Consider the following 70,517-nt stretch of genomic DNA (forward strand, 5'->3'; position numbering starts at 1 on the left):
GATTCTGACAAGAAAGCAGGCATTACCTTCCTAACAGGTTGAAGAAATTTGTTGTCCACAATGTCTCTGACCTAGATTTGCTTATATAGTAATGTTCTATCACTTTAACATGCTAATGATTGGTTTCCTTGGGAACTCAATGTTCTCAAGTTAACTTTGATGTTTGCTTCTATCGGGTCATGCTTTATGTTATTTAAACTTAATTCTTATGAGCAGGTACTGTGTGTGCTGAACTTGTTCAGTGTATCTACATAAGCGGAAGGAGGTAATGGAGCACTGGAGCGTGGCACACATCTGGACATCTGGTGATTCTGGTCACAGACGAGACAAGCTTGCCCGAGCAGTGAAGATTTCAGCTTTGGTTACTTTGTCTGTATACTCCAGCATGTACAGTAGGAAGCTGGCGTGTTTGAAGATTTTTTAGAAAAGAAAGGTCCGATGGTAGTGTTTTGTATGGAGTCCTTGTTACTATGGCCTTGTTTAGTTCCGAAAAAATTTCGGATTTCGGCACTGTAGCACTTTTGTTTGTTTGTAACAAATATTATTCAATTATAGACTAACTAGGATCAAAAGATTCGTCTCGTGATTTACACTTAAACTGTGTAATTAGTTTTTGTTTTCGTCTATATTTAATGCTTCATGCAAGTGCTAAAATATTTGATGTGATGGGGAATCTTGAAAACTTTTTGGTTTTTGGGGTGAACTAGACAAGGCCTATGTAAGTAGCTTAGAGTATCTCCAAGAGTTTATCAATTTGGACTTACAAAACCAAAAAAATGGGCCCAGCAGTATAACTGTCAGTCGTGATTGATGGTCGCTGGGAGATTGCGGCGGCGTGCAGACAAGATTTGGTCATCGATTTGCAAATCATTTTGCCACCAGCACTTCAATGATAATACGTCATGCAGCAGCACACAAAAATTAATTCATTCATACTAAATTAATTTAAATAAATATCATCTGAAGATAATTAAATTATCAATAACATGAAAAGCCGTATCCGTGTCTGTGCACGGCCGCGTCCTGCCAGCCGTATCCGTGTCCGTGCACGGCCGCGCGTGGCGCCTCAAACATGAAAAGCGAGCCCCGCCCCGCCCCGCTCGTGGAAACGACGACGGCGACGGTGCAGCTGCCGCGCGCAACGAGATTTCGCGAAGGAGTCCGCGCGGCGGATAAGTGCACGCGCGGAGGGAAGTTTTGGCAAGCGAAGAGTTTTGGCAAGTATGAATAGCAAATTGTTGGAGAACGTTTTCTGCAACTTTTGTCAAATTTTTTAGTATACCCAGTGGAATAGCAAACTCTTGGAGATGCTCTTAGGCCTTTTTAGTTTGCGAAAATTTTTGGGTTCGGCTACTTAGCACTTTCGTTTGTATTTGGTAATTATTGTTCAAACGTGGACTAATTAGGCTCAAAAGATTTGTTCTACAAATTATTTATTTTTTATCTATATTTAATAGTATATACATGGATCTAAAGATTTGTTGTGACTAGAAATCTTGAAATATTTTGTGAACTAAACAAGGCCTTAGCACAAAACAGCAAACGTTTTCCTTGTTCATCTGCGTAGACATCTTACTGTGAACCTAAAATCGGCCACATTGTGCTGTCGACTCGGAACGAGAAACCTGTCCTAGGAAAATCGTCATTAAGCTAGTTTGACTTTCACAAATCATATAGTTCTATCCTTCTGTAAATGGATTGAGCAATTTCATTCATAGCGAAGTTGCATCCTTGTGTAAACCTGTCCAAGGTGCAGTGACACTGATTTTTTTTGCGACGAAATAAAAGTCTTCATGTTGTCAAGCCGCTAAGGATGCTGATGTCGTAGTTGTTGTCTGCATCTTCAACAGAGCCGCCATAAAGAAAACGATTCCACCCTGCTCCATTGCCGTCACCTGAGAGGAGGAAATAAATCTCCAAAACCAAAAAACTTGGCATAGAGAGACACTAACCTTAAAAATTTGATTTACTAAAAAAACTTATTAAAAATGATAGAATCCCACTCCCTCTCGCTTCCAGCGATATGCCGGAGGAGGAAGGGAGACTAATGATGGTAGAGATGAGAGCGGCGGCAGCGTTGGCATCGAGTTGGAGACCCTAGCGGCGGTTGCCGCACAAACACGGGCCCGTCGAGCCATGCCGCCCCAGTCCACTATGCCTGGTCGACGACTCAAGCATGGCATGTCGGGGCACTTGTGCCGAGATGGCTCGGAAAGCACGGGCCCAAAAAAAAAAAGTATCGGTCCAGCCCGAATCCCTCGAACGTAGAGAGAGACAGAAGGAGAAGGAAGGTGGAAAGGAGAGGTGACGGTGGCTGTCGGCGTGCGTCGCGCCCTTGCCATGAAGTCAGCTCTGCGTGGGGGCGTGGGGTAGGAGCAGGCGACGACGCATGAGGAAACTTCGAAGGGGCTCCGACGAAGGGGCTGGCAGGGTGGGGTGGCGGTCACCGCGCGCGTGCTCGAGCTCGAACTCTCTCTCGATGGTGCGGAGGCGCGAGTGGGGGGAGGTGACGAGTCGCGGACTGGCCTGAGCCCGCTGGCCATCAGGTTGGGCCATGCTTTGGCTGGCCATGCTGTAAGAATCGGTCGGTTGTGGATGTTAACCTTTGCTGGTACGGCTGAACCTGAACGAGCAGGCCATGCATGCACTGCACATGTTGCCGTGCCGCAGAGTGGGATCGTCGCCCGGGCGAGACATGCACGACACGCCCGCCCGGCCTGCCCATGCACGCTGGACGCTACTAGTCGCACCGCTGCAGATCGTCACTGCACTGCACACCGCCTGCCTGCGCACGCACAGTTTCTTCGCTGCCAGTGCCGGCGCCCCTGGACACTAAATCTGTAGCCCGATGAATGCGCGCGGCGTGGGGGATGAGGATGATGGGCGGGGACGTGCTCGTGCTCCGGCATGCCGCCTCTGCCGCGGGCGATCCATCCCGGTGGCCATGCTGGCCGGACAGGCAAAGTGCAGCCAGTGCTGAATGCAAGAGGCTTCCCGTTGGTCTCTTCCAGCCCCGCCGCGCGGGATCCGGATTGATTCTGGATTCTTCCAGGAGTCACGTGGAACGTTCAGGCGACAAGGATGCATGCATACAGATTACAGATACAGCGTGGCGTGGGCATTGCCGTGCTCTGAGCACCGGCCTCCCCAGCCATGGATTTGGAGCTTCCTTCTTGTTGTTTCGTTTCATGGTTTGGAGTTTGGAGTTCTGTTCGTGTACGTGTTGCACTGCATGCGTTCGGATTTGGGAGAAAGATGGATTTGGAGCTTCCTTCCTGCTAAAAAAGAAAACAGAGCTCGGGATGATATGACATACAAGCATACTCCCTAGCTATGTGCCGAAAAGATCACAATCCTTGAGTTCGAAATTTGTCCCCAAGAAACCACACTTGTTATGATAATAACAAAAAAAAAAAAGTTCCATCCTAAACCATTTCTCCACCACTGGTGATCACAGCCACATTGTAGTTTAAAAGAAATGAAAGTTTCTCGTTCACTCGTTCAAGGAGTACTTTTGTAATTTCACATCTGTTTTTCCTTTCTGTCCGGTTATTGAAATGCAGTCTTTTTGGGGACAAAGGGAGCAGAGATTGAGTCAGATCTCGATGGTCCATCCAGTCTCCATGCATGCAGTGACCCCATTATTATTACGAGACACTATTTCGTCCAAAAAGATAATTACGAGACACTACGCAACATCACGGATGATGAATTTCTCCATCAGTACGTGGACCAGAGTCGACTGTGTTTTTCCCCATGCCAATATCAATCGCCGTGGAGCCACTTGATCGCTAAAAAAATACCGGCGAGAAGGCCGGCAGGATCTCTGTTCGTGCAAACGACACATCATGCTATATATCCTCAACCTTTTGCTGTCGGATGGACCTTGCATTGCATGCGCTCCTCTTTTATATATCTTCCTGGCTGATGTAGATTACATTACGGATGAAATCACGTACTCACTCTAACCAATGAATGAGTGTTAACTCGAGATGCTCTAATTTTGGGCGAAGGTACGGTAGTAGTAAACTATACATTTCATATCCATCTTAACCATAGACGGTAAAAGAAACCTGAATCACACAACCACACTACCGCGCGCCTCTATTATCTGGCCAGGCCATCCACTGCAAGCGCGTGAATAAATTATATATCTCAGTACCCCAGCGCAGATCACCCCGGTCATTATTGGTATGCAGGCTTTGTTTTCGTCTTGAAGCAACGGTACTGCAAGTACAGTGAAAACATTTTGCCTCGCTGTTGATCAACAGGCGCGGCCTAGCTTTAGGCCACTGTTGAAGATATACAGAGGTTTTCTGCATGTTTGGTCGATGTCCCTAGATGGTAATCCGCCTCTTGCTTGCCATTTGCTTCGTCTCTCGAAGTAGTAGTCCCAATAATATGTCCAGGGATATTGGCGTCGTAAACCAAAACTAACCATTGCAAGGTCCTGGTGCTAGGTAATGGCTGATGACGACTCTTGGGGCATGTTTTAATTGGCGCCTGGCCTAGGGCCTTGTTTAGTTCCGGAAACTAAAAAGTTTTCGGAACCGTAGCACTTTCGTTTTTATTTGACAAACATTATCCAATCATAAAGTAACTAGGCTTAAAAGATTCATCTCGTGATTTACAGATAAACTGTACAATTAGTTTTTATTTTTATCTATATTTAATACTTCATGCATGTGCCGTAAGATTCGATGTGACGGGAATCTTGAAAAGATTTTGATTTTTGGGGTGAACTAAACAAGGCCTAGGTGTTCCCAGACGTCCAATTTTGGACATATGGGGCCTTGTTTAATTCGCAAATTTTTTTGTTTTTGGTACTGTAGCATTTCGTTTTTATTTGACAAACATTGTCCAATCATGGAGTAACTAGGCTCAAAAGATTCATCTCACAAATTACAGGTAAACTGTGTAGTTAGTTTTTATTTTTGTCTATATTTAATGCTCCATGCAGATTCGATGTGACGGGGAATCTTGAAAATTTTTGCGAACTAAACAAGGCCTGGGTCTGCGATCGATGCCAGGCCTGGTCCATGTTGTCCAGCTATACGAACCTCAATTCCACTTTTCCGATCCTTCGGAGTTTTCTTTCCCAGCGAATAATCCGACAACGTCTTCTCCTTTCCTTTTCCATTCCCGCTTACTTTTCTTTTCCCAGCGAATCATCCAACAGCAAACGATAGAGCTTAACTCCCTCCCCTGCGTTGACGTCATCGCTGATGTCATGTTTATTTCAAAATGTTATAACTTCTGAATAGTGTATCTATTTTTATTTGCGTTTGCATCACTGTGTTCTATGCGACGAGACGAACAAAACTAGACCCCACTTACATATGTTTCGAAGAATTTTATTTTATTAGTAATTTATGTGTATTATAGAATAACATATAATTTATAGGCTATAACTTATAAAAATAACTTATAACATATAACTTAGCATATTTCTATGATACTAATTTGTACATTTAAGTTTTGAATATAACTTATACACCTAACTTTACATCTAAGCCATTCATCAAGTTATATAACTTATAAGTTTTAAATATAACTTATATATATCTAACTTTACATAAGTTTTGTTTCATAATTTTTGTGTTTCTAGAATTTGGTTTATTCATGTATCTGTTAATGACTTTTGTGTTTGCGGTTTTGGCACAAGTTAGTTAATTCATTCCTTTGTGTTTAATGACTTTTTATACATAAAAGGTGTTCTATAACTCTTAAGATTTTAAGTTTTTCGCATAAGTTATATTTTATAACTTTCATGGCATAAGTTATATGATGTAAGTTAATATACATAAATTGGTAGCAGAAAAAATAAATCTTCGAAACATGTGGAAGTGGGGTCTAGTTTTGTTCGTCTTGTCGTGTAGAACACATCAGTGCAGACGAAATTAAAAAAAAGATATGCCGTTCAGAAGTTATAGTATTTTGAAATAAATATTTCTTTTTTTTACATTTATCCTTAAAAAGCGCGCATGAATATAGAAGTGTGGAAGAAACACTGCGCATGTGCGGCTGGTTGCCAAAAAGAGAAAGAGGTGGGATTTTTTTCTAAATAAAATATGTCTGAAATTGATCGTTTGATTTGATATGGATGAACGTCCGTAATTTAGTGAGGTCTTATACGAACACGCTTTTGCCTTGTTGTTGATCAACAGGCGGCCTAGCTTAAGACACTACAGAAGATATGGACAATACTACGGTACTCATTTTACTTGTTAGGGGGTAATACCTCAGATAAATCTGAGTCATTAATTTTTAATTAATTGTTTAATTAATCAATCTAGGAAAATAAATAAATTATTCTAAAATCCCTATCATCACGGCATGCATAGGTGGACGCGTGCATGTCCTTCCATGTTCATTCGTTGGGTTACATCTTTTTTTTTCGTATTTAGCATGGATTGTGGCTAATGATATCCTTCCTTTTTATGGTTTTTTTATTTATCAATGTGTGTTGTGCACATGATTGTTTTGTCCTAATAACACATTAATACACGCAATGCAGTTGGCTCCTTTTTTTATGAAAATGAATAGGTTATGTTCAATGAAAACATGTATCATTAAAAATGTTACATATAAAGTTTATAATGCAACTCTTATATTATACACCCAAAATAAATAGGTCTATTGTGTTCCAAAAAAATTATGTACTAAATATGAAAAGATAAATACACATATCTTTGTACTAGTTTATTAGTTCTAAATACAACTATCACGTCATATGAAACACGTCTCTACATGTGTGTAGTGTGTCCAACTATTGCATGGTGTGTAGCATTCTACACGTTACATCAAAACTTTAGATCTCATCACGTTGCATCATATAGGAAAGTTAGATAATCCATGCATGTTAGATCTTATAGAAGATATATATTTTTTTATATTTCTTTTATTGCTTTCTAGGAGGTAATATGGGATAATTGACATCTAGATCAACTGTCCATAATTATTTTAGAGTACCATAGCAAAGCTCGAAAGATATACATACGGTTTCATGCATGTTTGGTCGATGTGCCTAGATGGTAATCCCCTTGTTGCTTGCCACTTGATTCATCTCTCCAAGTAGTCCACAATCCCAATATGTCCAAGGACATTAGCGCTGTTAAATGATCGTAACCAAAACTAACCAATGCAAGATCCATGAAGTTGGTAGCATCAGATTGCTAGGAGCCTGAAACGAAACACTCACAGGCTCCTGGTGCTAGGTAGTAGCTGATGATTGTTTGGGGCATGTTAATTTGATTTGCGCCTGGTCCAGGCAATGTTCCCAGACGTCATGGCCGGGGCTGCTATGCCTGCCAGTGGCCGATGGTGTCCAGGTACGGTCAGCAACCAAACACGCTGTTGGCAATATAATTTTAGGAAGCTGCTGGAACCATAGACCGTAACAAACCGCGCACTATGCCCTGGCCCGCGTACGTCTGCCGCTGCCATGCAGGGATGTAATGCCCGCGGCCTTTGACTTAATTATATTTTCCCCAGCTCGGTCGCCTTGCAATCCAAGGCCTGAAGCCCTGAATGGCCCAGCAAGCTCCTGGCACTGCCACACGCAGCATCTATCGCCACTCTGCAGTATATATACGCATACGCCTCACTTGTTCGCGTCGAGCTAGCTATAGGGTTCCTTCCATCGCCTGAAACGAAGATGGCAGCAGCATATGGAAGCACCAGGCAGCAGCAGCAGTTGCGTCGTTGTGTGGCGCTGTGCTGTCTCCTCCTCGTGGCTGTCCTAGTGATTATTGGTACTTCTTCAGTCTCCAAATGGCAGTCGGTCGTCGATCAATCAGCAGAAGATCGATCGATGCCTACGACTACTCATATCATCATTTGTCAAGAATAATAATAATAATGTATTTGCGCTTTTTTATTTTTATTAACAGGTTATGCCGTGTTAGCTGATGCTCGAGCAGGCTCGCCGCGGACTGACGAAGTAGCACTTCAGACAGGGCAGCTGCAGGTAACAATGCCCCCCATCATGTCCATGTATTTGCAAAAGGCAATATTTAAAGCAGGCTCGTTGGATAGTAAATCCATCCCCGGCCTCACCCCAACACACATTTGGACGACGATGTGTAGGGATTTAGTAGGAGATCGAGTACTGAAGCACTGACGACGACGACGACGACGGCTGCAGCTGGTGGTTGGACGGCGTTGGACACGGAGCAGCAGGCGGCTGCCGGCGGCGGCGGGAGGAGGAGGATGCTGGTCGGGTCCAGGGCTCCGACGTGCACCTACAACGAGTGCCGAGGCTGCCGGCACAGGTGCAGCGTGCAGGAGGTGCCCATCGACGCCAGCGACCCCATCAACAGCGCCTACCACTACAAATGCATCTGCCATCTATAGACCACGTCGCGCGCCGCCTATGATATAGTACAGAGCGGGTCGATATTATATATGCATCGATATCTCCTTGCTTGCATGTCTACTTGTCTAGTTGTGCTTACTATGTTTTTTGCTTCTTCTTTTTTTTTTTTTTGAGATGCCAATGCATGCACGAAGCATCCTGTGGTAACATGCTGCTTGCATGGCATGCGACATGCATGAACAACCGCTCATTTTGAATAAGTGCGGCAGATCAACGCCACTATTATGCAGGTGCTTGTAGCTAAGTTGGACTAGAGGTTGTTAGAGTAATGCAGTTCTATATATCTCTCTCTCTCCTAGAATTGTGTGTTTTGTTGTTAATTTAGTTATGTTGTGTACGCAATACTTTATTACTTTTTATAATTCTTTCATCGGGGAAATGAATAATATAACATAGCTAGTAAGGGTAAAGTATATTTTCTAATTTACCTCCAACTCACAACATACTTCGATTTTCAACCCTAACTTATAAAACCGAGTTTCAAAAGTAGTTTTCTATTTTTGAAAAATAATAGAAGTCTACTTTGATCTCTAAAAAAATCATAGCTAATTTATCCAAAATCATAAAAATATGATACTAGCTAGTTCTATTTTCCTTCAAAAGCGACATCCATCTCTTGGTGATGTATTCGTAGTTTATTTGGATCTTACTTGTTTTAAATAAACAATGAGGATGACTACAAGCAATAAAGCAATAGGAACAGAAATAAACTAATTCTAAATACCTATATATAAATCCTAAACAAGTAGATAACATTTTTAGGCCTTGTTTTTTTTTTCTAAGTGGCCTTTTGGAACAAAGGATTAGCCATTCCAAAATCTTTCAAAATTCCTATGGAATGACTCGGTCCACAGGAATTTTAGGAAATCTAACATGAGGTCCAAGCCCAACCTCTTGAAAACTTTCATTTATGTCTATCTCCTCTCTTCTGATTCCTGCATTTCTCTTGGTTGTATCAAACGCTCTATTACAGAATTTCCTACAAACGAAAGAAAAAGCTCCTGACTAGAGAGGGAGAGCGAGCCCCGTGCCATGGTGACAACCTCGCTGAAAAAATGGAGGAAACGGCCCACGGGCCACGGCCGCGGTTCCAGCCCAGTCGTGAGCCGTCGGCCCGTCACCGCCTGGCCGGTCTCGCTCTCGCTCGCCGCCACAGACTCCCCCGTCGACCAACGAGGCGCCAACTCACGCGCGCCCGCAAGTTAAGGCAGGCAGACAGGCATCCGGGGGCCCCGCGCGGGTGCGGCCGGCGCCGTGACAGGCACTCCTCCTACCGACAGGCCGGCCCCGCTGAGCGCGTGCCGGCCACCGCAGCCCACCCGTCAGTCACCCTGGGTCGATCAGGGAGCGCGGAACCCACCACCAGCCGCGCGTGGGCGTCCACCGCCGTGCGCCCCACTCGTCTCCCACTCGTCTCGCTCTCGCTCTCCCACCCCTCACCACCCCACCACCACCACCCCCAGCGCGCCGCGAGTGGAGACGCCGCGGCTCCGTGCCGCTCCGGCCCAACCCAGGAGTGTCCGTGTTCGGTCAAAACCCACCGCGCGAGCGCCCCAGGCCAAACCCCGCTACAAATCTCAGCTCGCGCGTTCACCGTATCCGCTCGCTCGACGGCCCGTGACGACGACACGGGCACGGCGGTGGTGGTAGCTAGCGAGCGGCTAGCTACGGAGTACTAGCCAGCCACCGGAGGGACGAGGGAGGGGGGAGGTGGCGATGGGGGACGAGTCGGACGGGGAGGCGGAGGAGTACCTGTTCAAGGTGGTGATCATCGGGGACAGCGCGGTGGGGAAGAGCAACCTGCTGTCCCGGTACGCCCGGAACGAGTTCAGCCTCCACTCCAAGGCCACCATCGGGGTGGAGTTCCAGACGCAGAGCATGGACATCGACGGTAAGGAGGTCAAGGCCCAGATCTGGGACACCGCCGGCCAGGAGCGCTTCCGCGCCGTCACCTCCGCATACTACCGCGGCGCCTTCGGCGCGCTCCTCGTCTACGACATCTCCCGACGCTCCACCTTCGACAACGTCGGCCGCTGGCTCCAGGAGCTCAACAGTACGTACCCTCTCCTCTCATCCACTGCTAGCTCGATCGCCTGCTTGCTTGCTTGCTTTTAGTACTGCTGCCTGCACAGTGGATGCGTCTGATTGGTACGGCGCTAGCATCGCGTAGATCTGGGCTGGTTTTCGTGCAAAGTGACATGTATTTTAGTGTGGCTGCAGAATCCACTCGGAAATTTGGGAAAAGGAACTGTCGTCCCTTTTTTTGCTTGATGTAGCTTGTAGCTAGATGCCCTCAGGTGGTGATTGCGTCAGGTGTTCTTTAGATGGTAAGAAAGAGGGCATGGCAAGTGCTAGGCTAGATGGATGGATTGAGCGACCTGGTCTGAATCTGGATCTGAATCCTGCTGCCTCGCTTGTTGGGGAAAGTTCCATGAATGAATGTGTAGGACCACTTCCGTTAGAATTAGTAGTGTTCTGCAAGCTAGGCTTCGAATTCGGAAAGTGGTAAGCTAAATGTCAGAAGTTGTAAGCAGTTCTGATTAAAGGAGATGTTTATACAGTATTTGGGAAGTTGGGATCAGTTCTGATTAAGATGGTTGTAGTACTTGTTTTCTTGCTGCAATTCTGTGTGGAAGTTCAGTTGTTAGTTGCCTAGGGTCTCTAGGGAGGCCTCGATGCCTACATTGTTATGGTTATGTTTCACCAACATCCCAAAAGCAAAATTACTATGGGATGACCACTTTACAACCAGTAGCAACATACACTATTATCGTGCAGTTGTCGGTCAATTGGACTAGGAGGTGGATTAGTGTTATACTTAGAACTTGGGGTGCGTGTGGTGCGGGAATTGGATAAGAATGACAAGGCTTAGAGGGATGGGCTTCAGAGGCGGTCAGCAGATGTGTTGGCTGGACTGCTGTTGGGTGGTGTCGGTTGCTACTCGCTAATTGGTGGCGAGAATCAATCTGGTTAGGCAAAGGCGGTGGGGTGAGGTGGTGATTTCACTGCTTGCAGCCATGCTGGGAGTGGGAGGTGGCTCTTGGCAGGGGCAGCAAGGTGGTGCAAGGGTGCTCACCACGCTGTTTGCCGAGGGAATGCAGAAACAAAGAACTGAATCGTAGCTGTTGTTTGTACCATTTACGAACACATTGATGCATTCTTTAAAGCAAGTAGTGCTCTTTCTAGCTACTTTGCATGTCAAAGAGAATCAGAATGCATGGCTGGGGGGGGGGGGGGGGGGGGGGGCTATTGAGTATGACTGTGCAATGTGCTAAGTACCCCACTATTCTTGCCTAAGGATCATGCACGAATGGTTATGCTCTTAGTTTTTGTTTCTTGTACCATTCCTGGTACTAGTGGCATCCTTTGATCTTTTAATAATTGTCACACTGAAAAGGTTCTGCTGTACACCACACTCAGCCCCATACCATTATATACAAATACAAGTATGTATGGTTCTGTTCTTCTGGTTTGTGTCTGTTCACAGCTTGGATTGATGCCAATGCCACATTCACATCAATTCATATCTTTGACTTGTGTACTGCCGTGTTGTCTGGCAAAGATCCTGACACAGTTTGTGTTTACTGGAGTATAACCCATCTTTGGAAACTAATGCAGCACACTCCGACACTACGGTAGCCAAGATGTTGGTAGGCAACAAGTGCGACCTGGATAACATCCGCGAAGTGCCCGTCGAGGAAGGCAAGGCGCTGGCGGAAGCCGAAGGCCTGTTCTTCATGGAGACGTCGGCTCTGGACGCCACGAACGTGAGGACGGCTTTCGAGATCGTCATCAGGGAGATCTACAGCAGCGTGAGCCGGAAGATCCTGAACTCGGATTCTTACAAGGCCGAGCTGTCCCTCAACAGGGTAAGCATCGACGGCGACTCCAAAGATGACAAGAAGCAGACGAGCCGGTTCGGGTGTTGCTAGGGGGTTGGGGTAGTGGTACATTATTGGATTGGAATTTAACCAGAAATGATGCTCTCATTTTTTTTCTTTTTGGCTTGCTTGTAAAACTGTAATCCAATGTCTGAGTTTTTGTTTGGTGTTACATTACACCCGTGTTACAGACTGCAAAAGAAGAGAGAATAGTTGTTTACTGGAGTTTGCGAACCGCGTTGCGCTCTTACTGTCAGGTTTTGTAAAATGATGTTTGGTGCTCCAATTTTTGGCTCTCCTTTGACCACAAGAAAGTATCCAATCAGAGTCGAGCGTGAGATTCTGTTTTGGGCAATTTCTGTGCACGCGAATTGGAACGAGTAAAATTTGCGATTCTGTCGGTCGGAGCGGACCGGCCGGGATACTGCCCTTCGTCGTCGTCTGGACCTGGCCCCTGGCAGTCGGACTGGGCCGATTCCACCCACAGGCCACAAAGACTACAAGAGGAGATCGGCATGGGCTGTTGCCACCCAGCAGCCCTGCCACCGGACACTGCGAAGTGCGAAGGTATCGTCGGCACTTGCCTCGACAGCTCGACGTGGTGTGGTGGTGCATACGGACTGTGGAAAACGTCGTCGTCGTGGTAGATAAATCCAACGCACAGCCTGTCGGGCAGATGGCATTACCTTCCGTCCCAAAGTTGGAAACAAACAGCCAGTCGTGGCACGCGCGCGGTGCAAATCGTAGAACGCGGAATGGTTGTGCCGAGCACGTAGCCACGTAGCACGAGGCAGCTGGTCCAACCGCCCGTGGTTGACGGCGTGGCAATGGCATGGCACAGCCCGCCAGAAATTCGAGGGCCCCCGGTCCAGTCACAGCCAGCAGAGCCCGCCGTACGACCAGCCCGTCGCGATTGGTCAAGGTTCATTGCAAAGGCTGCAACGCCCGCCGCCCGCCTGGCCGGGGCTCCCTTTCGCGGCGATCGAGCGGTACGGTGATGGGATGGTACGCCCGTGCAGCACGCTGCACGTCAGGACGCGATGGAACCCAGCACACACAGCACAGCGCTGGCGCGGGCGGCGTGCATGCGTACGTACGTACTACGCTTCTTGTCTTTCTGACACGGCGCTGGCTCTCGCACGTTTTCTTTGATGTCGTGACGCGACACGACGCGACATGCGACGCAGGGGCCCGGCGGGTCAGTCGTGGTGACCGGTGAGGTATGGGGCCCCGCGGCGGCGGCGGACGTGGACACCCGCGGCGTGAAGGTGGTCGTCGATCGGCCACTGCACGCCGAGTCGGCGACACCGTCAACGCTGTACGTGTTCGTCCTGTACCATACCACCGCGGCGGCCGCGAGGACGATGGACGAGTGGACCGACCTGTGGGGCGGCCCAGGCGGCGGAGCCGTGCCGGGAACCCTGTATATAGTTAGCTACCATGAATATTTGGCTCCTCCCGAGTCCTGATCTAAACTGAGATGGGGTCGACGCGGGCGACGTGCCGACGTGTCTTGTTCACTGAATGACTAATAGATTTGGCATAGACAGATAAGCTCAAGCTCAAGCGACGACATTGCACGCACTAGCTGATTGGCTACGACTACGACGACACGACGACATGTAATTCAGCATGCCATGTGTTCTCGGCTAATCCTGCACGCGTGGCTACCAAGTCGATCGTAGCCCTTTCCAACACATGCTTCTTAGCACAACGTTAGTAGCTAGGTCTGTGCAAGTGCAATGCAACGTCCACGAGAGCGGCCACATGCGCCGCATCGACGACGACGGTGCGCCACCCCTGGACCGTGTACCCCGGCCGGCAGCCTGCACTTAACTGCGAACCAGCAGCCATTCAGCCATATTACGTGCCGCTCCTACCACGTTGTGCATGCGTACACGGCATGGCCAAACTTATAACTGGAGACACGATGTGCGCGTAGCTAGGCCGCCTGGTTCCGGCGGCGGCACGTCGACGCTCCTTTTGGCGATCGGGTCTGGACCGCCGGCAGTGACCTCCGGCGCGAGCCAAGAATGGCCGAAGGGCGGCCCAGCAGGCCCACAGGCCATTCCAGCAATGCCGGTAGTAGGAAGTAGGATGCATGAATGGCATGCTAGGATTTGAGACTTCTGAGCGATGGCTTGTCGCTCGTTAGCTAGGTGAGCTACCATTGCATCGGAATGAATGAAATGAAACCCTCAAGTTGTAAGATTCAAACAAAAAAGGAGGCTTCTTACCGTAGCTAACTTAGACCATATCTATCCTAAGAAAGTTAAATAGGCTAGTTTTCCAACTCTTAGATCCTAATTTATCTTACAAAATCACTCTGTAGAATCACTTTCAGAGTATCTAAAAAATTTATTGTTTGACAGAGCTATTCCTCTATATAAGCCAATGAGCTCTTACTGTTGAATATGTTCCAAATTCCGTTGCGCATTATAAAGGCCGACTTCTGACAGAGCGAAGCAGAGACCCGTCGATGGTTGTTTTGAGTCACACTACTACACAAATCTCTTTTCCAAGATGGGTATTTTTTTTATCGACAAAGACGTGCATTGCAACCACCTCCGTCGAAAGTTCACGGTTAATCAAAGATTAATAGTGACGGTTGCTTTGTCCAGTTAGGTTCCTAGGTTTTATTAATTAACAACTGCTAATTTAATTAATCGAGGCAGACGTCTTAAAATGCCCGCCTCGTTAATGTTCTTCTGAAAACATAGAAAACCAAAAAAAATTGACTTTGCAGAATCAAACCCACGACTTGGCGGTCAATACTACCACATCTCTACCATTGTACCCACATACTCATTCATATCTATATATAATATGCTATCTTTTATAACAATATTTGATAATCTTATATTGGATACTTTAGCTACTAAATGAGCTCAAATGAAAACTCTTAACTGTAAAGTTTTAAATCTTGTGAAGTACTGCAATTTTGGTATAGTATCTTCATCAGAGATAGCTTAGTTTGAAAAAAATTAAAAAAACAGTCTTAGAATACGTAAATTTTAAACACATATTTGAGACTCTTGGTGACTTTAAATAAAATACTTATCAATATCAAACATGTATATGAGGTCGGCCACGAATTTTGGTATTAACTACGTGAACATTTGAGATCATTTTGGAATTTGGAATTTTATATTTTAAAATCTATAACATTCAAACATATATTTAGGACTCTAAACATTTTTAATTTTTAAACTTTTCAACTCTAAAGTTGCAGATTCTTTTGGGAACTATAAGTTTCGTATAGTCCATGTCAACATCTGAGATCGTTTGATAATTTTAAATTTCAAATCTCAAAATCTATGCACCTACAATATTTTGGGATCCTAAACAATTTCAATTAAAAAAAACTTTTTAAGTACAAAGTTATAGATCTTGTCGAAAGCTATTTTTTATATAAAGCTTGTCTTCATCCGAGTTTATATGAAAAAGTTATGAATTATTTTATGTTATAATCATTAACCAAGGCAGACATCTTAAGACGTCTACCTCTGTAAATCAACAATTGCCTCCAAAATAATCAATTAACCGAGGTGGATGACTTACGGTGTCTGTCTCGGTTAATCCATGAATAGATGTGGTTATCATAAAGCAACCACGCCTCAGTTATGCTTATGGGGCCCGTTTCAGTTAATAATTAATCGAGGTGGTCGCTGACCCAGTAATAGAGGCGGACAACTAGCCCACCCGCCTTCGAGCCTTATTTGCCAATGCTGCACAAAAGGTTTTTGTATAGTAGTGTCTAGTTGAATAGTTGGTTGGAGGTGTAAATGAACTATTAAAACATATCAGAGCATACCTCCACGTCCAACTAATGAACTAGTTGTTACATGCTAATGGTTAGTTGGTCTTTTGGTAAACCGTTTGGATTCTCATATGAACGTTAGCTGCTAGCTATTAGTGGCAAATGTCAACACAATCGACTAAGAGCAACTCCTTTCTATATCCTTTTTAATTGTTAGGAATATAGATTTTGATAATTAAATACTTTCCAATAGCTTCTTTAAGTAGTTATCCAAATATAATCATCCTCTATTTTGGATGGGAAAGCTATGATAACTCTGTTTTCCTCGCAAGCTATGGTAGTGCATTAGCAGCACTGCACTCTCCCTTAGAAACCGAAACCTAGTGAGTGTTTTTATCATGTCCTAAATATATGTCAATTTTTCATTTTAAACTAGCCTATAATATATTTGAAAAACTAGTGAATACATCAAAGAGTATATCTCTAAACTGTATCACTAAATTACTACCTTATTTTTTAGATTAGAACAAATATAAAGTAATGATTTTTATGTTTACATACTAAATAATATTTTAAAAAACTATCGTTTGTTAAAGTTTGGTTCCGTTGTTCGTTTTGCTGAAATCTATAGTACTGCTAAAGTAGTGTTGAAAAACATAACGTTGAAAGCTTAACTAAAGCATCAAACATTTATGACTAAAGGAAACATTGCACACCTCCAGTGTTCTACTGCTCTGCAAATGCAATATAGTGCTTCATAGGAGCAGCAGGTGTATAGGAGCGGATGATGTAGGCTGCGTAGGTTTGGACGGGCTCTGTGATGGAGACGTGGAAGGAGCTTGCAAATTGCGTGCGCGCCCACTACAACATGGGCATGGGCCTCTCGCCCTCTCCAGCAGACAAGCCTAACGGTACCCGACCACTGGCCCCAGCGTCCTTTTGCTCTTGGCCTGGTCCAGTACGTGTCTCACTTAACTCGTGTGGGGGGAGATTTAAGGCCGAAAGCTTAGGACCGATTAATTTCAATTTAATTGGAAGAAAAGTACAGTAATCATCTCCTTCGAATCTTGTCACTTGTTATTAGTGAATGCCAGTGGTCAGATAGATTTTAACCTGTTTCTGAAACTTCACCGGCTGGAGAAAAACACCTCTCTGCCTGACTGTGTCTGATCGCCTCTACCTGGGACCAAGAATGAACCTACATTGGCTAGCCTGGTCACAATTATCTGTAGCCAGTGTAGCAAGCTTACTGTTATTATGTTATTAGTGAAGAGATCTCAGTCACCTCAGTTCCCACTTAAAAAGAGTTACAGGCAACACAAATCCGGAACGAAGGACATCCAAGCCGCCATTAACGAAAAGTTAAGAAGGTGTGGGGGACACCCAAACTGAACCCACACCTCCTCCGATCCGATCCCACCGATCTCTTCTTCAATTCATTGGAGATCCTGACGCACACCTGATGACATGACATGAACGACAGGCCGGCCGCGGAATCAGCTCCGCCATAACAGCAGGTCTGTCTTCCCTTCCATAGCACACATGCATCTCCCCATCGATCGATCCCTATCTGATCCTCATGGATAGCTAGCAGTAGCAGCTACCAGGCACACGGCGGCGTTGGTAGCTCGGTCCATGGCCGGCGCCCCCATATTGGCCATTGCACCGCACCTGGTCCGTCCGTCCTGCCCCGGGGCCGTGGTCCATGGACCTGCTCCTGCTCCTGTTGCTCCTGGGCCATGGCAGTGCAAGCAAACTAGCTAGTTGGCGAGTGGCGACGACGTCCCCACACACACCACCGGCTGATAAACGCTTCTAGTATGCTTCCAGTAGATAGCAATGCAAGCTAGCTTGCATTTGCCCACACCTTAAAACCTCTTTACATGAGGGCATCAATGCTCTTGTGGACCATACCACAAGTGCTCCTGCACCCTCCTCCTCTTCCTCCTGCTCCTTTACCAGTAACACCTCCGTCTCTTTTTAATCGTCACCAACAGCCACTGACAGGTGGACTCGACCAATACTAGTCGGGGGAACCCACCTGTCAATGCCTATTTGAGTCCACCTGTCAATACTGGCTGAGTCCACCTGTCAGTGACTGTTCGCGATGATTCGGACAGCTCGCTCACATGCTTAAAGCATAAAATGGAGGGCCAGAACCCCCTCCAAGATGGGAATTAGGTGTGGCATCGTCTCAAGATTCCACACCGGGTTGTCTTACTTTGCAGATGAGGAGATCGGAGTGGGAGGGTTAGATTAGATTGATTGGGTACACGGCAACGCTGTCCCGAATCCGTCCGACGGCGACGCCGCACCTAACAGCTGAATTGCGTACGACTCGATCATTGCGGGGTGTTCATCATTGCATATTTGCATAAACTCACGTCCGATTGATCAATCTATCTATCTGCTATCTATCCACACTCTGATCTCTCGAGACTGCATTTTTTATGCTCTTTTTTTCTTGGCCGCGCGTGCGCTTTTTCTCCTGCTTTGGCGCGTGGGTCGTCGACACAGTTTTTTATTATTAGCTATGGACTGGACCCTGAGTTTATATATATGTTTTTTTTTTCTCAAAATACTATCGCCTGCAGTGCATGCAGAAATACGGGGCTGATACGGATGGATCGATACTTGTCGTGGAGCCGGCCGTGGCATGATGAGAAGTGGAGATTTGCAGCATATGGCCGGTGCAATTCAGTTCTTGAATATATATATAATCTTCATGGCCGCCATCACCTGGTCCATCCGATCGATCGTTCTCTCGGAGACTAGCTACAAGCTACTGTAGGATCGAAGGACGCCGGGAGAGCAACAAGGACCATACCCTCAGATCTAGCTAGATGCTGCTAGTAGCTCGCTCACACGTCGGTATTCTCGCTACAGTCTCAATAGTCGTCGTCGGCCGTAGCTCCATGCATGCTAATGCTATTGTTACAGTATCTTCTATATATGGACCCATGGTTTGCATGCATGCATGCATATGGGGGAGATGGTGGTGATGGGATCATGCATGCATGCATGATCCGTTACGCCTAGTACGCCTACTACCCCGGCCGGCCGGCCGGCAGCCCCGTTGGCCGCGATCACTATCAGTCGTGAATCCAAACTCGAACCCCATCCACCGCCGGGCCGCTGCCCGTACGTACTCCCGGCGGCGACCAAGGGAGGGGATCCGAATCCGATGGGCGATCGATGGCGACCCCGGCCTCTCCATGATTCCGATCCGTCGGTCCGTCCGTGTCGTGGGACACGGCCCAGCCGTGATCGAACTGCGCGCGTGCTGACAAGCGTCCGCCACGCCGAACAAACCGCGCCGGCGATCGATCGCCGTGGCAGTGATATGCACGCCGTACCGTACCGATCGATGGGACGGAGCGGATTGTAGCCGGCCTGCACTGCTCTGTCGTGGGCCCGACACAGATCCGAACAAAGAGGTGGGTTTTTTCCGTCGTCCCCTGCTGCTGCGCTGTGTATGAGCATGGCTGATGACCGGCACGGCATCAGCAGGGAGAGAGATGGAGGTGGCCGCGCGCGCGCACCCTGAGAAAATTAATGGAGCACGTGATGATTGTGCCCGGCCGTACGTTTGGATCGTGTGCCGGTGCCCGGCCGGCTGTGATCATCACTAACTCATAGAAGAAGAGTTCAATTGCCACACAAGGATGATGTATTGAGAACGAATTAATATAACATTATGCTCTCATGCATGTTTTGTTATTCCAAAACACACATTTCGTGAGCTAGTACCTTACATGTTTCAAACATGCATCAGGACGTACGGACGACCTCACCTCATGAGACAGTTGGAGGACACACGGATGCATGCACGCACGTGTAACGACGACGGTTTTGAGTTGTGTGCGGCACACGCAGACGACAACAGTACGGGCGACGGTGTCTCGAGGACCGAAACTGAAAGCCCTTGCATGCACGCACAGCAGGGCTATCTGCATGCATCCGCGAGTGTTGTTGTTGCGAGCATTGAACCCGGCGGCCGCCGGCGGCTCTCGCTGCGCCGGTGACCCACACAGAGCGCGACGTCTAACCTTCAGAGTGTCGAGGCCGGCCGGCCGGCCTCCAGGTCTCTAGCTCGGTGCGTTTGGCTGATAAATCTTAGCAGTTAGAGAAAAACACTTCTCAATATTCGGTAGATTTGGCTAATAAACTTAAGCGAACAAGGTCTTAATAGATTTGGCTAATAAAGTCAAGCAAAAAAGGTATACATGATCCCGGCCCGCTGCAGCAGAGACATACTCCCTCCATCCCAAATTGTAAGTCATTTTAAGAATTTTGGAGAGTTAAAGTATTTTCACGTTTGACCAAAATTATAAAGAAAAATACTAAGATTTGTAATGTAAAGTGAATATACTATGAAAATATAATTAAGAAAGAATCTAATGATACTTAGTTAGTACCATAATAATTATTATTTTATAATATAAATTTGGTAAAACTTAGAAAAATTTGACTCTCCAACACTTTTAGAATGACTTATAATTTAGGATGGAGGAAGTACATAGCACCGGACGCGCGCCACCCTTCGTCAACCTTGCGACGTCACAGCTAGGCTCTCGTCCTCGAGGTCGTCGATCGTAATGGTGTAGATTTCCTGCTATACGAAGTGATGACGAGCCCTTTTATTAGCCTTTCAAATGGCCGGATTTGAAGGAGATAGAGGACAAAGCGCGAGCGGTTGCACACGACGTGCATGCGGTGCAGATATATGGCGTTTTCCCGGGCGGGGGAGTAATTCCGGCGAGAGCGACGGCGAACCTAACCGTGGAATTGGTAGGGGATCACGCTTGCTTTTTGGGAGGGTTGCTGTAGGCTGTAGCCTGCAGGCGCCGCGCATGAACAGGAGGAAGCCAACAAAGACCACACTGACAGAGTGGCAGTGCACCAGGCGGATGGTCATGTACGGCCGTGATCTTTTCACTCTTTATTACCAGGGTTTACATCATTATATATAACTCTCGATCGGAGGCCATCGATAATAAACAGTATATTGAGTAAAATATACCGGTGGTCATTAAACTTGTTTCGGAGTGTGAAATCATAAACTCTTAAAATGTAGTTTTAGATCTTCAAGTTTTTTCTATCGTCTGCGTCACAAACTTCCAAAATACAATTTTTGAGTCCTCCGGACTTGAATAATTGTATTATCTACAGTGGCGGATCTAGAATTTCAACCATGGAGATACGAACAAAAAATGATATAGGTTATCAATATTGACATAACATAATTACATCACTAAATATTGATAAAATAGTAACAAATCTACTATATTGGGGCTTTTGTATGAGCTGAGCAGACAAACAATTGTATTTAACAATGTATTGTAGGTATTAAAGGGTATGCACTTGTACCCCCATGCACATACTCTAGATCCGGCCCTAATTGTCTAGGTCTCCCAACATACCATATTATAATATCTAGATACAAATAGATCCAATCTAGTTACTCCGCATCATGATCCCATATGTCGCAGCGGTTGGATCCACACCTCATTCTTGACTGGGGCAGGAACTTAATAGCAAAAGCATTTGCCTGCCTCTTCCGCCTAAGAAGCAGTTGCTTTAGTCTTACCACCAACACTATTGATGGTGTCGCACGGCCTTTGGCGTGGAGGAGGATGAAGGCTTGTGTTGGGGATGGCGAGTTGGCAATCATGCCACACTATAGACTGGAAAGTGAAGCGAGGGAGGGAGCATGGAGATGGATAAAAAATAGAGACAGAGCATGTAAATGGAGCGCCAATCACCCGAAGCCAACACTTGTGGGCTAATTTTGGAGCTCGTATGGACCAACACATGAGGGCATTAAAAAGCAAAAGGGAAAACAAGAGAATTAAAAGAAACAAAGAAACTAAATGTGATTACAACAAAGCTTCTATCCATATATCTATTTGGTGAAAAATATGCCTTCTTTGCCCAAAGTAGGTTGATCTTCTTTGAAAACGAATAATGATCCACAGTAGAGTAGAATAATGAATAAAGGGACTTGTAACTGCCTTTTAAAATTTGCAGAAACTTCAGAATGCTCACTATAAGAGGGTCAGTAATATGTACATGAACAAGGCTCCAAAAACCAGCAGCAAAACGAGCAATGCAGGCATGTGTTCCAAGTATTCTTCATGATCAACTGAACAAAGGACACATGAATAAGACTGCAGCTCTATATGTCGTACGTCTCTTGAGCAGATCTCTTGTACTAAAATGATTTTTTAACAAGGGCCAGAAAAATACTTTATGTTTTGGTTGGCATGAACATTTCCGTAGCCAGGAGAAACAACAGGAGTGTCGACATACCAAATTAATGATCGGTACGCTTTCTTTGAAGAAAACAGTGGTAAGCCCCAAATATATGTCCACTGATAGCTATTATCTAAAAGAGTGAACTGGTCCAGCCTATTGTAAACCATCGAACTATTAGAAAGTCACCGTGGAGATAGAACATTGAAAAGAGTGCGGTGATGGGGAGCTTTTTTAGCTTTCTTAACGGATATGATTAGATGCTTTGCAAATGAAAAGAGCTCTGGATAACTGAATTTAAGAACCCTGCCATACCAAAGATCTTCCCAAAGGCTACATCTTTTGCCATCCTAGATAGTCACTAAAGCCAGACCTTTAAAGTTATCCAAATGTCTAGGAGATCACGCCACCAAAAAGAACCTTTTTGAACATGATTAGGCAATTTATTATTTGATAATAACATTCCCAAATCAAATGCACCCAAGGAATGTCCATCTGATTAAAGAATTTATGCCAATATTTCAAAAGAAGTGCTTGATTCTATTGCCTTAGATTCAAGACCCCCAAGACCTCCTTTCTATTTTGGCTTACAAACCATCTCCCAAGCTACTTTGGGAGAAGCTTGTGAGAGTTAATATCTGCTCCCCTTCACAAACAATTTGCTCCCCTTCACAAACAACTTTTTCGAATTTTATCAATGTGTTCGATAACAGATTTTTGTAAGACGAAAGGTGCCGACAAAAAAAGTTGCAAGACCCGTTTAAAACGGAGTTTAGTAAGCTCAAGCCTTCCACCCTGAGAGAGAAATGTTGCAATACTAACAAGCATTCTTGACATGTAGTGGCTAAGATTAGAGGCCAGAAATCCTCTACCCGGGGCTTGGCTAGCCCAAGAGTTAAACCCAAAGAGGTAAAAGGGAAGGTTCCTTTCTCATTTCTTGTTTCTCAAAAGAGAAACTATATGATTCTATAGTAAAACCGATTTTTGGACAAATAAAGGTAGTAGTATATATACAGTATATCATCACATATAGAGCAAGCACATCTCTACTTGTGGAGTTTCCTCCCAAACGAAACATCGCAGCGCACCTGAATCTATCCACTTGTTTAGCGTGTAGTCGCACTGCACAATTCAACAACGTAAGTAACCAACAATTCAGGGATGTAATAAGGAGCGGGAGCATTCGTACGCAACAGAGCAGAACAGAGCAGTGCAGTTCGGCGTGGCTGAGAGAGATCCAGCTTGGAGCGAGCCGGGACTGAGAGCGAGGCCTCCTCGTAGAAAAGCGACGCGTAACCTACCACCACCACCGCCACTGCATGGGACATGGGTAGACACCGTAGAGTAGAGCGCGACGACGACGACGACGACGAGCGGGCGGAAGATGACAGGCGCACACGCACCAACAACAACAGCGCTCCGACAAACACCCGTACGCCGGTGGACGAGTTCGATCGATCTGGACCCGTGATCGATCGATTCCAGTCGTCGGTTGCTAATGCGGGTGGGCAACGTGCGTACACAAGTTGCTTCGCTTCAGACGCGAGATATTCCGGGGGAAGGAAAGCAGGCGATCAGAGAGAGAGAGAGAGAGAGAGAGAGAGAGAGATTCAGAGCTTTGCTTTGCAATAATTCAGAGCTAAGCTAAACTGATGGGGGAGAAAGCGACGGGACATCGGCAGCATTTGTGACACCGCGAGGATGTAGCCCGTCGCAGTCGCCGTCTCCCGCAGACACCACGCAGTGGCTCCCCGTCATGTGCTTCCACCACTCCATCCAGCTAGCTACTCTGACCAGCTCATACACATTACTACTAGTACATTACACAGAGAGAGAGAGAGAGAAAAAAAGCAGCAGCGTTGGTAATGCTACTACTAATATCTGCGCCATTATCTTATACACAAGTGACAAGTTCACTGTTCGCTGATTGTTACGTTACGTACGCTATCATCGTCGTGGTATTGATTAATAATCGATCGCCGGATCGAAATTGTTCAAAGAATCACATCGCCCTGCGCCTGCGCGCAGGCAGGCAGGCAGGGTTATGAGCTGCTATGGCAAACGAATTCGTCTCCAAGGGCCTACACAGACTTGTTAGCTAGATTCAGAGCTTCGGAGCTTCCTTCGCCGCCGCTGATGTTGTTGTACTTAGAGTTTTGCTATGTACAGATCGCTCCCTCGGCCGGTGGTTGGTCTACGCTGATCAGAACTCCATTTTCATGTGGCCTTCTTGTAACTGGCCTGTTTCGGGCAGTAATTGAGGTGTATCAGACAAACTGAGCAAGATTCGGTTAAACGTTTCAGAATTTTCAGAGTTTCTGTTACCAACCGTGAAAGCTCTGTGCTGAAACTGAAACCCCGTTCTCCTGGCTTTGCCCGTTATTGTCGATGTGGAAAACGCTTTGCAGGTCCTCCTCCCAGTAGCTTCTTTGCTGAAAATTCAAAAAATGTAAACCACAGATACGTTAGGATTCCCGGTGATTTGATTCTTCAGTAAGCTAATTAAGTAGGTAATGAAAATGAGCTCCTCAAGCATCAGTTAGTTACCTGCAGGTTTGTTGTGCCGGCTGTTCCGTCCTGAAAACCATACTGCCCAGTGGTGGCATGAGACAGAGCCAGGTCCAACGGATTCAGGCCGCACTGGTTCTCCAAGCCGTTTGGAACGAACGACTGGAACACATCTCCATGGTCGCTGAACGGAAACCCTGAGCTGGAGCTTTCCAGCGAGAAGACTGAGCTTGCTGAAGGGCCACAGGCTTGGAACATCTGAATTTTGCCGGCGGCATGTGTGAGTGAGTAAGCTACTCATTTGGTGGGACTGGTCCATCGCAGGACAGGACATGCTCAGAAGGGGAAAGTTTGAACTTACATCTTTTTGTAGGAGGGTAGGCAGGTTGCTGAAGTCAAGTGGGTTCACGGTTGCAAGCTTCATGGAGAGGAACTGAGGACAGAAAAAACAGTGAAATTGGTAAGAATTTCGAATACTGAATTTTTTTGGTGCATCGGACAGTTTGAACGGGGCTCTACTGCTTACCTCGACTTGTCGTTGCAGCGATTGCACGTAGTTTATGATCTCGTCAAGCATCAGTGCCTTGCCAATCACCTGAACAAACAACATTTTGGCAAAAGAATTCAGTAAACTTGGGGGTGGCTAATTAAGGGATCGATCAACTACTAGTTCTTGATTTCCCTGTTCCTCGTTCAGAAACCAAACCACTAATGGTTACCTACCTTGTTGCATCCTGGCACCAGGTCCTGAAGAACCTTCATCCTCTGGCTGATCCTCTCTCTTCTCACCTGTTACAAGACCCAAGCCGGTTCAGCAACAGTCAGAGATGGAATTTGGCAAGCTGGTTGGGGGAGCAGAGCACATCAGCGAAATGATCGATCAGAATTGTACCCTCTCTGCGAGGCTGTGGCTGTCGGTAGCCTGCCCTCTCCTGGCCCGGACATGGACGTAGTCCTTGGGGGGCTCCACCAGCTTCGCATTCTTCCCCTTGCCCGGCGGCTTCTGGGTCTGCCCACCGTCCTCGACGGAGCTGTCGCTCCCGGCCTGCTCCGGCTTGGGCTTCACGGGGCTTCCCTCCTTCCCCTCGCCTCCCTCCGTCTTGCACCTCTTGGTGTCTGGATCCTTCTGCTCCCCTGCCTGGATGGACACGAGAATTTCTTCGGCGTCAGTGACGCCAAACGCGCCGGGGCAGGAGCGAGGTGTCCTGAGCAGCAGCAATTCGAGTCGAGTTCGAGCAGAGACAAAAGCTCACGCACCTGAACAGAGGACTCCTTGCCTTTGCCTTTGGCCGCCGGGGGCGCCTTCCGCTTCTTGGCATTGGCGTCCTTCATCATCGCGGACGCCGGGTCCGACACCGACGACGCCTCCCGGGAGCCAGCGAACTCGCCGCCGCCGCTCGCGGCGGGCACCGGCGGGGGCAGGCCGAAGAGGCTCGCGGCGCCGGGGAAGCGCTGCGCGCTGAAGCTGGACAGCCGCGCCGCGCGCGCCGCGAACCCCGGGTCGCCGCAGAACTTGTCCAGGCAGTCCTCCTCCTCCCCGCCGCCGTCGGCGGCGCCGAGCACGCCGAAGTCGAGCCTCGGCGACGAGCTCAGCAGGCTGGCAATGTAGTCGCCGGCGCCGGCTCTGCTGCCCTCCATTGCGGCCGCCGCAAGAGAGTGGACTAGTCTAGCTGGCCGGAGGACGAGAAGCGAGCGGCTTGCCTGCGTTTATGTTCTCGGTGGTGGCTGGTGGATTTGGGGAAAGGCGCCTCCTTTAGGTGGCGAATCGGAAGCAGAGGGGCGGATTTATAGCGGGGAAGGATGCTTGGGGGATTGGGCTATGGGCTGGAGGTCAAAGGCGTGGTGTGGTGAACTCTGAACTGGTGATGCTCCGCTGCAGCTGGAAGTGCAAAGCCTTTTTGTGGAGGAGGCTGCCTTTTCAGGCTGCGCCGCTGCACACTCCACTGCCCCTTTCAAGCCTCTCCCCCGCCGGCACACCGTAACGGGTACTTCCTCCGATATAGTAATTTCATTTCTTTCGTTCATCTTTTTTGTGTTTAACTTTTCTAGTTGTGACTATCAATATATACATAAAAAACATACACTCCCTTTTCGAAATTTCATGTAATTCCTGGCCTTCTGTAAATACATAAATTCTAATATATCAAAACATATATCTCTATACGCGTAACAAAAGCAATATGCCTATAAAAAAATCCAAACTACTTGTAAATTAGGCCCTGTTTGGTTTCCGCTGATTTTTTTTAACTTTCATCACATCGAATGTTCGGATACGTACATAAAGTACTAAATATATATATATTATTTACAAAACTAAAACACACAATTAGAGAATAATTTTCAAAATGAATCTTTTGAGCCTAATTATTCTATAATTGGACAGTAATTATCAAATAAAATGAAAATACTATAATACTTATTAAATTTTAACACCATTAATCAAACACCTCCTCAGAGAGGAGGGAGTACATATAGAGTGGAAAACATATGAATTGTCCTATTGCACTCGCTTACAATCGTAGTCTACGTGATGGATTTTAAAAACTTTTATTTAGGTTCGCATTTCTTGATTTGCGCCCTTGAACTTTGAGAGGAAAGTGGAGTAGATGACTACTGTGATTTGTCGCTTCTATTTCACACTGAACGGCGTTAGTTTAGGCCGGCCTTGCGTATCCATCACATTTGTCCGATCCGAATCCTTTGCCCAAAGACGCAAATTCATCGCCACTAAAAAAAAGAATAAGTCGATGCAAATCTAGCACGGCGGAGACAGCGTAATTGACACTTGGGAGAGTGAGGCCTTGTCATTGATGTCAAGGATATTATGAACTTTTGCATTTTCGGCAAGGCTATACAGGTAGGATACTGACGGGGATGATGAGGTGGACTGACAATCGCGATGGATGAATAAAGGGAGGAACCAAAAAAAAGGAGGCATTGCCTGAAGTTGACAGCACAGTTTCATTTCATTTCACCCTATCAATGCGATGGATGCGGCATGCATCAAGTCCATTTGTCGAGTTCCTGCTGGTTTCAATCCAGTGTTCTTTTGCTAGACCTTGGGGAAGATAATTTGGCCGCACCTTATCCTACTTAGATCTTAGGTGCGGCCAAGCTCCTTAATTTGATAACTCATAACTCATATGTGGCTTTTAATTTGTGTTTGTGTAGGTGGCAAAGGATGCTGCCCCTCCTATTTTGAGTAATCCGTGCTGTTTCTTTTTAACAAATGCCTTTTGAATACACCAAAAAAGTAGGGTGCGCACTGAAAGCTCCTGCAGTGCCTAATAATAAAACCTATAGCACTTAGCACATACCGAACTTCTCCTTTCTGTTTCTTTATGATGCATCGCTCTGAATTCCCCAAATGAAAGCTGCAATCATGCATGTATAATACGCAAGATTTATATGGATGGATTGATGGATGCATAGCGGTAGGCAATAGGCGGAAGGCATTGATGCACGCTAATCGGGGCACTAGGCACTATTAGGCAATAGTCCCTGCTTGCTTCATTCAGAGGGTACGGCCTTCTCATTGAGAGGAAATGGATGAACTTTGGATGCCTGCTGCCTAACTGCTTACCCAGAAACCACAAACAGGGCAATGGCGTTGGCGTTAGCTTGTGCAGAGGCTACGCTACGTCGTCGATGGCCCCCATGGCCCCATCTACCTCCAGTCGAATCCATCAGAAGATTATCCCTCGTGGGATAATTCGAGCTGCCTAACATGCCACCGCCATTTCTGGCTCCTCCTCGCTGAAGGGATCGACGTTCTCGTGCTTGCATGGTGTTCAGATTCAGAGAGCGGCCGAGATCACTTCCATAACGGGAAACACGCGAGGAAATGCAGGCCGGGGCCCATGCTTGCCTGACCGATCGAGGTCGATCGATGCCACAAGCTCGCAAGCTAGCTGAATTCATGCATCGATCCATGGGGCTTCAATGCAAGGCAAAGGTTAGCTGAATTTGCAAAGGCAGGAGGATGATGCGCTACCAACTTGCCATGAATGGAATTAATGTACGGAGTACTTCATCAGCTTCAAATATTTGCCCATGAGAATTGTAGTTTCAGTCTTTCAGACCTGCAACACGACGTTTCAGATTTGAAGTGGCTTTGTTTTAGGATCGTTTTTATTAAAATTGACAGGACTGCGCGTTCAAACCATGTTTTTAGCTGTGAAGGGTTTGATATACGCGGATCGAACTAGAAGGAAAGAAACTAACAACTCATAAGTGGTGTGCACGCATTTGAATATTTGTCCCTCATCAAGGCATCACATACGACATATACATTCTCTTATTTTGTCAACGGACGCGAGGAAGATCGAGGAAGGCAGCCTGAACATATGGACGACTGACAGTAGATGGAATAATCTGGCAGCCAGGCCAATCAACGGTTTTCTCTAATCAGACCCTTCTCGATCGCATTATTATTATTCTTGGTAATCCCTGGGCGTACGTACAGTATCTCTGAATAATCTTTCCACTTATTCTAATCGCCTCGGGATCGGTGCGACGGTCCTCACATGCATATGCATCCTGAATAAAAATATAAACAACTCTCTGTCTCAACCGTAACCGTGTTCTCATTTGCAGCACTAGTCGCCTATAGTCGGTCAGAACTTCCAAACTCATGATGTTCATGATGAGTTGATGACCATCACGAGAGGAGGAAACAAAAAAAAAAAAGAATGGCCGGCGTCTGTTACTCTGATCTGAGACGGATGAATCTGGGCCTTGTTTAGTTCTAAAATTTTTTACAAAATCGTCACTGTAGCACTTTCGTTTGTATTTGACAAAAATTATCCAATCATGGACTAACTAGGCTCAAAAGATTCGTCTCGTCAATTTCGACCAAACTGTGCAATTAGTTTTTATTTTCATCTATATTTAATACTCCATGCATGCGTCTAAAGATTCGATGTGACGGAGAATCTGAAAAATTTTGCAAAATTTTTTGAGAACTAAACAAGGCCCTGGCAAAAATTCACGGAGAATCGAAACTCAGACACAGTAGCTAGGCGGTGGATTCATATTCAGCTGCATTTGCACACATGCATTAACCTAGAACTTGAAATTGATCGGGAAACAAAAACCTAGAACTTGAAGCTTGAAAATTGATATCAGTGTCATGTCATTGGCTGGCAGGTCGAGATCCATGGACGACGACGACGACGGCGGAAGAAGAATTATGGCCGATCCGGCCGCCGTGTCGCACAGTACACAAGCGTGTGGCAGAATTTCTACCACCAGCTCATCTGCTTGCAGCCTTTGTTATTCTTGCTCTTGCACCGCCAGCTAGCTACTACTATACTGCACGCCAGCATCATCGAAGACTGTCTCGCACTGCATCGCATTGTGCCCTGCTTTCTCAGCAACTACCCATCGTCGAAAAGCCTGGACGAGACGAGTTTGGAGGATCGGAGTAGGTGAGGACAGCTCTTGCATGCACACACGGTTCTTGACCATAAATCGTTAGCTCGACGGGAGCGGACTTGATGGCCACTCGTAATCACCTCTCGGGGACAGTATTAACCACCCCCGGCCGGCCCGGCCAACCCAATGTGTGCAAGCAATATGCAAGAAGCGTAGTACGAACGGACAGATCTCGTAGGAATATAGGGCAATAAAGAGTAGATTAGGTTGGCAGGCAGTACTGCCGCGAGACATCTATTAGGGCTTTACTTTAGTACAAGGAGCTGTACTTGTTTATTCAATAAGCAATCGAGAAAAAAAGGGGGGCCTTGGTCTTGGCCTAGCTAGGGTCGGTTCTTCCGTAAATATTTAACTCCATCGTCTTCCTCGTCGAGCTCAATCATTTCAGCTGCTGGAACAAGGGAAGAGGAATCCATGGGCCGGTGTCCAACCTCGCACCGAATTGTTCTCTTTTTTTTTTGCCAAATAATACAGGGAGCTTATTTATATATATATTCAGCACAGCGACGACCACGACGCAGCAATGGTGACATGGCCGGGTTCCATCCTACATGGCAGGTAATGCGTGGGCATGTCATGATCTTTTTGGCACAGCTTTATCAACAACTTTATAAGTTGTTGTAAACTATTTTTTGTCAAACATCTTTATAGGTGAAGCTTTTTTTTTCACATGTCCTAGATTTCAGTCGCTTGATCTTGGAGGCATTTCAGGGGCCGACACCTTCGCCCCGTGTGCCCGTGCCCGATGTAGTGTCTTCCACACCTCTTGCGAGCTTCTCTTCTCTCTCTCTCCCCAACTCTAATGACTTTAGAAAAAGGAGGTGTTCGGTAGCGCGCCGTGGAAGAAAGAAAGAGAGAAGAATGACCTAAGGAAGAAGAAAAGAAGAGAGCCGTTAGATCTTGATTGGATGAGCTATTCGTCGCATGAAAAAAGCTTCAAAATTGAGCATATGAATTTTGGACAATTCTTCCCTTTTTTCGCTCTCACAAGAGGGATGGGAATGAGATGGGAGAGAGAGCATCTATATTTGAAAAAAAAAACATGACAAAATAGCTTTACTGAGAAAGTTGCTCCCAAAACTATTTTTTTTTAAAAAAAAAAACTTCGCTAGTGAAACAAAGGCGTGTCAAATGGTACCTAGTGGAGGAGCGCCACGCTGTCGCGCCACGTCCGACGGGTGTATCTCCACTTAGTTGCGGCGGTGTTCGTCTAGGAAATTTGAACTATAGGAAGCCGGATGACTTGATTAGTTTTGCATGCATAGTTGTTGGATCTCAACTTACAGCATAAGTTTGGTGGATCTGGACGTAACAGAATATATATCAACAACAAGAAGGGGGTAGTAGCTTGAGAGATGCGTCGTATCGTATAAGATATTCCATTCCTGGGGTAGGTCAATCATTGCTGCAGCAGCAGGTGGATTATTTCTAACCTTCCCGGCGCTTACTTTCCGGTTCTTGTGTCGGGCAGACTCGCTCTCCCTTGGACCTCATCATCAGGTCACCACACAATTCCTACACAAGTAGTACTGTAAAATCCTTACAGTAGACACCACGTTCGTTCTCGACGCACGTTATTCCTCATATTCAGTGTAACAACTCATGACAACTAACCCTGGATTGCATTGCAGCACGTAAACACGCACTTGAACAACGCTATGCGCCATGAACGATCATTACACACCGGTGTCTTTGGCTCAGATTGCCCAAACGGTACGTTCAGTATAGGTATAGCAGTACGTACTTGGCACCGTACCATAGCTACCGTTTTGTTCGTTTGAGCTTATCAGTCGAATCTGTCAATAATTTAAAAATATTTTTCTCTCACAATAAATCAGTCAATAATACTTTCTCTCGGCGGCTGAATGCACGCGCGCGTGCTACGAACGGGGAGTGTATAACATATGCATTGACGGCGGCGGCGCTAGCAGCAGCGTCTTAGGAGGCCGGCCGCTACGAGCCTATATATACGAATAGGAGGACTAGGAACATGGCGTGGCACACGGGACACACGCAGTAGATTCTCATGGACGCGGCGCCGCTGTCGTGCCCCGTGCTGCTCGATCAGGCTTTCGACGCCGACGAATCATTCGCCGCCGCGGCCACAGTCCGCAGACGTCAACTCCAGCCATGCATGCAGAGAGGACGACGGCGCGGAGTGGGTTAAAGGGTTACCCTACTCGTCGTATCGTACGTGCTAAAAAGTTTACTGCCACGAGAAAAAGGCGTGCGGGTGCTTGTTTTTTTTTTCCTTCTAATTTCGAGGAGAGACAGCCATTAATTACATTTTGGTTTTATATAAACACGTAGCAACTCGTATACGTAGACGATCCCATTCATTCATATACGTAGTAGGCATATTAATTCGCTTCCTGAATATCCTAGAGTTGAGCATTTTGCGGATCCATTACTCATGCACTCATATTTAGCTAGTAGTTGGGGGGGGGGGGGGGGGGGGGGGGGCAAAAGAAAGAAAAAACGATTCAGCCATTCAGGTCAGGCTCGGAACAGCTTTGGGTTGCTATGGCCCATGGACGTGTTGGGCTACGCCGGGCCCACATCATATTTTACTATGAGATCAGAAGGTTTCGAAATTGGCAGAATGACTAGAGCTTTGTTTAGTTATGGGGGTGAAAAAAAATCGGTACTATAGTAATTTCATTTGTATTTAGCAATTATTATCCAGTTATAGATTAACAATTAAGTTTAATTAGGTTTAAAAGATTGGTTAAGCAAATTATAGGCAAACTTTGAGCACACGTACGTGTACGTACAACAGCGTTTCTCTAGTTTCTAGGCTCGGCACGTAGAGTAGCTTTGCTTTTGCTGCACCATGTCCATCCATGCTGCGTCGGCCGGCTCGTTGCTGTTCCTCGCTCTCGCATCGTCGTATCATCGTCGTCGTCTCTTTGTGCATTGTAGTATAATCACGTGTAGTCGTTGCAGGCCGGCCGGCCTGAGCTTTGAAGCGAAGGTTGCAAGCCAGAACAGTGCACAGACTTTGGCGCCACCGTACCGGGCCAGAAAGCTAAGGCGCTGTTTAGATACACCAAAAACCCAAAACTTTATAAGATTTCCTGTCGCATCGAATCTTGCGGCACATGTATGAAGTAGTAAATATAGATAAAAAAAATAACTAATTGCACAGTTTATCTGTAAATCACGAGACGAATCTTTTAAGCTCAGTTACTCCATAATTAGACAATGTTTGTCAAATAAAAATGAAAATGCTACAGCGTCAAAATCCAAAAACTTTTTGCATCTAAACAAGCCCTAAAGCTAGGCTTCCGAAAAGATTTCGGTACTGTAGCATTTTCGTTTGTTTGTGACAAATATTGTCCAATTATAAACTAAATAGGATCAAAAGATTCGTCTCGCGATTTTCAAGTAAACTGTGTAATTAGTTTTTATTTTTTTTCTATATATAAAGCTTAATGCATATGCCGCAAGATTCGATGTGATAGAAAATCTTGAAATTTTTTGGTTTCTTCCATGAACTAAACAGGCCCTAGCGCGCGCGGCGGCGGCGAAGAAAGGGATTGGACCGGAGCCTGCCGGCCGGTGCCTGTGCGAGATGGAATGGAACGACGGGTCACGCTCACGCAGGCACGACAAGCTCTACGGCTCTAGTAGTGTTCGTTCCTTTACAAGTGTACCGTGTACGTCCTCGCTGTAGCTCAGGCATGCAATGATAGGAGTACTCCACTGTAGAACAAAAGCTCACCTAGGCCGTGTTTAGTTCTTGAAACAAACAAATTTTGGAACACCGTAGTATTTTTATTTGTTTATGATAATTATTGTCCAACCATATATTAACTAGGCTTAAAAGATTCGTCTTGTAAATTTCAACCAAACTATGTAATTAGTTTTTATTTTCGTCTATATTTAATACTCCATGTATGCGTTTAAAATTTCGATATGACAAAAAATTTTGAAAAGAATTGAATTTTGGGTGGAAGTAAGCAAGGCCCTACAACCGACGAGGATTTTTGTCGTGGAACAGTGGCGCTGACAGGCACTCTACTGTGTGACGACTCTGAGCACAGGCCCAAGGGTCCTGGGTGGTGGATGACCGACCAGTGAGGGGCCGACGCTTGCCTGAGCCCAACTAGCCTGTAGGGCAAGCTGAGAATCGACCAATGCTGCTTCTAGTTCTGGGCCGTGGAAAGCCCAAAACCAAAGCCACCTCACGGTAGAATAGTAACACACATGTAGGCCTGTTGATGGGTTAAAGCCCATCACTTCCCAATCCATAGTACTTCCTGCATTCCATAATACTTTCTTTGTTTTTACTATGTTATTATATGCAAATGGAAATAATCTATATCTAAGTGTATAAACAAATTAATACAGGAGTATTTTGAAAATCTAACATGCCTGATAATTTAGGATGAAGAAATAAGTTTAATCTATCGACCAACCCAATCAAAAACACTAACTATTTGAACCCACATATTTACTAGAAGAGTCCATGGGTCTGCATAGAAGATAAAGGTATATGTACATATAGTTTAAAATTATATAAAATATGTGGGATATAACGATCCAAAAACCTAAATTTATTTAATTTTTCCCCTAAATCCTTGTAAAAAAACCCTACCTTGCATCTTCATATACCCTTGTATCTTAAGGTACCCCAAAATCTTTGTAACAAAAAAAAAAAACTACCTTGTATCGTTAGATTCGCCTCAACCCACCTGTGTTGGAATTGATTAGGGTGTAATTTAATTTAAATTTCACTTGAAAATCCACATATAGATTGATGTAAACCTAACTATATCCAAACAAGTCCTAAGCCATTAACATGAACCTCAAGCTCGTGAATAAGACGATCTCCCACCACAAAGCGTTCAAGTTCTCTTGTTCCTAGGTAGGGATGAAAATGATATTAATAATTTTCGACTGTATTAAAGACCAAATTCGTTTAGAGAGGTTCAGATTTATCTGAATCCGAGTCCAAATATTCAACATCCGATTCCATATTGGTATCCGAATATTTAAATCTAATCGTATTTTATCCAACATGATTGACATTATCCTTATTTGAATCCGACCAGAAATATAGAAACAAATATGATATCGATGATATCTATCCATATCCAATCCATTTTTATCCCTATATTTGTAGGTATAAAACCAAAACAACCAACAATGTCCACATTCATAGCATGAATGCATGATCCTATAAAGATTCATATAAACTCAGAAAATTGTGAAATAATTGTTACTTTCTCAGGCAATACTAAAGGAGTTGTTACATCACAGTTATATTTACACTTTTAACCACAATTATAAATGACTCTACTGTCTAATTTCACAACTAATCTATGGTGTTTGAAACACCATGAAACCAACTATATGCGTTTCCTTTTAGCGTTCTATACAGCAAGAATGTATCTGTTTGCAGTTCCTGCGACAGCAACATTGCATGAGCATTTGTCTGCTATTCAGTTGTGTTGCTGAAACAATGCAAACTTCTCATGCAACCAAGAACCAAACCCTTGGCTGCCATATACAGGCCACATCATTACCAGTACAACCATAGCCTTTCTAAACATAAGCCAAACCACTGTGTATTATCAACCAATGCCAGCACAACAGATACGACACCAACAAAACCATGACATGCAGATATAATTAAGATAGATGCAAGGTAACTGCAGAATCTGCCACATTTTAGTCGCTACAGATAGCAAAAAGGTACGAATAACTGGTATTCTCAGTACTAACAAGACACAAAGCACAGTAGTTTCCTACAGATGGGAATGACAAGATCCAGTAGGTCCTTATGACAGGAAACCAGACTACTCATCCTCCTGGCTGCGGAGCCTAGCGAGCTTGTTGGTGACCACAATGTCAAGCTGTGAGGCGCGCTCAACAATCTCCTTGCGCTTCTTGGTGGAGACGTTGTGGGCGATCTCGGCACAGTAGGTCCTGTATGCAAGGGATTGGATCAGTATAAAAGAAATATCAAGTGGAACTGGTTTACATATACGCAAGCAGATCACAATCAGTAGACACTGTTAATGGCGAAAGCCAGATTGGAAATGTAAATTAATACCTGTTGTGCATCATGAGCAACTCCAGCTCAGAGACATTGTGCACCACAAACTTCTTGAACTTGTTGGGAAGGTAGTGCCTGGTTGACTTGTCAGAGCCGTAACCAATGTTGGGCATCAAGGTGCATCCCTTGAACTTCCTCCTGACACGGGAGTCAATACCCTTTGGCCTGCGCCAGCTTGGCTGTACAAAGAATAAAATTAGTCTACTGAGGGAGATAAATACAAATATATGGGGTGAAAAAATCACTCTTGAGATATGACTGCAAGTAATTGGCATATTAAACTCTTGATAAGCCCAAACAAACAAGGCGCTAGCTAGCAGAAATAATCCAATCCATAATGCTCTACCTAAAACTGCAACGTTCTCACAATTTGACTAACCATGCATCAGAAGCATATAAGAGGGACCATCACTAAACCCCTAAGTTGTAGCATAGAGAGCCATCCAGATAATAAGTATAGCTGTGATATGATACAAGATAGCAGTGCTATTATGAACTGAAAGATCAATTTGGTAGTGTCTATATACCACGCTATGAAAACCATAAACCAATAACTGACTGGTGCAAAACAAATTTTCAAATGATTCCACTTTCATAAAGGTGTTGGTACAAAATTACAATTTATGCAACCAATAGGAAACAATGTCCAAGTATCTAAGTATTGCTGCTATATGTATAACCCTGGGAGCCCAAATACACTTCTTCAACCCAAACAGAACCAGTGTAGAACTTTAGAGTATTCAGGTGGTTCAATGCTTCAGTTTCAAGCACTTGGTAGTCTAGATAACACAAATTTGCTGTCACCAAGCATCAACATGCCATTACACAAAACTATATCTGCTAATTACAAAGACAAGCCATTCGAATCTAGGTACGATTAAACCAGCGCATATAGCTAATTCCAATACAAATATTAACGGGGCAGATCTATGCACGATTAAACCACGCACGTAATCATAAGGACCGAATCCTCGGGATAAATAGTGTATCCATACATCATGCGTTAAGTTAATCACAAGGCAACTCAACAATACCGCTGCACTGCAAACTATCGAGCAGACAGATCCGGCTTCGAAGAACACAGTCCATTCCAGAGATGAAAGATGAAAAGAGGGCAAAGCTTCAAACCTTAAGGCACTTGTAGCGGTCGAGGTGGGGCCTCTTGAACTGCTTGACCCGCTTCTTCACGATCTTCTTCGTCAGCAGAGGCACCGCCATCTCTGCTCTCCGTCACCGATCACATACAAGCAACAGGAAACACGCAGACGTGAGGCGAGGAACAAACGAGAGGAACAAGGAAACCAGGGGAAGACTTTCGCCGACGAGGAGGCGGCCGTCACCTTCGGATCGGAGCGCACCGAGATGCGGAGGAAGCGAGCGGCCGGGCGAGGCGCGAGGCGGCGGGGTCGGGGTTCCGGGGTGGCGAGGGTGCTCTTATACGGGCTAAAACCCTAGCGAGGAGAGACTGATCGGATGGACGGCTGGGATGTGCGTTGTTGCAGGCGGACGGTTGGATCGGTGTGGATGGGCTCGTATGCTATTGGGCCTCAGTTTGCTGAAAATGTCAGCTATCCAGAGAAGAAGAGGGCCAGTTCAGTCCCTGGGCTGGGTCTGCTTTAGATGGGCTCCTTTATGTGATTAAGCCAGGTCCGGCCCAAACTATGACATCAGCTTACATTCTTGCTCGTTTCATCATATACTAGACGAGACTTCGATAAGACGATAACCGAGTGTTGTAATGATTTTTCAAAGGAAAACAGAGAATGCCACTAAGAAGTAGTAGTTGAAAAAATATATTAAGATTTAAAGTTCACTGAAAATGGTTATATTTTGCAGGCTTCCTTGGTTACTTAAAAGATTTCGTTTACAAGATTCGGTGCTTTGACAAATCACTTATGGGTTCATCTAGATAGCTATAGAAGCAGTGACGAAGCCACGAAAAAATTTAAGAGGATCTGAACAGGGGCATCGGTATGCCCGCTAGGCACCAGTAGCCAGCGCTCGCTCGCCCACTATGCTTGGCGTTACCTGGACGCACGGATACTACCCACTCGCCCGAGACCCTGTGTGGCCGTGTCCTTAGAGTGGCGTGCCAACGTCTGAAGCAGCTGCTCGATGGGTTGGGGACAGGCATGGTGGATTGGAAAATTGGGATAGGGTTTTTTTACTTACTAGACCTTCGATTGGACCTCTTTTCTTCTAAATTTATTTCTTGGTCCCTCAAAAAAAGGGTGATTACTTCAATCCATCAAAACAAAAGGGTGATTACATCAATCCCCTTTTTTCCCGAACGACAGTTTTTCTCCTGCTGCCACCAAACTTTCCTGTGTTAACAAAACTCAATCTACCATTGTTGGACGGGAAAACAACTTTGGCCACATCATCAAGAGCTATAGGATGTGTTTGGTTGGGTGGCTATCTCAAAACCAGACTTCCTGGAGCTAGTTTTGAGGTTTTTGGTTGCTTGTACATGGGTTGAGGCCTGGCTAAGTAGACCAACCGTACGCTCGGAGCCGGACCAGGGTCGAATCGGCCGTTCTTCTAGAGCCTGGCCCATGCCCGGTTGTCATCACCATCGAGCAGACCTCGCCTCACCGCCCTGTGTTCGATTTCTTCACCCTGTGTGTCCGATTCCTCTACCGGCGAGGTGGTGACCCCCTCGGGGAGCTACGCTGGGGATGTCGCCGAGTCGCTGCCTCGCTGGGGAGATGGTGGGGAACTGCGCCGGGTCGCTGGGGAGCTGCGCTGGATCGGTGAGCTCGAGCCGTGTTGGGACTTGGGAGGCCGTGGGTCGCGTCAAAGAAGGAGATGGGGGTCACGTCGAAGAAGAGGAAGAGCCTGTGCCAAAGAAGAGCCGTTGAAGAAGAAGAGCCTGTACCTCCTCCCAGCCATTTCCAGGAGCTCCCAGATTTGGAGGATGGATCGACGAGTAGCAGAAGCTCCGTCACCTTCTTGTGTTGTCCGGACGGCGGCGGGAGCCGTGGTAGCTTGGATAGGACGCGGTCCGCTGCGCGGCCGCCCTCGAGGCAGAAGCAGATGGAGTTCACCACCGTCATGAAACACCCGCTCCGAGCTCGCGTCGTGCCATGGAACTGATCGAACACTGGAAGGTCAGAAGTCCGAACTGAAGGAAGCAATTAGACTGTGCTTTGTCAGACTTTATTTTGAATATTGGACAGTGGAGGTCTGGAGGATGATACTCTCAGGATTAATGAACAAATGTTGCAATTGCCTACATTTCTGACTTGTGCACTTTTCCCTGCTCTAGCTTCTCGGGATTTAGTCTAAAAAATATTGCTATTGCTTCAGTCTTTATGTACTCTGCTTCCTGAAAAAAGGATTATCAGCATGTTTCTGTTCTGTAGGAAAGGAGGAGGGAGAAATCATTTGTGTATCGTTCTTTAGGATGATGTCCTAACATACTACTATGCATCACCTATGCATAGGAGTAATACAGTCATCTTGGCCAGCATAAAGCAAATGTAGCAATAGCCTCCAATATTACTAAGGAAGACAGCAACTACCTGTAACAGCCTTCCGTATTACGGGTGTGCCAAACAAAATTATACAAGACACAACAAATCTTTGAGCCGTAATGTTCTGTGCTTTCATAGCTCCATCAGATCAATGTTGCCTCTGAACAATATCACGAACTTCAGAGGGGGGGGGTGAACTCATTAGTTTAATGAGAAGGTAACTGTATACAGATCAAGCTAACCAACCAAATACGAACTTATTATAGCGAGTCTTAGCAGCACACGCAACCAAACAAATAGATCTTAGCTTGCTAGGAGCAGGCTTAAGCTAGCCTGACTTAGTTTTGCTAGCCAGACTTGTATAAGAAATAAACCAAACACACCCATGGGATGAGTAGGGCACGCGGTGCCGCAAGCTAGGCAGGTAAGATGGATCCTAGAAAGCGTTTGTTTCATGTTTCTTATGTCAGCGTTTCCCTAAAATGGGTCAATTCACTCCTAAAAACACAGTGAAAACAGTTATGTTTATTCAAAAAATGTTTCGAAAAAACCTTATAAGAGGAACAGTTCCGATCCCAAACAAAATGGTCCTTATTTGAATGCACCCTAAATTACGGAAGCTAGAATGTATATTGAAACCTAGACTGTCAAAACATGGACCGAAAATGCTAGCCTTTTGCGCAATCCCGAGATCGTAGTGGATGAATGATTCACACAAGCTGGTAGTCTGGTAGAAACTAGAGGCCTGTTTAGATTGGGGATGAAAATTTTTTAGGTGTCACATCGGATGTGTCGGAAGGATGTCGGGAGGAGTTTTTAGAAACTAATAAAAAAACAAATTACATAGCTCGTCAGGAAACTGCAAGACAAATTTATTAAGTATAATTAATCTGTCATTAGCATATGTGGGTTACTGTAGCACTTAAGGCTAATCATGGAGTAATTAGGCTTAAAAGATTCGTCTCTCGATTCTCAACTAAACTGTGTAATTAGTTTATTTTTTTATCTACATTTAATGTTCCATGCATGTGTCCAAAGATTCGATGGGATGGATGAAAAATTTTTGGATGAGGAACTAAACAGGGCCAAAATCGATGTTAGGCCTTCCAAAAAGATTTGCAAAATTTTTTAGATTTCTCGTCACATCAAATCTTTAGACGTATGCATAGAGTATTAAATATAGACGAAAATAAAACTAATTATACAGTTTGGTCGGAATTGACGAGACGAATCTTTTAAACCTAGTTAGTTTATGATTAAATAATATTTGTCAAATACAAGAAAAAAAAAACTACAGTGTCGATTTCATAATTTTTTTAACTAAACAAGCAAAGGCTGGATTCAACGACGGTGAATCAGCTCCTCGCTGGTCCCAAATGCCTGGGTGGGTTCTCTCTGTTCAGATCACCTTGCCTACAGAAACAGAAGTGTGACCACTGGAGACGCCGAGCCGTCAACCATCACACGACCTACCACTAGCTGCTAAAAAACAGGCGCACCGGCACCACACGACCGCAAGGCTGTCTGGCGCGCACCGCGCGAGCATACAGATACAGACAGCCAGGGCTGACGACGGCGAAGACGACGATCACGACGCCGACACGCGCTGCGGCGGCATGTGCGCCCATACGCGCGGTAATTTCCCGCCGCGAGCCGCGCCGCCGCGGCGGGGACCGTCCCCGTCCAGACACACCTGCTGGCGGCCCCAGGCAGCCATGTGCTCGCCATGTAGCCTCGCCATGGCCGCATGAGAAATTCGTCAGGACGCAGGTAGCCGCAGCAAGGCTCCAGCAACAACAGGTCAATCATCTCGGTCGACCGCCACCTACCGCGCGGAGCCCCTGCCGGCCGGCGTCCTTTCCGAGCTCCAACTAGCTGGCAAGTGCCTTTTTCTCCTCTGGGACCCTGCAACTTCAGTGAGCTCCCTCCATTGGTTTTTCTGGTGCTTTGCATATTCGTTGGGAAAATATAACAGAGAGTTGGACGCCTGTAATGGCTTGGTTGGTTCGGAGAATAACCGCGTACGTGGTAGTGCGCTGTTCTTCCCCCATCATGCTCTTCTCCAATCCAAAGAAATGATGAGCAAGTGAGCGAGGTGCTCAATTGCCATGACGACCTCACTTCCCAGTTGCCATCCACGAGATCGTCGAGCGAGACAGAGACGGAGTAGCTAATCATCTCCTTGCAGTCTCGCAGATCACGAAATGTGCGCAAAAGCTACTCATCAACGTTCCTTGCGACCGCCGCCAGCACGTTTTGCTGCAAAACTAAGCTGCTGCTTTGAGTTATCTAGCTGGTCACTGCTAATCCGAGGCTTTGAGCTTAGTAGTCTCTCGGCCATGGCCATGACGGCCTTACCAAAGACTCGTACAGTCGTACTGCAGTAGTGCGCCTGTACTGCAACTGAGCCAAAGATTCAATGAGTAACATAGGCCTTCTTTAGTTGTGAAAAAATTTTAAATTTTGATACTGTAGCACTTTTATTTGTATTTGACAATTATTGTTCAACTATAGACTAACTAAACTCAAAAGATTATTTTGTAAATTACAGATAAATTGTACAATTAGTTTTTATTTTCATTTATATTTAGTGCTTCATATATGTACCACAAAATTTAATGTGACGGAGAATTTTGAAAAGTTTTTAAATTTCGGGGTCAACTAATGTGGGGGTATAAACCCCTATACCCTCATGGGCCTATATGGGCCGCACCATCAGAGGTGGCTCGGCCCACAAGATGAAGACGTGCGGCGCACGACTGGTCGGCGTGCACCGCAAGGCTACAAGATTTTGTACCAAATAGGATACTTTGCTTGTAACTCTGTCCCTTCAGGATATATAAGGAGGGGCAGGGGTCCCCTAGAGGACAAGTCATATACATCATATTCTCTCAGCACAAATCAATACAACCAGACGCAGGACGTAGGTATTACGCCAACTCAGCGGCCGAACCTGGATAAAAAGCTTGTCCGTGTCTTGCGTCACCGTCGAGTTCGTAGTTCGCGCACCGTCTACCGATAAACTACTACCGTGGGTATACCCCAAGGTAGACTGCCGACTAGCTTTCGTCGACAGTGGCGCGCCAGGTAGGGGGTGTGCGTGCAACTTTTCCGACGAACAAGATGGCCATCATCCCCGACTTCGCGGCCATGGCGGGCGACTTCACGTTCACCGTCAGCCTCAACAACTTCACCGCCATGACCACGGAGGAGGTGTAGATCCGATCTGCGCCAACCACTTCTTCATCGACGTCGGCGGCGGCTTCAACCACGCTGGCTACGGTTTCGACCACACCAGCAGCGTCTCCGACCACGCCGACAATGCGTCACCTGCTTCCCTACTACAAAGAGAGGCAGATCGACGACATCGATCTGCTCGGGCTAACGACCAAGTTGTTTGGCCTATTTGCTCTGACCACCAGTCGCAATAATAATCGCCGCGAAGAACGGCGCTACGACAACCGCGACCACCGTCACGATAACAAGTCCAAAAGCTCGAGGGCCAGACAATTTTGTCGTCACCGACCAGACTTTCATCCAAAGATAAGTACACTTCTAATATCTTATTTATTTTTGGCATAATATTTTTTATTATCCTTCAAAACCAACTTTTTGTTTAGCCACACTAGTTTTTTCTCCTACACGAGCTTTCCAGAGCCGGTACTGTCTCCGACTCCTCCCTACACGTGCACGAGATCCGCCCTCTGCGTTCCGGGTGGTCGGCAGTAGCTCTCTGGCGAGGCTGGCAATCCCACGCGTGTCTAGGTTCCGCACCTCATGCTGATTGTTGGCTAGACCAGAGCTGGTACAAGCTCTAGGATGAATTAACTACTCGTGCTAATTTTATAATAAAAAGTCTAAAACTTATCTCAGTGCTGATTTTTTATCTAGAGTTTATTTATACATCATGTACTACCTATTTTCTCTATATTTATTTTTCAGGAGTTTGGCCCAGTCGACAAGCTACGCTCGGGGACTCGTCGACTATTCCCTACGCTGTGCCCGGGGACTGCTCCGACCACCGAGCACGTTTACGTTCCCAACCACGCTCGGGGACTTGTCGACTACTCTCTATGCTATGCTCGAAGACTGTGCCGACCACCGAGCACGTTTACGTTCCCAACCACGCTCGGGGACTTGTCCACCGGTCCCTACGCCGTGCTCGGGGACTGTGCCGACCACCGAGCACTATACGCTCGGGCACTGGTCGACCAGCTCACCAATTTAAGAGCTTGGGGACTGCACCGACCACCGAGCACTATACGCTCGGGGACTGGTCGACCAGCCCACCAATTTGAGAATTCGGGGACTGTACCGACCACCGAGCACTATACGCTCGGGGACTGGTCGACCAGCCCACCAATTTGAGAATTCGGGGACTGTACCGACCACCGAGCGTTCTATGCTCGGGGACTGGTCGATTAGTCTATTCAATTGCATACGAGCATGATATGCTCGGGGACTGGTAAATTCAATTTTTTAGACCTTGCTACAAGGCTCATACTTCGCCTTCCAGCAAGCTCGGGGACTACATCGGTACGATGCATCTGGCGATGCATCTCAGTTTCAGAATTTCTTTGAGGACTTTTCTTTTGACCCTGGCACCACGTGCCTACGTCACCTACTACCAGGCTCGGGGACTAAGTGGGCACACTTCACCTTGCAGTGAATATGCTTGCTTTTTGAAAGACTATACTTTTCAGAAAAGTAAAGTGGGCACACTTCACCAGGAAAGAAATCTTTTTTGATTAAGAGCACCATGCATTCTTCGAACAACCTGCTTCTTCGATGTCAATGTTGATCAACTGTCTTTTGAGTTGGTCAGAATACCGTTGCAACTGTTTGGGCGACTTTCCTACTTATTGAAGACGTCAAGCCTCACTGATCGAAGAAGCTCAAGACGGCGTGTCACATCATAATACATGGTGCTCGGGGACTAGCTGTGGGGGTATAAACCCCTATACCCTCATGGGCCTATATGGGCCGCACCATCAGAGGTGGCTCGGCCCACAAGATGAAGACGTGCGGCGCACGACTGGTCGGCGTGCACCGCAAGGCTACAAGATTTTGTACCAAATAGGATACTTTGCTTGTAACTCTGTCCCTTCAGGATATATAAGGAGGGGCAGGAGTCCCCTAGAGGACAAGTCATATACATCATATTCTCTCAGCACAAATCAATACAACCAGACGCAGGACGTAGGTATTACGCCAACTCGGCGGCCGAACCTGGATAAAAAGCTTGTCCGTGTCTTGCGTCACCGTCGAGTTCGTAGTTCGCGCACCGTCTACCGATAAACTACTACCGTGGGTATACCCTAAGATAGACTGCCGACTAGCTTTCGTCGACAACTAAAGGCCAGAGAACTCATTATGGAGAACCGATGAACACCGCGTCCACTACAGTAAATAGTAAATCATGCCTACCTAACAACAGCTCAACAATCAGTACGGCAGTACATCAACCCCCCTTTTTTTTATTTCACGGCCAAAAACAAACCGAAAAATGAACTAAAACAGCCACAATATTTCCTCCCCTCCCCTACCCACCGCCGCCGCCGCCGCCACCTTCGCTGGGAATGGTGCCACCGCCCACCATCCAGCCACCATGCATCATCATCATCATCATACCGTCACCAAGAAGCCCACCAGCGCGAGCACGAGGAGTGCGGGCGCGGACACGCCAGCCGCGGGCACAGCAGCGTTAGGCGACTTGGAGGGCGACATGGACGACGCCGCGCCGCTGTCGCTGCCTGCGCCGGACGCGGACGGGCCGCCGGCCTCGGGCGCGGGGGAGGCAGGCGAGGGGGCCTCGGCCGCGGCGGCCTTGCCGGCGAGGACGAGCTTGCTCTTGGCGCTGAGGTTATCCGCCTGGAACGCGTGCTTGTCGGGTGCGCCGCCGGTGGATGACGCGCCGACCTGCCACACCTGGTTCACGGCCTTCATCCCCTTGCGCAGCTGCAGCTTGCCGTACACCCGGATCTTGCCTCCACTCCCGGCGGCGTCCGCGGCGAGGTCGGTGGCCGGGAAGTCGAGCGGCGTCGACGCCTTGCCGAGCGGGACGTAGCCCGTGATGTTGTACGTGCGCACGGTGGGCGCCGCGGACCCGGACCCCGCCAGCGCCACCAGCGCCTGCGTCCCCGCCATGCCTTCCCCCGTCGGGTTCAGGCCCCACGCCACCCACCCGCCGGCCGCCGCGGGGGCCGCGACGAACGCCACGGACAGGGAGGTCTTGGACGCGTCGTACGTCCAGTGGATTGACGCGCCCAGCTTCGGCAGGTCCTCGCACGACGCGTACGCGCGCCCCGCTGGGAACTTCTCGCTCCCGCAGGCGGCGGATGCTAGACGCGTCGCCGCCGGCGAGGCCAGCAGGAGCAGGAGCAGCGCGAGGTGGTGCGCCATTGTGGAGGAGGCTTTGGACAGCTCACTCTCCTTCAGATTCAGTGCTCGGTTCGCTCTGTTCTTGGAGCTGTTGAATGAGTGCGTGTCGGGGGATTTATAACGAGCGGAAAGTGGTGTGGGCTTAATCGGCAATTCCGGGCGTCTTAGAGGTTGTTTTCGACTTTTATAGTAGCACTTTCGCTGTTAGGACACTCACAGTACAGACTCCATCATAGAGTCTAAAGCTATTTATTACCTTGAACAATGTGGACTTGGAGTCTAAATAAGACTTGGAGTCTTTTTTTTCTACCTCTTTTTTCAATAATTATGCTGCCACATCAGCAAAATACCATAAATAATATGTAGTTAATTGTCTTGACTCTGTGATAGAGTCTCGTATTGTGAGTGTCCTTAGGAAGAGTATTTGTACTATGTGGCATATAATATAATATAAGATAATAGTGCACGAGTCCCAGCTCCCGTGACCAGCCCATGCCACAATTTTAACTTTGTTGGTGTGGTAGCCACAATCGCAGAGACTAATGAACAAGCTGGGGGTCCAAAACACTTGTTGTCAACCATGATCACGTTACGACCCCGCTAAAGAGCCAACGCTCATCCGATGCGAAATAAGCATAATTTTCTTTCCTGACAAAAGTAAAGGAAAATCCCACCTGTTCCTATTTGGACAGTACAATAGCGTCCGGCACTGCTTGCCTCGGTGCTGACGTAGTCTAAAAAACAAAATACTTATTTTATTTTATTAGAATTACATAGGATAATATAGATACTTAGGCCTTGTTTAGATGAAAAAATAGATTTTAACACTGTAGCACTTTCGTTTTTATTTGATAAATATTGTCCAATTATGGAGTAACTAGACTTAAAAGAGCTCGTGATTTACAGGCAAAATGTGTAATTAGTTTTTATTTTCATCTATATTTAATGTTCCATGCATGTGCCGCAAGATTCGATATGATGGGGAATCATGAAAAGTTTTTTGTTTTTTGGGTAAACTAAACAAGGCCTAACAACGCACGCACACTCATCCTATAAATATATGTATGCAAACTTACTCTTATGAGCACCTCCGAAGAACTGAGCCAACAAATTACAAGATTCTTGTAAATTTATTTTCAGTTTCGTCCACGACAAGATAAACAAAACTAGACTCTACATGAATATGATTCGAAGATTTTTTTTCTAGTAGCAATTTATGTATATAATAACTTCTAGCATATAAGTTATACCATATAACTTATAACTTATGCCTAAATTTGAAAACATAAAAGTTACGAAACACAACTTATGTGCATAATAAGTTATTAAACACAAAGAACGAATTATCTTAACTCATACTAAAACTTAAAAACACAAAAGTTATTAAACACAAAGTACGAATTAACTTATAACTAATAACAAAACTTGAAAACACAAAAAGTTAAAAAAACAACTTATCTAAAAAGTTGTCAAATACGATTTATGTATATAAGTTGTTATGTACAACTTGTGTACATAAGTTATTCTATACAATTTAGATTTATAAATTAATATCACAACATAGTAGCAGATATATTGATAAAATGCATAAAATGAAAACTGATATACCACTATAAAAAGTAAAAAGAGGAAAAAAGGAAAAGAAAGAGTTGTGTTTCATAACTTTTGTATTTTCAAGTTTTAACATAAGTTATACGTTGTACACATATTTTTTTTCTAAACATAAGATTATTTGAAACATATGACAATGGGGTATAGTTTTGTTCGCTTTGTCACGTAGAACACATTGGTGCACACGAAATTAAAAATTGTTACACCGTTACATAGGGGGAGGAGGGTGGGCAGGCAACACGCATTCGATGTTGGATCGTTGGCTAAACCCAAAACGGGTGAACAACTACTGGAATGGATTTGAGGTCATGTTACAAACATAAAAAAAATCATGGTTTTGTCCCAAAACTGACGCCACCAACAAGAATTTGATCTTTGTCTGTCTCTACTCTTTTTACTCAAGTTTTATGAGAGTTTCATGAGCATTAAATTAACTAGTGTGGCATTAATGTACAAACAAAGAGACATATGATAAAAGTTTGGGATGAAATTTATTTACATAGTTTCCAACACATGAGAGTCTTGGAAACTAAGACACGAAACTCCAGTTGATACTAACAAAATCGATCATATCTGCCGAAAGAATCCTAGATTTTTTTAGATTTTTTTTTTCAAATAGATTGTTGCTCAAATATCCATGCATGTACTTTTGTTTTTCGTAGTTATGTTACGAGTTAGAGATTAGAGTCCTAATTGGTTTATCCTGACTTGAAATGGCCCCTCATTGTAAGAAACAAGGATCCTAGCGAAACGCTTAGTGGTTTTGGTGGTTGAGTGACAATATAATTATAAGGACTAACAAAGTTTGCTAGTATACAGTGTGCATTAGTCCCAAAGATATGTAAATATGGACTTCAGTTAGGCTATTGTGAAAATCAAGAAATCAATACCTCAAATAGAGATCAAAGAGCAGTCATGAAGACTATAGAAGACAAGCAACAAGCTCAATACATCAAAGAAGTGAAGCTTAGACAACTGGACATGAAGACATGCACTCAGAGCAACACTGCCTAATGGACTGATGATAGCCGTGGAGATGCTAGTGACACCTACATCCATATCAACACCAACCACAGTACTATGCTAGAGAGAATCTCAAACATGGAAGACGAGAGATTTTCCAAGCGTGGAAAGATTGAGTATTGAAATAGGGTGTTGTTGGAGAGTGTGTTTTCTTTTTTTTTTCAATTTGCCAAGAAAATATCCAAGAGTTTTCAAAACCTGCTCTCAAAACACTTTCCGACATGATAAATATCCGAAACAAATTTGACTCAGGCCATAAGTATATCCTTGGTTCCACAGCAGCTGAATGAAGCCATCAACTAGGAGTAGTGGGCATTTGCATCAAAACGTGCAAGACGAAATCTCAAAATATCCAAGTAACGTCTGCGGTGGGTTTTCTTTTTGTAACTTTAGTCGCAGTAAGAATATATAATCACACGGTTTCCTTTTTCAAAGGGTGGCGGTGGAGCCGCGTCTGATGCCTAACTCCAGAACGTGCCACAGATGCGCAGCCAGACGCGACGAGGCAACCGAGATTCGCTTGGGTCGGGCCTAACCGGGAAGGAAATTATTAACATCAGACATGGAGACGCATGCAATTGAGCGGTTGGCGCTGGAGGTTGACGACGACGGACGTGCTGGAAAGGGCAGGCAGCACCTCCACACACGCACATGACAAACCACCAGTTTGGTAAAAGAAGTCCGGACATTTGCATGCTACCATGGCCCATGGTGAGTACTGAATACATACTGCATCTATGGAACCTGACCGACCGATCGTTTTGGACGATGGACTTGACCAGCTGAGTACTTTGCACGTCGAATTCGCGACGAATGTGGTGAGGGTGAGTGGGAGTTTGGCGAGAGGAAACCCCCGCCACGAGCTTCATGTTCTGAATGTTCAGACACAGCCACACAGGTCATCAGGTCACCGGCCGGCGGAAGCGCCGGGCCAATGGAAGGCCGAAGTGTCCGTTACTCCATTGATCTTCTTCAACTAGGCACTGGTTGATTCCACTTGCTAAATTTCTCTTAGATGATTACGAGCATCTCCAAGATTCTTTCTAAATCTCACTCTCTAAATCATTATTTAGAAAGTCATTTGTATTTAGTTGAGTAAAATTTAGCGAGCAAACCAAACGGGACCTAGCGTCGTCGGAACTGACGCGCCGGCGCCGCTGCTCTGTCTCCTGTCATCTTCAGTTCTCTGCGAGACGGGTGTTGCATTGCTACCTCACCCACATCCACTGATGACCGATCGATCCACATGTTGCGGCTGCGCTGCCAATAAGGCCTCAATCTTTCATTTGTATTTAGTAATATTGTCTAATCATAGATTAACTAGGTTTAAAAATCGTCTCATAAATTACACTCAAATTATAGTCTTGGTTATATCCAAAAAGTTTTTGGATTTTAACACTATAGTACTTTCGTTTTTATTTGACAAACATTATCCAATTATGGAGTAACTAATCTTAAAATATTTGTCTCGTGATTTACAGGGAAACTGTGCAATTAGTTTTTGTTTTTATCTATATCTAATGCTCCAGCATATGCCGCAAGATTCGATATGACGAGAAATCTTTAAAAGTTTTTAGATTTTGGTTTGAACTAAACTAGGCCTATAAAATTTTCTTAGGCCTTGTTTAGATGTAAAAAAAATTCAGATTTTGCTACTGTAACACTTTCGTTTGTTTGTGGTAAATATTGTTCAATTATAGACTAACTAAAGTCAAAAGATTCGTCTCGCGATTTATAATCAAACTGTGTGATTAGTTTTTATTTTCGTCTATATTTAATGTTTCATGCATGTGCCGCAAGATTCGATTTGACGGAGAATCTTAAATTTTTTTTGGATTTTGCAAAAATTTTCAGATTCCCCGTCACATCGAATCTTTAGACACATGCATGAAGTACTAAATATAGACAAAAATAAAAACTAATTACACAGTTTGGTCGAAATTGACGAGACAAATCTTTTGAGCCTAGTTAATCGGACAATATTTGTCAAATACAAACGAAAAAGCTACCGTGCCTATTTTGCAAAATATTTTGGAACTAAACAAGACCAAGGCCTTGTACGACCGGTGGGGTGTCGCGCGGAAATCCGTGCACGTTGGCCACTGCGCATTTGATGCAGATGCAGGCCGGCAGCGGCACAGGGCAACTGGGCGTTGACGGTTGACCCGTCCGCGAATCACGACGGCACTGTTCGACGATGACGAAGGGGGTGACCGTTGCGTGATGCACGCAGACGCAGGTAGCAGCATCCACATGCCAAATTTACCACGTACTACCGTAGTAGTGTAGTACTAGGGTTCTTGGATCTGGATTGGAAATTGGATGAACTAGCAGCCGTGATTGGGAAGCAGAGCAAGCATCTGAGGTGAATGCGTGTATGATGGATAAGCTCACATGCAGCGGAATGAAGTAACGTGGATCGGTGGATGCAGGAGATTGATTCGATTGCGAACATGCATGTGGTGTGAGCGAGGCAATTGCGACCATGGACTTGTTTAGTTCCGAAAAGTGAAAAGTTTTCGGTACTGTAGCACTTTTGTTTGTTTGTGATAAATATTATCTAATCATAGACTAACTATGATCAAAAGATTCGTCTCGTGATTTACAGCTAAACTGTGTAATTAGTTTTTATTTTTATCTATATTTAATGTTTCATGTATGTGTTACAAGATTCGATGTGACGGGAAATGTTGAAAACTTTTTGGTTTTCAGGATCAACTAAACAAGACCCATGCTCCGTTTTAGCTTGGTCGTCGTCAGTGGATCCGCAAGATCTAGAAACCAGTTAAAAACACGGCCGGCGCTATCTCTACAATCGAACGTGTATATTCACGCCTTGTTTAGTTCCAAAATATTTTGCAAAATCGACACTGTAGCTCTTTCGTTTGTATTTGACAAATATTGTCCAATCATGAACTAACTAGGCTCAAAAGATTCGTTTCGTCAATTTCGACCAAACTGTGCAATTAGTTTTTATTTTTGTCTATATTTAATACTTCATGCATGTGTCTAAAGATTCGATGTGACGGGAAATTTAAAAAATTTTGCAAAATTTTTTGGAACTAAACAAGACCTCAGATAGTTTGGAGCCGTCTCAGGCGACCAGCATGTCTGAGAGCCTGTTTGGTTTGAGGCCATACTTCGCCACGCGCTCCTGTGGCGAGCCGAAGTTGCGGCGGCCAATTCGACCGCCTAAGCTGTGGCGAGTTTTGTTGCAACATTCAAGTGAAAAAGTGGTGGCGAGCCTAAAGTTTTTAATGAACCAAACACATGCGTCAGAACTGTGGCTGCCTAATCTTAGTTGTGGCGCACAACGGCGGCCAACCAAACGTCCCCTGAATCTTTCAAACTCTGAATTCTGAAACACACTGTAAAACTCACACTCCCCGGCTCTGATCCTGTTGTCTCTTCGCTTGGGAACGCGCATCGCCGTCAGTCAGATGCATGCCAAGAACAGACAAATAAGTTACTAACCCAGGGCAGTATCTACTCTACTCTCTGCAAATTTCACCGGCCAGATGAACATTAACAAAGGGCTAAACAACAAGCCCGTTTCGGCAGAACCTCACCGTTGGGAAACCACCACCACCACAACGGCGGAGTAGTTAATTAATCCGAGACGACTACGCCCGTGACCATATCTCCATGCTACTGACTGCACCAAAAAAACTGCCAAGGGCAGTGTAGATCGAGAAGGAAGAGCCAAAACGGGCACGATTGGACCTGTTATTATACAGGCAAAAGTTCAGAGGTCCCTGTCATTGTGGTATGCGTTTTAATTAGTACGAGAACGTTGTGTGTAAGCAACTCAATGATCGAGATATAGTCATATACTAGCTAGATAGGCACAATCAGGCATGCATGTGATGATGGCCTCAACGCTTTTAATTTGGTCATGGCCGTGCCGGCAAGGCAATGCTTTATTCTATGTCTGCTCGTCTTTGACAGAGTGTGGTGTAGTACTAGTAGTAGACAAGTGACCACATTCTCAACTGTAGCTTAGAGGACTTGTTTCTATAGGGGTTCCTGTTCGGATTTGTTAACGTCTATGCATGCACGCCTAGTAGTGTAGTACTTATTATGTATTATCTCTTCAGTAGTTTTGTCTTGCATACCACTCTATCTATCTACACACAGAATCATCGGTGGACTGGAGTGAAAAGACATCTGAACTTTCCTGTACACTAATCCTCTGTTTATGGGTTCTTGCATGCAGTTTGTGGCCTTTCTTGATCCTGAACAAGGTAGGTGAAAAGTTGGCCGACGAGCGACGAATGATAGATGCTTTCTGGTGGAAGAAGCTCGTCTTTTCTTTCCAGATGGAAAGGATTCCCATCTTGTTGGTGTTGGGTACGGTGGTTAGGTTTCACGGTAGTTGACGTTCACACTCCCTTTTGTGCTACTCCAGTACTCCCTAGTAGATGCTAACTGGCATGGCGTGGCTCCCAGCTTTCAGGCTCCATCATCAGCAATAACAGGCGCTCGCGGTTTTGGTAGGACCAGTGGCAGAGCTAGGATTCCTACTTCTATATTATAAAAAAAATCGAATCCATAGACTTAAAATATAGCAAATAACACTGCAAATCAACAACTTTAAATTAATATTTACTCTCTAGAATTTAGACTTCTAATTGAATGGCTAGTTTTTTACCTGTTTTGAGCTCAAATGTGATAAAAAACTATAGATTATAACATTATGCATTCATATATATAAGTATATATACATATCTACATAAAAGTGTACCAAAATAGTTGGGTATTCCCAGGAATACTGGAGAATACCCCTAGATCCGCCCATGGGTAGGACCGCTCTGAAAACCTGGAAATAGCAATAGGTTACTGTTGAGTACCAATACTCTGTTATTGTTGAGTACTCCTACCAATATACACAGCTGTATTTGAGTACAACTCGGGATTCAGTGGTTGGGATCACTTGTTAGATGGAAAAGCTCGTAACAGCTCGTGCTGTCTTTGTGCACAAGATGGGCACTCATAGCCACATATGTTCAGCTGCCGTATTGCCAAATTTATCTGGTGTGCACTTAAAGATATTTTGAGTTGTTGTAAAAAAAAGATATTTTGAATTGGGAAGGGTTCTCTGTTTCTGTGGCCGATCTATTTACGGGTGAATTGGTTTGCTCATGAACTTGCTAAGCAAATACTCCCATTTCAAATTGTCAGCTTTTATTTAGAAAAATCTGAATGACTTATAATTTAAAATTGAGAGAGTAGATCTCTATCTTTGTGCTTGTTTTGCTTGGCACTTTGTAAAAGAGAATAAGATAGCGATACAGAGGATGCCCCCTAACAATTCATCCGAGATTTCATATTTGGGACTCTAATTTGTACATAACTGCGGCTCCTGCTCAAGGAGAAAGACAAGGGGCTGGGGATGGCGTTCTACTGCTGTTCTAGCAGTAGCAATTAAGATAGACATAGTGTTCCTGTACTGTCTAGTTGTATCATAGTTCTTACTCACCCATTTCAAATTATTGGTTGCTTTTATTTTTTGTAGGTACATCTAGATTATTCATAGTAAAACTGTATATCTAGAAAATCCAGAACTGACATAATATGTATATCTAAAAATAGTCAAGATGACCTATAATTTGGAATGGAGGGCTAAGTGTGCGGTGAAGTTAGTATCCCCAACCTTGTTCTGGCTTGTAAACCCTTGCACGCTTTCCACAAAAGCAGAGATTTCCTCTGCTATTTTTCTCAAGATAAAATTTTGAGTTATACTCAAGCAGCTTCATGCACTTCAAGCATTTCCCTTTTGGTGTGGATCTTGTGCTGATGCCTAAATCATCACATGGACGTTTTACGATTTGGAGAACAAACATTTAACATTTTAGTGTTATACGCACGCAAGCTTCTGAATCCGTATATGTTTTGCGTGCTTAACTGAGTGTGGTTTTTTGTCGTTCTCCCTACTCAGCGAAGACGATGAGAACACAATCAGCAACGGACCAAAGTCCATTTGCCGATGCGAACAGAAGCAGCTCGGTCGGGGTTAGTGAGCGTGGTTGAAGGGCAGCAGCTGTCCAAGCGCCGAACTTGTGTTCCAAAAAGACACCAAAGCTTGGAAATTTTGAACTAGGCCTTGTTTAGTTGCGAAAAGTGAAAAGTTTTCGGTACTGTAGCACTTTCGTTTGTTTGTGACAAATATTATCCAATCATGGACTAACTAGGATCAAAAGATTCGTCTCGTGATTTACAGCTAAACTGTGTAATTAGTTTTTGTTTTCGTCTATATTTAATATTTCATGTATGTGCCACAAGATTCGATGTGACGGAGAATCTTAAAAACTTTTTGGTTTTCAGGGTGAACTAAAGAAGGCCTACTAGTATTGTTTCCCCATCAACCATGGCACCATGCTCTTCAGTCAGCAAAGTTGACACTTGACTGATGACTCCACTGTCCATTCCTTCATTTTTGTGAACTTTAACCGCCTGCAAAATTTGTCTTGCACTGCTTCTGTGCGGGCCGTGCGGGCCGGCTGATGTGAAACCGAGACTTAGAAAAGCCGGCCTGCCTCCCTGCTTTCTTGGTGTGAAAATTTTGGCAGATTTCAATAGTTGAAAACCTGAAATCCATCTCCCTTTGCCGTATTGCTCATCTGCCAGCCTGCGTCAGATTTTGGTTGGTTGGTTTGACCACTGAAGTGTGTGTATACGTGTACGGAGTCAGATTTCAACAATAGTACCGACGTCCACTCGGGTTCGCACAATCTGCATACGTAAGTACCAGTCTTTGAAATTAGCTAGCATTCGCTCTCCGGTTTGGCGGTTTGGCTGGGGCCTTGTTTAGTTCCAAAATATTTTGCAAAATATGAATAGTACCAATTTTGTTTGTATTTGACAAATATTGTCCAATCATAGACTAACTAGGCTCAAAAGATTCATCTCGTCAATTCCGACCAAACTGTGTAATTAGTTTTTATTTTCGTCTATATTTAATACTTCATACATACGTCTAAAGATTCGATGTGACGGAGAATCTGAAAAATTTTGCAAATTTTTTTGGAACTAAAGGCCTGGTTCTCCTGTCGTGCCTGAATCTGAAAGGTTGGGTTTCGAATGGAAAACTGAACACACGAGGGTCCAAGAGACTGACGGCGTCGGCGGCGTGAGCTCCCCGGAGCCACCGCCGGCTCACATAGGTCACAGCTAGCATTGCAAGCTGACCTTCTTGCCCAGACGTGGAAGTTCCATGATCTGTTCACGCTGCCATAACTTGCCTTTGCTTGCAATGCACAACGCAAGAAGTAGCAACATCGCTTACCGAAGATTGTTGAATTTGTTAGGCCTTGTTTAGTTTGTGAAAAATTTTAGATTTCGCTACTGTAGCACTTTCGTTTGTTTGTGGCAAATATTATCCAATCATAGACTAACTAGTATCAAAAGATTCGTCTCGCGATTTACAGGGAAACTGCGTAATTAGTTTTTATTTTCGTCTATATTTAATGCTTCATGCATGTGCCGCAAGAATCGATGTGACGGGAAATCTTGAAAAATTTTGGGAACTAAACAAGGGCTAGTTCTCCGCAGGAGAATTCAACAGCCGGATCGAACGCCTGATTGTCTGATGAAACTAAAACGGAGGATACCGGAGCCACCGAGCTTGGCGTCATTGCAGGCTTGCAGCTACTTTCAGGGATTAGTTCCGAAAAATAAAAAGTTTTCGGTAGCACTTTCGTTTGTTTGTGACAAATATTATCTAATCATAGACTAACTAGGATCAAAAGATTTGTCTCGTGATTTACAGCTAAACTGTTTAATTAGTTTTTGTTTTCGTCTATATTTAATGTTTCATGCATGTGTCACAAAATTCGATGTGACAGGAAATCTTGAAAACTTTTTGGTTTAGGTGAACTAAACAAGGCCTCAGTTTCGAGTTCGATCGGGCCCCGAGGTCCTGGGTGCTGACGACGCAGATGCACGGCACGGCAAGAAGCAGTTTTTTCAGGTACGGGCAGTCGTGTCAACGGCGCATGCCCGTTCGTGCGCATCGCCGTAATTAACCTGATCGACAGGGCGTTGATTGCTGGCAGCACTGCATGCACGGGGTTCGCGTGTGCTTCCGTTTTGGATTGTCGGCACGTGGTTTTTTTCCGCTGACAAAGGCGTCACTGCTCCAATGGCCCAATCTACTATCCATCCTACGTACTCGACTTTTGTTGCAGATAGACAGTCGATGATCGATGCAACTAACCTTTTTGTAATAAAACAACAAATTTTAATCTTTGAACAGCGAAAAGGTTACCATGCAAGACGATGCCCATATGTCCAATGCCTTCTTCAGCTGCGGATGTCTCATTCAGCACTTTTTAATTGTCCAGAAAAGTTATAACTAAAAGTATTGTTTACTGATTTATTGTGAGAGAAAAATATTACTGAATGACTGATAGATTCGACAAATAAGCTCAAGTGAACAGGGTCATAATTTGCCACAATGTTCCAACCAAAAAACTACGTTGTTTCTATATTCGTTGATTAAGGTGTCAATTAAAAAGATGATGTGACATTATAATTAAAGAAGAGAGATGAAGAAATGATTTGTTAGTAAGAAACTATGTCTCCACGAGAACCAATATATGAAAAGTATGCCATCGTGAAGGGATAAGCACGAGATGCGCCCCTGTTGTAGCCATCAAGATCAAGGGTGCCACCGTGAAAGGAGTTCACGAAGGACATGAGATCTTCCTTGGTCTCTACCGAGAGAGCTATGTACAAAGCGGGACCGAAGCCATCAGGGCCAGGGACGGGAACTGGTGTCCATGGCGAATAGGGGCAGTAGATAGTTTGTCGGCTGAGAAGAGGTGGGTGAGGACATGATCATCTACATCGAAGGGAGGGTACCAATGAGAAAGAGAAGCTCCACGAGGTAAGGACTGAGGTGCTGAGAAGATTTTTGTCGAAGTTGAACAAGACGACTTCTTTGGTAGTGTGGGTGGAGTGTAGGGCACCATCATCCTCCAACCTCTGGATGATAGTTATGTCTATGGTGGCCAGAGATGCAGGCATGTAAGAATCGAGAGTTTTCATCTCAATCCAAGGCCAACCTCATAGAGAGGCGTTGGCGCGAGTAACACAATTTATCTCTTAGTGCCCCTTGTAAGGCATCAACAGTGCTAGATCAGAGACAAGCTTCGGCAGACTGAGAGCCCCCACATTCTTCAAGGAGGTCCAACACGTCAAGCAAGGCTCGGAGCTCGACTTCATGCTCATCAGAAGACTTGTGGCGCTTTGCCCAAGACCGACACTCACGGTGACAGGCCTTGAGGCGTGTGGTGAGGGTGTATGCTTGGGATCCGTGGTATGGGTGGAGCCCCAGGTGGTCTTTAAAAAGAGCGGCAAAGCTGAACTGGTGGTGGCAGAATCGCTTGAAACAAAAGCAACAAGCTCGCGGGAGCGTGGTGGAAATTGTGTTAAGGAGGAGGGCATGATCCAAAGTTGTGCAAGTGCGCGAGGACATGATGGTGTTAGGGAACAAGGAATCCCAGACCTCGTTTACAAAGGCATAATCTAGGGGGCACAAGAATGGGCTCAGATCGGCAGTTGGACCAAGTGTAGTGGCGGTCTACCAGCGGAATTTCAATTTGTTGATGGTAGTATTGAACCAGCTGGCCTCTACCAGGTGAAAGGCGTCATTGTTCTTGTCCTTAGGGCAGCGAATGAGATTGAAGTCACCAAAAAGGATCCAAAGGGTGACCATCTCTCGATGAGAGTTGGGCGAGCTCGACTAGGAACATTGGCTTATTAGAGTGCACAAAAACAGCGTTGACATTCATGAGTGAAATAGCTCTCGTCTGCATGCAAGGAATGAATGAAAGGGGAAGGGCCCCAAGCAGTGATGAGGCCACCTGAAGTGCCATTAGACTCGAGAAGGAGAAATTTAAAGAGACAGGATCGAGGGAAGGAAAGAGTGAAGTTTGGAGGGGGCGACAACGCCAAGTTTAGTCTCCTGAATGGCAACAATGGTTGCAGCGTAGCTAAGGAGCTCAGAGATGACATTGTCGCCCTTGTCTTGTTGGCCAAACCCCTAACATATAAGAAAGAAGAGAAAAGGTTTTACTCATTGAAACAGGGAGGCACCAGGAGATAGCACGAACATGACTCCATTGACATTACAAGAAAAATGGTGAACAAGTTACAGGGAGCCACCATGAAACCATAAAAACACATACCTAAATGTCATCCTATAAAAAATCAGTAGATCCTCGATGCATTTTACTCTAATTTAGCCAATCAATTTAATAATAATTTAAAGTTTTTCAGTTGTAGGGGGCATATCCCCGTCCCCAACCCCTGGCTCGACGAATGGAGAATGTGTACCAGTGAGATGCATTTCATCATTCAGAGGAAGGATGGTAGAATGAGCAGGTGATACATACATAGTTTTGCATGTATGGTTCTATGTGTTACATTTTTTTGTGAGTGAATTTTAATTTTTAGATGTTGTCGTTGAGTCCACTTTGTTTTAGATAAAACAAGCCTACCCATAGACTGAAGGAAGTAGGAGTTAACCAACCAAGCCGACAAACAATTCATTTAGTTACAATTAGAGCTAAATTTGTGACCGGAATAGCTCGATCGATTTCCGTCTCCGACTAGTCTGGTTAGGTTATGGGTAATTATGGCCACCAAACCAACAAGTACGATCGAGCAGAGCTATGATGTTGTCATCTCGTGTTAGCTGTCAGCCGTATACACACCTGGCCCTACAGATGGGTAACGATGTACCACAAAAATGGGCCGGCACAGCCCGATGGTGGTTAGGCCGATAAGGCACGTCGTGCCTATCAGGCACGCGGGCCTGACCTTCGGCCCAGGCACGACACTACGAGCTGATTTTTGTGTCATGGCGACCCAAAAAGCCCGTGCATTCTAGCAGGCCAGTGCGTCCAGTGGCACGCTACAATAGGAGAAGAAGGAGGTCAAAGTTACGATGCCTCCGACGCTCGAGGTCGGCTCTGTCACGGTGCCTTCGTGCGATCGCATCTAGGTGCACTTGAGGCCGCTGGTGTCCCATAGCAACGGCTAGCGGCCGGCGTGCTCGAGGGCAGGGTGGAGCTCGAGGGTTGGCGCTGGGGTGGCAGCGCTCTAGATCTCCGCCCGACAGAAACCTACCATCGTGGCCGCCGAAGGAGAGAGGGGTGAGAGCATTCGTGTAGGCGCACATGTGCGAGCGCCAAGGGAAGGGAGAGGGCATCCCGTGTGCAGTGTGGTGCTGCGCGAGGGATGCAGTGTAGGGTGTAATGGGAGGTAGCATAGGGAGTAGCCAGGGCCGAGTAGGGTGGAGGCATTGCTTGATGGCGTTGCGCTTCGGGCTGCGAAGGCGAGTCACAACTGTGGGAGATGGGAGTTGAGGTGGTGTGGGGGAAAAGGAGTGGGATAGGGTTTGGGTGGAAATAAGTGATGGACCTTTACTCCTTTAGCAGACCAAGACATGCACGAATCGTTAACGGGCCTTCCGCTAGTTCATGGGCCGTGCCGTACCCACCCGTGGCCTAGAGTACGGCCCTGTACATTGTGCCATGCTAGCCCGGACCCAGATAATAACAGGCTGTGTCGTGGTTGGGCTAGGCCAACGGGCTCGGACTGCATGCCCATATATACTTGGCCCAGGCCGTGCATGTGTGCAAGAACTGAACGTGCCACACTCACACGCAATGCGCCCGTCACGGTGGCGTCAGGGTGCCCGCGTCGCGGATCCGTCTCAGGACCAAAGCGCCCTCGCACGTCCATTTCGGGGGTCGCAGCGTCGTCGCCACGCGCCAAAGGCCAAAGCCCGGCTGCCTGTCGCGGTGCACGAACAGAGCGCCATGCATGGGCGTCCGTCATCGCCGACGTGGACGTGCCGGCGTGCGCACGAGTTTCTACGATCGAGAAAGAAACCCGCGTCAGCACAATGAAAAAGAAGGCCGGCCGGGTGGCCATGTGAATGGACCGTTTCGATCGGTTCGTGATGCGCGCGGTGCCGGCCGGCACGTCGATCGGGCGTCTAGTGTCCTGCTAGTCTCAGTCTGGACTCTCTGGCGGCCCGTGCGTGGTGCCGATCGATTTCGTCGATGCCGCCGGCCGCCCCTATATCTGGCTACATGCTGGTTGTTGGTGTCTGGTACAATAAGCGTGAGACTGAGAGATAGAGCGAGATCGATGATGTGTGTGCGGGTCCGATTTGGGTATGAAAAAACCTTGAAGCGTGAGATACTGTGAGTACAAAAGGCAGCTGTGGTGTGCACGGAACCGGTGCGAACTCAACGCACGTACGCTCGCGCGCGCGCGCACGCCGGGGAAAAAAAGAGGACGAGGCCGGAGGCCGAAACCGACGGGACAGCCGGTCAGGTCAGGCCACGTACGGTAACCTACGCTAGCTCGCAGCTGTTCGATCCGTGGTCTCGTCCGCCGCGATGTCGACGGCGGCGGCGGAGGACGACGACAGCGTTGAATTCAGCTCGGACTCGGAGGCAAGCAAAGCTAGCAGGCAACTTGAAGCTGCCGCTGCCGGCAACCGCCGAGCGTTGGCGTTCCACGCGGCTGACGTGCGTCCCGGGCCGCGCAGCGTTGAACTATATAGACACCGGCGCGTACGGCGGAGTCGATCCGTACGTACGTACGAATAATCGTTGTCTCTGTGAAGTTCACAGTTGCGAGCCTGTTGGCTTGATCGTATCAACGGCGAGTTTGTCAATCATAACAAATTAATAAATAATATTTTCAATTATTACTTTTGAGACAAAGCCAATGAACTGTGCCAATGGGGCTCGGCAGTCGGCACGGTAGCTCACCGTCCCGAGATCTCGAGTCGACGAGGCAGATGGAAACAATGGGAGAGTAGTACCCCGTGTCACCAAAGACACCTGCCCTGCCCACCACCTGCATGCGCTGTCACCGCCGGCCCGCTGCCAAGTCCGAGCGTGTGGTGGCCGGGACTAGCTAGCACGTCGAGGCTGCCGCCGCCCGCCGGTGGCGGTGGGCGGTGGCAGGCAAGCCACCACCAACCCCCGGTCCGGTCCTCGCTGTGAACTCGGGAGTCAGTCAACTCCATCTCAAGTAGGAGTATGCCCATTGCCCAGGAGGCTGGCGTCGTCTGCGTTCACAGCACCTTCACTTGGCATTCACGGCACGTGCTGAGATTCGGTGACTGGCCATTGCTTCGATCGGCTAGCTATGCCCGGCGGCTACCTTACCTTCCAGCCTTGGTTGCAGCCCATGGCATGGCATTGACCTGGCTAACGTGCGGCGACGTTCTGGCACGAATTTTATTTCGGCCTGCATGCCATGGCATGCCATGGGCACTGCTCCGGGTAGTCCGGTGTCGTGGGAGACAGATCACACCACCGATTGGCCTTGATGGCATGTCAAGGGTTTACTTCTAAATAAACTCATGTCATCCGTGACGATGTGGCCAGCCTTGGCTTCATTAATCATTGCTAATACAAGGTGGATTGGAGGGGTCGCGGTGATTACGGAAGGCTGACGGCGACAATGACGCCGTGGAGTATGCTGTGGTTCGATCGAGTGGCAATGCACATGCAATAGTTAACCTTGCTCGTACATGCGGCCTCGTGCATTCCGGCCGGCTGCTCGGTCGTTATCTACGCCAAGAATCCATCCAATTAACCTCACCCGCATCCGCGACATTAATAGTGCCTACGCTACGACGTAATCCTATGCTACATTTGGTTGATCGACAAGCGTTTGCTCAAATGCCTAGCACCAGCCACGTCGTCGTAGGTTTTCATTTAGCCGAGAGTTGCCAAAGGCGGAAATGATCCTCCGCAACGGTGGGAAATCCAAATAATTTTTTCATACACTGCGTTTTGACATCCCCTCGTTAAAGACCAGCTAAAATATAGCTGGATTTAGCTATTTCAATCCAACTAAAGCCAGCTACAACTTAGCTAAATCATTAGCTGCAACATCCAAATATGACAGCTAAAGTTTAGCTGAGTCTATTAGCCGGAGCATCCAAACATCCTAGCTAAAATTTAGATACGAAGCATTTAACTTGAAATTTTAACTGGCTAAACATTAGTTGAGTGCATCATCTTTCGCTGCAAATTTCAGCAGTGCTTTTAAACTGAACGAGCGGCGTTTTTATCTCATACAATTTCAGCATAAGCTAAATTTAAGCAAAAACGAATGTCTAGTAGCTAAATTTAGTCATCTAAAGTTTAGTAGGTGCCTCCAAACATACACTTAATAATCATATCACATTTGTAATGGAATGAACCACTCACTCACTAGTTGAGGATGCCAATTGATTCGATCTATGTTTAGTAAGGCCTTGTTTAGTTGACTCCAAAACCAAAAACTTTTCAAGATTCTCCGTCATAACGAATCTTGCGGCATATGTATGGAGTATTAAATATAGACAGAACAAAAATTAATTGCACAGTTTGCCTGTAAATTACGAGATAAATTTTTTGAGTCTGGTTAGTCCATGATTAGACAATAACTGTCAAATAAAAATGAAAGTACTACCCCAAACCAAAAATTTTTTGGGGCCTTGTTTAGTTCCAAAATTTTTTGGGAAATCAACACTGTAGCACTTTCGTTTGTATTTGACAAATATTGTCCAATCATGGACTAACTAGGCTCAAAAAATTCGTCTCGTCAATTCCGACTAAACTGTACAATTAGTTTTTATTTTCGTCTATATTTAATACTTCATGCATGCGTATAAAGATTTGATGTGACGAGAAATGTGAAAAATTTTGCAAAATTTTCTGGGAACTAAACAAGGCCTCACTTGTTCCAAAAAAAATTGCAAAATTTTTAGCCCCGTCACATCAAATCTTGCGGCACATACATAAGCATTAAATATACATAAAAAATTAATTACACAGTTTATCTATAATTTATAAGATAAATCTTTTAAACCTAGTTAGTCTATAATTAGATAATTTTTGTTAGATACAAACAAAGTACTATAGTGTCTATTTTTTAAATTTTATTTTGAAACTAAACCCGGCCTAACTACTACGGATTGAAGAGCAAAGCTTGAGACAGACAGTCAATGGCAGCACTACTACGACCGCGTCAATCATGGCCCAATCGCAGCCCCCCACGTGTCCACCTTCCTCTCCGGCCTCGTGCCCTCCTTTATTAACCGCGCACCACCCGCTGCAGCATCCGAGCTCCAACTCCGTTACTCCGGAACCCAAAATCGGCAGACGTTCTCTCCTTTCCCCCCCACCTCCGTAGATTCCCTTCCTTGGAGCACGCAAGAACCCCCACCCCGCGCGGCCGCGGCCATGTCCATCCCGCGGCTCCTCGTCGCCGTCCTCTTCGCCACGCTGGCGGCGGCGGCGTCCACTCCAGCCCACGCGGCCGGCGCCGGGTCCTGCGCGGCGGAGAAGTTCTCGGACAACCGCGTGTTCGCGGCGTGCGCGGACCTGACCCGCCTGGGCGCGTCGCTGCACTGGTCCTACGACGCCACGACCTCCTCCCTCTCCGTGGCGTTCCTAGCCTCCCCACCCTCCGGCGGGTGGGTCGCCTGGGGGCTCAACCCCAAGGCGCAGACCATGGACGGCACGCAGGCGCTGGTGGCCGTCCCCAAGGCCAACGGCGGCGGGTACGAGGTGCAGACCTACAGCATCTCCGGCACCACGCTCGACAACCCGGGCCCGCTCCCCAACTACCAGACGTCCAACCTCGCCGCCGAGGTCGCCGGCGACGGCCGCGTCACGATTTTCGGAACACTCAAGCTCCAGAACGGCACGGGCGCCGAGGTCAACCAGGTCTGGCAGGTCGGGCCGTACTCCAGCGGGGCTCCCCAGATACACGAGATGCAAAGCGACAACATGAACTCCAAGGGGTCGCTCAACCTCCTCACCGGGGCCACCGCCGCCGCCTCCGGAGGCAGCATCCTCCGGCAGAAGAATGTGAGTTGCCTTTGCGTCCCCCCTTTTGTCTGTTCGCGTTAAGCCATTTGTTTGTTTCTTCGATTCTTACCCTGAGCTGGTGCAAAATTTTAAAGCCAATTTGATCTCATTCACAACACAACTCTGCTAGTATTCGATTCCTGACTCAATTTTCAGTTTAGAAAAAAACACTTTTTTTTTAACAAAAGAGCTCTTCTGTTTTACGTTTGTTTTTGCGAATAAGTTACTGTATTTACATGAAGCGTTACTGTAACGAAAAAGAAAAGAAAAAGCAAGCCACACAAATTATGTTCGTCGCATGATTTTTTTTTTATTCTCTGAGGAACAGCATGTTGATGTAGTGGTAAGAACGTGGGAAACCTACCCCTTTTTTAAATTCCAGGGTTCGAATGTAGTATGTAGCTAACAAAAGAAAAATCGTGAGGTGTTCTAGGATAGTCTCACAACTAATTTTTCCCGGTGCGTTTAATTGATTCAGACCTGCTAATCAACTGTATTAGCCCGTACGGCAGGCAGCGTTTGTTGACTGTATGTATATTGTGCGTGACAACATATCAGGTTTCTCTCTTCCTTATCCGTACGCTTCGAATTTTGGTGTACAGGGGGCGCAATTGTCTTCCCCATGTCAGTTTTCTTGTTGGACTAGCAGTACAGCTTGGATTTGACCAAATTTTGGTGGCTAAATGCCTCATTTTTTTTGTTTGCGTTTATATGCATTCTGGATTCTGAAGAACAAAGGCATATGCGGCTAACATGCTATTCTGACCCATCAGGGCAATTCGATGCACTCAAGATAATCAACTGGCATATTTTTATTTCATCACAGCATATCATACTAGTAGTGTAGTGCCTAGGTATCCTGGCAGAGGTGCCTTGTGAGTTTGTGACTGATGAAGTCTTCAAAGAAAAATATTGTCTCCGTTTCCATTAAAAATGGTATTACTGCCATTTACCACCTAACAACTGGTACCATCTTAGCTTACTCCAGTTTGCTCTGGGCGTACTGTCTAGTATTTTCTGATTTCATCAAGCCATTTGCATTTGTCCCATTCTTTCAGTAGACTCATCTACCACCTAACAGCTGCCTGTTACCATCTTACTCCAGTTTGCTTTTGTGAGTTGTGACAACTGATGAAGTCTTCGAAGAAAAATAGTGTCTCCGTTTCCATTAAAAATGCTAGCACTATCATTTAGCACCTACCAGCTGTTACTTCTGATTTTGCCTTGGGCGTACTGTCCAGTATTTTCCGATTTCATCAAACCATTCTCATTTGTCATGTTCTTTCTGTAGACTCATGGAATCCTGAATGCTGTGAGCTGGGGTCTTCTGTTGCCGATGGGAGCCATTTTCGCAAGATACCTCAAGACATTCAAATCAGCTGATCCGGCATGGTTCTACCTCCACGTTGCTTGCCAGCTGATCGGGTACGGCGTCGGAGTGTCTGGCTGGGCAACTGGTATTCATCTTGGAAACCTGTCCAAGGGAATCACCTACTCACTCCACAGGAACATCGGGATCACAGTATTTGCTCTTGGTACTCTGCAGGTACTACATAGCATACATCCATCCTTCTCATGATGATGCTCTTTCTGCCACTGATGAATGGAGAAACAAAAACCCCCCTGCTGATAATCTTTTCCCATTTACTAGATATTTGCGCTCTTCTTGAGGCCAAAGAAGGATCACAAGTACCGGCTGTACTGGAACATCTACCACCACTCGGTCGGCTACACCATCATCATACTGGGCATCATCAACATCTTCAAGGGCATGTCCATCCTGGACGTGGAGCAGAAGTGGAAGACGGGGTACATCATCGCGATCGCCATCCTAGGCGCCATCGCCGTGATCCTGGAGGTCGTCACATGGGGCATCGTTCTGAAGCGGCGGAAGGAGGACAGCAAGACCTACAATGGCACCTCGAACGGCGGCCGCTTGCCGCTATCTATGTAACTTCATCACCATAGTCAGGCCCTCTGACCTAAAACTATCTTCGGTGTTGTGTTGGTGTGCAGATTTAGGAAGGGTTAGGCCTTACAATCGTTTTAGTAATCTCGTTTTTTGTATGATAGATGTGTATGTATACTGCCGATTATTATACTGGAGATGAGTGAGTGATACCGGTGGCATTGGTCCTTGCCTGTTTCCTTTTTGTTCTGGTCGTGAATGCTGAGCTGATCATGCACTTGTGTTCTGGGATCATGCTATCTGCTGCTCCATCAGTCCATCTTGTAAAAAAGGCTTATGAGATGAGGTGTACCCAGTGGCTGGTTGGTGAAGCTGGGATGAGAAGAGGATATACAAGCCCCACTAGTGGGAAGTGGAAGCATGACATCTTCTAGAAGAGTGAGACAGGTAGGAAACGTCTAGTATACTGCTTGCTTGCTAAATTATGTGCAAATTTCCTGCTATCCAGTGGAGGTAAAAAAGTGAAGGCCAGGCCCCCAGGGAGATCACTTGGGTTCGGCGTGGCCATGGTTGGTTGTTTAGGACAAGAAGAGCATCGTCATGCTTCTAGAATGCAAAGTGTCAACGTCCCCGAGCGATCTGATCTGCTGCTCTTCCCGTTGCCGCAAATGCGTGTTCAAGTTCAGCTGTCCCAGTTTTCGCTATCAGGTTATGCGTTTACGCGAATCCATCGGTGCACACACACACACACATGGACGAGAGCGACTCTCCAAGAATAAAAGAAGAGGAGCAGCGTGTGGCTCACTGGGTTCACCAATTCACCTCAGCAGTGAGAACCGGAGAAAAAGCTTGTGGCGCAGTGCGAGTCCGTCTGCAACTTTTTTCCTTGGTGGTGGAAAAATGCGTGGCCAGGCGGACGCACGCACAGGAAAAACGGAAAATCCACGAGATGCGTGTGACTAGCGCAAAGGCGAAAGGCGTGTGAGCAGCAGCAGCAGGCCAGCAGCAGCAGCCCCACGCAGCCACGCCTGGTGGTGGTGCGGATTCGCTCGCCTCAGCCGGCGCTCGCGTTTGGCTGGCGGTGGCGCGGGAGCTGCCACCGCACTGCAAGCAGCCGGCGGCCGCCGCGGCTGGCGCTCACCCGCTTGCGGCTCGGTTCATGCGCGCCGCGTCGCCGCGCGCACAGGCCGGCACCAGAAAAAAGGGGGCTCCTTGTTGCATGGACCACGCCATGCCACGACGACGCGACCCATCGCGTCTTCTTCCTCTGCTTCGGCCTCGGCGGCAGCCGGCAGGGTTGGGTTTTTGGCGACCGTACAGGCTAAGATACAGTATATCTCACCGGCAGTCCGGCACCAACTGACGGAATGATTGCAAGCCTTTTTTTCACGCCGATAGCGTGATGGTACGATTAGGTCGGTACATCATGCATGCACAGAGATAGCACTTGGCCGTCCAATGCCAACTGCTACAGTAGCAGTTCGGCAGGACTGTGTTTCTTTCCTCGTTCTGGCTCCGGCATTGGACGGCCAAGTGCTATCTCTGTGCATGCATGATGTACCGACCTAATCGTACCATCACGCTATCGGCATGAAAAAAGGGTCCTAAACATTGCGAGTTCTAGCTGAAATGGGTGCAATCAGCGCTACCTGTACTTTTGTCTCGACAGGATCATTCTGTTCGCATCATTGTTTTTTTTTAATGAATGATCACCTTTTCATCAAACATGCTAATGCAGACCGGTAGTTCACATAGTACTTCGTTACATATACAAACTTAACTTTACTTTTAGAGAAAGATCATTAAGCAAGATGATATACCTGTACATTTATCATGACGTGCAAACTAGTAGTTCCAGAAGTCTCACTTTCCAGACCGTAGGAACCTCCCTAGAACCTTGTAATCTCCTGCAAACTCAAACCTTCTTTCGAAATTCCAAAACTTTTCCCCAGCAGTGGATGCACAACCAAAATGCCTGCTCATTGGAGGCGAGGCGAGGTCAGTGAGCCTGGCCAAACCCAACTATCATCAGTACTCTAAACGACATGCAGCTGTACCGACCAACTCACACCAAATCATGACCAAATCATCACCGGGCTTGGACTGTTCAGTGTACCAGATTTCACCCAACCCTAACTGCACTGCACACCAGGATCTCTCCTACTACTCTCCTACTCTATAGCCTCCATTACCTGTCAGCTTGTCTGGTTCAAACTTCAAACCTAAGCTGTTTGGTTGTCAAAGCTGCTGAATACTTTTTGGGTGTGTGAGCATGACCCATCAGGCCATCATCATTCAATGGGGAGTTGAAAAGTTTGTTTCGCTTGCACTTGGCTCAACTTCTATCCACCTCAAACGCACTAGCATTCGTGTGGTCGGTCACCTTCAGTTGGTGTGTTGGTGGGTGGAGGAAGGGTTTCAGTTTCTAGACCCAACTCTGAAGCAATTTGCAGGTCAAAGGAGGAGCCGGGGAGCTCAAGTGTACCCTGACAAAGTTCAGTTGAAGTGACTACCAAGCATCGACAAACTCATGATGAACCCTATCGCCGATTTTTTTTTTAAACAGTCTGGCGTTGTTATAGAAGCAGCTTCAGTTCTCGTTGAGCTGTATCGCAACTGAGGTGTGTGCAGTAGGAGCAAAGCATCATCCAACTTGACAGGAATAGCAGACAGACAGGATAGATGCTGCTTTCAGGTTCCCAACATTCTGAACCGAGAGCCAGTGTTTGTTGAGCTTGAGTTTTTTTTTTTTTTTGACAAAATATTGAGCTGTAATTGGACATTATGGTATTGGAAAGGAAAAAAATACAACAAAAGATTACAGTCTCATTAATCAAGGAGAATGTCCTGTAAGTCACATGTATTGCCTTTGTGTACAAACCACTCTACAGTGATTCAATCAATGAAGTAAATTATACAGACTATTGATCAGTCGGTACTTCAAACTCACAACCTCTATTACATATTATATATATACAATTATATACTACACCTTCTAACAACATAATTTCGCTGCCAAATCTACTAAAGAAGGTAAAACAAAAAGGTTAACTTAAATTTTTAAGGGTAATTGCAACAACTGCACATTTCTTTCCTCCTTTTTCCCCTTTTTGATTTGATACGCAAAGCGGTGAGGCATATGTACAGAACAGGATGAAGAGCAGAGCCACTTTTCCTCCCAGCTTAGGCAAGAAATCTAAGGCTCTACCGGCTAAACACTCAGAAGAACTACAACACCAAGCAAAAGAAATTAAGCTCAGCTTTTACAAGCTTCGCTTTCGCACACCGCACAAGTCATGCACCTCTGAGCTGCCAAATTTTGCAAAATCAGAACGTAGTAAGTGATTCAACTGGTTATTCTTGGAACCTGACTCAGCATCACTTGGTGAGTCGCTAATAGAGTGTGGGTTAACGGGTGGGGGAGCTGAAGGCACCGGGCAGCAATGCCGGACAGTGATCCTGTGTGTGACGGCCTCAGTCGAGGAGCTGCCTGTGACATTCACCGAAAGAACAACCTCCATATCTCTGGTGGCTTCACACCACCAGTTTTGCTGTACTCCGTCGACAAATTCTTCTTGTGTGAAGAAGTCTTCATGATGCACAGCAACTTCCATTGTTTCTCCAGGTTCGATGAGACCGATTGATGGTTGGACCTGTTTAACATTGCACAGTATAAATACAGAAAGAGAGGGGGGGGGGGGGGGGGGGGGTTGATCCTTGAAGTATGCAATACAATAAGAATATGGAATGACTGATTACAGACTAGTCAAGCGACTTGCATAAATTCGTATGTCTTTGCCCAATAATATATCTCTGCAAAACGGCTATATAAAAAGCTACCGATAGAACCAAATTCAGCCTCTTGATAATTGATTAACAGTTTCGGTACAAGTCATTATAATTTGCGATTGATCAGATTTTGGTTCTCAGAATTAGGAAA

General features: G+C 46.1%; 7 protein-coding genes across 8 annotated transcripts in view; 3 read left to right on the forward strand and 4 right to left on the reverse strand.

Annotated features, from left to right (window-relative positions):
* Nucleotides 7,635-8,638, forward strand: LOC110436808. The gene is made up of 3 exons (XM_021464318.1): nt 7,635-7,754; nt 7,893-7,969; nt 8,089-8,638. The coding sequence occupies exons 1-3, from the start codon at nt 7,658-7,660 to the stop codon at nt 8,353-8,355; spliced, it is 441 nt and encodes a 146-aa protein (XP_021319993.1). The 5' UTR covers nt 7,635-7,657; the 3' UTR covers nt 8,356-8,638.
* On the forward strand, nt 9,795-12,544 carry LOC8062413 (ras-related protein RABA5c). Its single transcript, XM_002444675.2, has 2 exons — nt 9,795-10,430; nt 11,996-12,544. The coding sequence occupies exons 1-2, from the start codon at nt 10,094-10,096 to the stop codon at nt 12,307-12,309; spliced, it is 651 nt and encodes a 216-aa protein (XP_002444720.1). The 5' UTR covers nt 9,795-10,093; the 3' UTR covers nt 12,310-12,544.
* Nucleotides 24,113-26,682, reverse strand: LOC8063975 (transcription factor bHLH78). Its single transcript, XM_002445790.2, has 8 exons — nt 26,039-26,682; nt 25,674-25,919; nt 25,505-25,570; nt 25,308-25,376; nt 25,143-25,214; nt 24,821-25,039; nt 24,603-24,705; nt 24,113-24,514 (listed from the first exon to the last, which is right to left on the reverse strand). Exons 1-8 carry the CDS (start codon nt 26,417-26,419, stop codon nt 24,477-24,479), a joined length of 1,194 nt encoding a protein of 397 aa, XP_002445835.1. The 5' UTR covers nt 26,420-26,682; the 3' UTR covers nt 24,113-24,476.
* On the reverse strand, nt 35,775-37,758 carry LOC8062414 (60S ribosomal protein L32-1). Its single transcript, XM_002445791.2, has 4 exons — nt 37,622-37,758; nt 37,410-37,501; nt 36,279-36,460; nt 35,775-36,151 (listed from the first exon to the last, which is right to left on the reverse strand). Exons 2-4 carry the CDS (start codon nt 37,497-37,499, stop codon nt 36,022-36,024), a joined length of 402 nt encoding a protein of 133 aa, XP_002445836.1. The 5' UTR covers nt 37,500-37,501; nt 37,622-37,758; the 3' UTR covers nt 35,775-36,021.
* LOC8062415 (auxin-induced in root cultures protein 12) lies at nt 45,134-46,298 on the reverse strand. The gene has a single exon (XM_002445792.2). It carries the CDS (start codon nt 46,157-46,159, stop codon nt 45,383-45,385), a length of 777 nt encoding a protein of 258 aa, XP_002445837.1. The 5' UTR covers nt 46,160-46,298; the 3' UTR covers nt 45,134-45,382.
* On the forward strand, nt 63,911-66,821 carry LOC8062416 (cytochrome b561 and DOMON domain-containing protein At5g35735). The gene is made up of 3 exons (XM_002444676.2): nt 63,911-64,668; nt 65,960-66,214; nt 66,320-66,821. The coding sequence occupies exons 1-3, from the start codon at nt 64,039-64,041 to the stop codon at nt 66,620-66,622; spliced, it is 1,188 nt and encodes a 395-aa protein (XP_002444721.1). The 5' UTR covers nt 63,911-64,038; the 3' UTR covers nt 66,623-66,821.
* The window catches only part of LOC8063976 (type II inositol polyphosphate 5-phosphatase 15), an 8,030-nt gene continuing 6,896 nt past the window's right edge, over nt 69,384-70,517 (reverse strand). For both annotated transcript variants that reach the window (XM_021464270.1, XM_002445793.2), the window contains exon 11: nt 69,384-70,230. In XM_021464270.1, the coding sequence (XP_021319945.1) occupies nt 69,841-70,230 (390 nt within the window). In that variant the 3' untranslated portion in view covers nt 69,384-69,840. The remainder of the gene's footprint in view (nt 70,231-70,517) is intronic.

This window comes from Sorghum bicolor, chromosome 7, assembly GCF_000003195.3.
Source record: "Sorghum bicolor cultivar BTx623 chromosome 7, Sorghum_bicolor_NCBIv3, whole genome shotgun sequence".
Classification (NCBI taxonomy): Eukaryota; Viridiplantae; Streptophyta; class Magnoliopsida; order Poales; family Poaceae; genus Sorghum; species Sorghum bicolor.

Bases quoted from the DNA above. Each gene is read 5' to 3' on its own strand.
- LOC8062414 (XM_002445791.2), bottom strand. From the start codon at position 37,499: ATGGCGGTGCCTCTGCTGACGAAGAAGATCGTGAAGAAGCGGGTCAAG. The intron at 36,461-37,409 runs GTTTGAAGCTTT...TTCTTTGTACAG, and splicing joins ACCGCTACAAGTGCCTTAAG to CCAAGCTGGCGCAGGCCAAA. The intron at 36,152-36,278 runs GTATTAATTTAC...CCTTGCATACAG, and splicing joins TTGCTCATGATGCACAACAG to GACCTACTGTGCCGAGATCG.
- LOC8062416 (XM_002444676.2), top strand. From the start codon at position 64,039: ATGTCCATCCCGCGGCTCCTCGTCGCCGTCCTCTTCGCCACGCTGGCG. The intron at 64,669-65,959 runs GTGAGTTGCCTT...TTCTTTCTGTAG, and splicing joins GCATCCTCCGGCAGAAGAAT to ACTCATGGAATCCTGAATGC. The intron at 66,215-66,319 runs GTACTACATAGC...CCCATTTACTAG, and splicing joins TTGCTCTTGGTACTCTGCAG to ATATTTGCGCTCTTCTTGAG.
- LOC8062415 (XM_002445792.2), bottom strand. From the start codon at position 46,159: ATGGCGCACCACCTCGCGCTGCTCCTGCTCCTGCTGGCCTCGCCGGCG.
- LOC8063975 (XM_002445790.2), bottom strand. From the start codon at position 26,419: ATGGAGGGCAGCAGAGCCGGCGCCGGCGACTACATTGCCAGCCTGCTG. The intron at 25,920-26,038 runs GTGCGTGAGCTT...GTGTCCATCCAG, and splicing joins GCAAGGAGTCCTCTGTTCAG to GCAGGGGAGCAGAAGGATCC. The intron at 24,515-24,602 runs GTTGGTAACAGA...TGCCCGAAACAG, and splicing joins TTCAGCACAGAGCTTTCACG to GCCAGTTACAAGAAGGCCAC.
- LOC110436808 (XM_021464318.1), top strand. From the start codon at position 7,658: ATGGCAGCAGCATATGGAAGCACCAGGCAGCAGCAGCAGTTGCGTCGT. The intron at 7,755-7,892 runs GTACTTCTTCAG...TTTTATTAACAG, and splicing joins GGCTGTCCTAGTGATTATTG to GTTATGCCGTGTTAGCTGAT. The intron at 7,970-8,088 runs GTAACAATGCCC...GACGATGTGTAG, and splicing joins TTCAGACAGGGCAGCTGCAG to GGATTTAGTAGGAGATCGAG.
- LOC8062413 (XM_002444675.2), top strand. From the start codon at position 10,094: ATGGGGGACGAGTCGGACGGGGAGGCGGAGGAGTACCTGTTCAAGGTG. The intron at 10,431-11,995 runs GTACGTACCCTC...AAACTAATGCAG, and splicing joins CTGGCTCCAGGAGCTCAACA to CACACTCCGACACTACGGTA.